This window comes from Apium graveolens, chromosome 9, assembly GCF_009905375.1.
Source record: "Apium graveolens cultivar Ventura chromosome 9, ASM990537v1, whole genome shotgun sequence".
Taxonomy (NCBI): Eukaryota; Viridiplantae; Streptophyta; class Magnoliopsida; order Apiales; family Apiaceae; genus Apium; species Apium graveolens.
In genome coordinates this window covers 4862864-4920320 of record NC_133655.1, presented here as the reverse complement: position 1 = coordinate 4920320, position 57457 = coordinate 4862864, and the positions used below count along the sequence as shown (strand labels likewise).

The following is a 57457-nucleotide window of genomic DNA, read 5'->3' as shown; positions in this document are numbered from 1 at the left end:
GTAACTGAGTTCCATTCCTTAGTCCACTCCTTTCCTCTAGGAGTTTCATTCCAAGGTACTGGTGCTTCTCCTCAAACAAACTTCTTTACTAGTATAGATTTAGAAACAGTCTGTTGATGTGCATGGCCTGAAGGACCAGCTGCATCAGCATCAACATTTATAGCAGCATCACCAGTAGTATCAGCATTTGAAGAATCAGAACTATCAGAATCAGCATCTTCTGATAAAACAACAGTATGAGAAGCAATTGAGGCTTCAGCTTCATCATCTAAGTGCTGAGCTGCTTCCAAGTTCAGATCAACAGCCATATCCTGATGCTCACCTATATTCTGATCATCAACAATTAGATGCAGAGAAGGTGTTGGAGACAGTTCTGGAGTTTGATTAGCATTAGTAAAAGGTGTTGTTGAGGAAATAATTGTTGTTGGAGCTTCTAAGTAAAGAACCTCAGGCACAACTATATTGTGAATATCAATTTCAGCACTTATGCCTGAGTTATCAGGAAATACTGGTTCATGTACAGGAGACACAGGTGGTGTAGTGACTTGATCTGTAGCAGCTTCCCGAGGTGGTGACAATAAAGATGGAGAAGCAGTAGCTTGAGTAAATTCTGGCCTTGTTGAGATTAGAGATTCCTGATCTCCTTCCGTAGCTTCTTGACCTTCACTCTCTGAAACTGGCCTGTGAGCTCTCTGTTTCTTTCTTTTCTTTAAAGAAGGAGTTTCCTTGGGAGGTTCAGCATACGACATTCTTCTAAGCCTTTTGAGAAGCTTAGATCCCCCAATACCAGTATCCTTCTGAGAAGAGACCTTCTCAGCTTTTTTACCGACAGGTTCTGATACACGAACCTGTTCCTCATTATCAGACTCATCACCCAGAACAATCCTCCTTCTCTTCTGTGGTGTTTGAGGTACAGTCTTTGTCCTCTTGAGCTTGGAAGATGAAGGCTTCACTTTATGTGCTGATGATGAAGATGGTTGAACAGAGTGAGGTATATGTGTAGTATGTTCTGATGGTGGTTGATTTGTCTGGGTGTTGGTGGTGGGTTGTACATCAGGATAGACAGATGTATAGGTTCCTGGATCAGCATTTACCAAGACCTGTTTTACTGACTGAGGAATTTGTAAAGGTCTCAGCACCTTTTTCTTGTTATCAGCATGTAACAGATCATTAAAGGCTCTTTTTGCAAGTTTAAAAGGTGAAATTGAATCACTGGCTAGTTGAGGGTCATCATCACAACAAAAACTGTATATTAGCCGACAGAATCTAGCAAAATAAACTACATTCCTATCTTCTGTCATCCTATCCCCTATGAAACCTAGCACAACACTTGCAAAATCAAAGTGAGTTTGATGTATAAGAGCATACCCAATTTGCTGACTCAGAATCGGAATAGCATCAAAGTTGGAGCATTTATTGGCGAATGCCTTGGTACTACAATCAAAGAAAAAGCTCCATTCATTTCTTATATGTGGTCTTTTCAATTGACCCAGCTTTCCCAAGCTTTGCTCATAACCCAAGTTAGCCATAAGCTGCTGTAAAACCTGCTCCCCCGCTGTTGAGAATGTACAGTCTTCAGATAAGTGAAGAGCTTTGCGAATAGCTGAGAGAGTAACCATATGCTCAACATCTCCTGATGTGAAAATTATGCTCGGAGAACCAGCAACACCACCATCATCATATAACCCAGTTCGCCATAATGTCAGCACTTGTCTGACAGAAATTGATTGGGGTGCAGTCAAAGCGTACCCAATCTCACTTTGTGCCAAGAAATCTTGAACAAAGTGTAGATCTGATGGAGCTTCACCCTTATTAAGGATTGCAGAGTAGTTATTCGGTACAAACTTTGCTCCATCAAATATTAAATCTTTAGGCGCCATCAGAATTAAGTGAGAAAAAGTTTGCCTGTAAGGTGTTTGAGAAAATGTCTAGAAGGAAAAATCGTCAGTAGATGTGAGAGAGAATAAGAAAAGAGAGAGGATAGAATAAAAATGACAATAAAAAATTTGAAATTTTTTTTATCTCTTTTACTTAGACACCCCACGTGACTGCAGTTAAAAGTAGTGGAGCATACCTTGACAACTGTCATACATAGATAAGGCAAAAAGTAATGGGCACGGTAAATAAGCAATAATTACCTAGCACATTCAGTATTTCAAGGCAAACACGTTAACCACTAACTCTTAATGATTATCCCTACTTTTTCTCACATCAATCAATATTCTGAAAAAAAATATGACCGTTCAAGTAATGACCAAAAATAAAATAAGTAACAAAATACCTCCACGTCAGCATCAGAACTTGATTATTATCAGAATTTAAATGTCATCAGAATATTGCTTCAGTCTTCAACAGGTTCTGACATGAAAACCTGTTTCTCAATCGTTTCCTCAAATCAACATAATTTAATCAAAACATTCATCTGAAGATAAAGTTAAAATCGATGAAGTAAGGATTAATAAGTTGCAATAGATCATGCGCAGTCAGATAATTTGAGAAACAAAAGACTAATCTTGCAATAAGGAAAATTCCATTGATATATCAGTTGAGTACATTTCATGAAATTTAGCAATTACAAGCAAAAATAACAAGATAGTCCTATGCTACTTAACATCAACAGCCTTAGTCCTAGGCTAAGAAGACCTAATCGACTAGTTCCTCCTGCTGTTGACAAAGAGCACTGCAAGACGAATAAGCCGTTCTTGCTGAAGAAGAGTTGCTCTCCTCTCCTCTTCCAATCGATCAAGATGGAGCTGGTAGTCCATCTCGAAGAACAAGAGGTCAGTATGGACCTCCTGTGGAACAGAGTTCCAGATTTCTTCAGGAATAGCAGTGATGTGCCACTCCTGCTGCCAATCAGCACAAGTCAACACTACGTTGTAGGTTCCATAGTTTAAAAACAAGTTGAGGAGAACCATATTTTAGGAGTGAGTATTGAGAAAATGAAAGATGTGTTGGCTGAAATTAGATGTTGGTATAAATAACCAACTGAATATCAGGAGACGCAAGGAACGTGAAGAGGTACAGGTAAAATTAATTGTACCTCGTCTCCCGAGATTAATGAGTAATTAAGACAACTATTGAGAACTTAAAACAGGAGTTAATGAGCACACGAAACAATTAGAAATTACTGTACATATCCAAGTGCCACTAACCCAAAATATGTGACTGTCTATATGTTTCCCAAAATATAAGTCAAGTCAAGAAGGACTGTTACATATGTAACCACAAATAAGTCAAGTAACGAATCAGAATTTATTATCAGGACTTAGACTTATATCAGAACTTCACAGTCATCAGGACATGACTTCTTAACTCGAAAAGTGAATGTTTCATTTCTGTAATGATTCACACAAATATTGATATGGTTTCCTCAGAACTTAATCATCAGAACTTCCATCAAAACTTGTCCTCAGATTTTATGCAATCTGACACATAAATTGTTCATCTAAAACAACATTGATCACCACAGTAATTTTCATCATTCATATGGAGTGTAAGTGTGTGCTTTAAGCTAAATATCAGATACAGATTAAAGTCCGATTCACTTCAGTACATCTTAGAAATAAGGCATAACTAAGAATTTTACTTAAAATCTATCATTATTCTGAAGCCTACTATTGAATGAGTTCATGCATGAGTCCACCTCAACTGTTTTGCGCTTATTATATGCATCTTTTGAAATTCTATTTTACAGTGGCTTCCCAGTGTAAGTGAGTCACGACTGTTTATCAAAATTTATGCTTTTATCAGAGTATTTCTCCAGTAATCATAGAGTGTGAAAAGTCACCAAGAAAAATATGTATTTGCTTTTCTGATGCATATTACTTAATACCAGCAATGCACTTGGGTCTTCCCTTCCACAATTTTACTCTAGATCTCAAAGGAGTACCTGATTTTTTTTTATTATTATTTTTTTTTATAAGTGAGGTGTATCAGCACTTAGTACATTCTCCAGATTTACTAACATCAGAACTTAACAGATGAGAAGCATTATTCTAGTTTGTGACTTAGTAATAAGATAGACAAAGTAAACTGGACTAAGCTCAATATCAGAAGTTGTTTGTGTCAATAAATTTCCACATAAATAATTACTTCTAACATGGGATCTCTAGTATATTAAAGACTACTAGGTCAGCATCTAGCATAGTTATCCTCATAGGATTGAATAGTCACAGAAACAGTCATATCACTATCAGAGTTTAGAAATACACATCAGACAACAATCAATACTTAAGCAATTTTCAATTAAGCACAGAATACACAAGTAGAGTAATTTCTGTAAATACTGATCATAAAGTCTGATGCATCAGAACAAAAGCTAAGCAGATTTAGAGAAAGAACCTGAAACTATTCCAAGTTCATTTACCAATCTTGTAAAAGTAGCTTCACACAGTGGTTTTGTGAAGATATCTGCTAGTTGTTGATCTGTTGGAACAAAGTGCAACTCCACTGTACCTTCATCCATATGTTCCCTTATGAAGTGGTACCTAATGCTGATGTGCTTTGTCATTGAATGTTGAACTGGATTACCTGTCATATCAATAGCACTTTGATTATCACAGCAAATAGGAATTTTGAAATATGTTAACCCATAATCCAGTAACTGATTCTTCATCCAAAGAACCTGTGCACAACAGCTTCCTGCAGCAATGTACTCTGCTTCTGCAGTTGATGTGGAAATTGACTTTTGTTTCTTGCTGAACCAAGAAACTAATCTGCCTCCAAGAAATTGACAGCTTCCACTTGTGATTTTCCTGTCAATTTTGAAACCTGCAAAATCTGCATCTGAGTAACCTATTAGTTTAAAATCTGATTCTCTGGGATACCACAATCCCAGATCAGCTGTTCCCTTAAGATACTTGAAAATTCTTTTCACAGCTGTTAAGTGAGGTTCTCTTGGATCTGCTTGAAATCTTGCACAAAGACAGGTAGCATACATGATATCACGTCTACTAGCAGTTAGATAAAGTAAAGAGCCAATCATACCTCTGTAATCAGTAATATCTACTGATTTACCAGTATCTTTATCCAGTTTTGTTGCAGTGGCCATGGGAGTGGATGCACTTGAACAATCTTGCATTCCAAATTTTTTCAGTAAATTTTTGGTGTACTTGGTTTGACAAATAAAAGTGCCTTCTTCATCCTGCTTGACTTGAAGGCCCAGAAAATAGCTAAGCTCTCCCATCATACTCATTTGATATCTTGACTGCATCAGTTTGGCAAACTTCTTGCAAAGTCTGTCATTTGTATAACCAAAGATGATATCATCAACATATATCTGAACCAGAAGTAAGTCATTTCCATGGTTGAGGTAAACAGTGTTTTGTCTATAGTTCCTTTGTTAAATCCACTTTCCAGAAGAAACTGAGCTAAAGTCTCATACCATGCTCTTGGAGCTTGCTTAAGGCCATAAAGTGATTTATCAAGCCTGTAGACATGATTTGGATATTTGGGATCTACAAAGCCTGGAGGTTGTTCAATGTATACTTCCTCCTCTAATTCTCCATTGAGAAAAGCACTTTTCACATCCATTTGAAAGACTGTAAACTTTTTGTGAGCAGCATAGGCCAAAAATATCCTTATGGCTTCCAATCTAGCAACTGGTGCAAATGTTTCATCATAATCAATTCCCTCCTGTTGAGAATATCCTTTTGCAACCAACCTTGCTTTGTTCCTTGTAATTATGCCATCACTATCAATTTTGTTTCTGAACACCCACTTCGTACCAATAACAGATCTGTTCTTTGGTCTTGGCACTAAGGTCCAGACTTTGTTTCTTTCAAATTCATTTAACTCTTCCTGCATTGCTTGCACCCAATCAGCATCTTGAAGAGCTTCTTCCACTTTCTTTGGTTCAGTCTGAGAAAGAAAAGAGTTGTAAAGACATTCACTTGAAGTAGCTGTTCTAGTTCTGACACCTGCATCAGGATTTCCAATTATCAAATCAGGTGTATGTGATTTAGTCCACTTCCTTGCAGATGGAAGGTTTTCTCTAGAACTGGATGCTCCCCCATGATCCATGCTATCTTCATCAACATTTTCTGATTCTCCCCCTGAAACTATGCTCTCTGAGTTGGATCCTTCAGAATTTAGATTTTCAAAATTATCAGAACTTGGCATATCAGAACTTGACGAATCAGAACTTGAAGAGCTAGATGTATGTTCCGATGCTTCTTGAGATGTGGTTGTTTCTTAAGTATGCTCCCCCTGCATAGGTGCATCTTCTTTTGGCGTAGTCACCACGGTTTCAATAACAGCAGAGTTTAATCCATCAGAATTTGCAGTATCAGAATTTAGACTATCAGGAGTTTCAGTATCAGAATTTAAGTCTTCATTGTCGAATCTCAGCTGATCATGATCATTGAAATCTTCAAGTCCTGTAATCTTCTTATCATCAAAAGAGACATTAATAGATTCCATGACCATTCTTGTTCTCGAGTTATAGACTCTGAAGGCTTTTGTGGAAAGTGGATATCCAACAAAGATTCCTTCATCAGCTTTTAGATCAAATTTGGATAGCTGTTCAGGGTGAGTCTTAAGAACAAAACATTTGCATCCAAATATATGAAAATACTTCAGATTTGGCTTCTTTTTCTTCACCATCTCATATGGTGTCTTTCCTTGCTTCTTTATGAGTGTTGCATTATGGGTAAAACAAGCAGTCTGCACAGCTTCAGCCCAGAAATAGGTTGGAAGCTTTGCTTCATCAAGCATTGTACGTGCAGCTTCGATAAGAGTTCTATTCTTTCTTTCAACAACTCCATTTTGCTGTGGAGTTCCAGGAGCAGAAAAATTCCTGCTTGATTCCATGGTTTTTGCAGAACTCTTCCATTATCAAATTCTTGAACTCAGTGCCATTATCATTTCTTATTATCTTCACAGAATCTTTGACCAATTTATCCAGTTGCCTGACATGATCAATCAAGATAGATGCAGTTTCACTTTTTGTGTGCAAGAAATACACCCATGTGTATCTGGTGAACTCATCCACTATGACCATAGCATATTTCTTCTTTCCAACATGACATTCACTGGACCAAATAGATCAACGTGTAGTAGGTGATAAGGCTCATGAATTGATGATTCAGTTTTGCTCTTGAATGAAGATTTCCTTTGTTTAGCCTTCTGACAAGAATCACAAAGGCCATCAGGAGCAAATACTGATTTTTGCAGTCCTCTCACAAGATCTTTCTTGACCAATTCATTTATATTGTTGAAATTTAAATGAGAGAGTTTCTTGTGCCAATTCCAGCTTTCTTCAATTGATGCTCTACTCATCAGATAGATTGCAGAACCATCAGTACTTGTTGAAAGCTCGGCTTCATAAATGTTACCATGCCTGTATCCTTGAAGAACAACTTTGCCTGTTGATTTACTTACTACTTCACAGTGTTCTTCAAAAAAATCCACATGATAACCTCTGTCACAGATTTGACTAACACTCAACAGATTGTGTTTAAGTCCTGAGACCAGAGCTACTTGTTTAATGATGACATTCCCAAGATTGATATTGCCATATCCCAACATTTTTCCAATATTGCCATCTCCATAAGAAACACTTGGGTCAGCCTTCTCCACAAAGTCTGATAGCAGGGCTTTATTTCTAGTCATATGTACTGAACATCCACTGTCCAGAACTAGGATGTTTTTCCTGTTGCCCTTTAACTCAGCAGCTTCAGTACTGCTTTCAGCATTTTCCATATCAGCATTTGCCATCAAGGCATAGTTCTCCTCGCTTTCAGAGTCTGAAGTGTCTGTCCAGCTTTTGTTCTTTCTGACAAGAGCTTTGCCTTTATCATTCTTCACTTTCTTGCAATCAGGAGATATGTGGCCTTTTTCACCACAGTAGTAGCATTTGACATTTGTATAATCTCCTCTTTCAGACTTTTCTCCTTTCCCTTCAGATTTTCTAAAATTCTTCTTATCAGAACTTGTACCTCTCCTGGAAAACTTATTTCCCTTCCTGAACTTCCTTTATGCAATCTTTGTGATTCCTTTTACCATAAGAGCACACAGCTCCATCATCTCTTCATCAGCATCTGTCTCAGGCAAGCTTTCGGTTCCTGAGTCATCATCACTATCAGAACTTGATGACTCAGTATCAGACTTTGTGAAGAGAGCTTTACCCTTGCCTTTCCTTGAGGTAGCTGCCTTGGGGGATTCTTCTTCAGCCTTAAGAGCAACTGTTATTGACTTTCCTCATTTCCTCTTGCTTCTTTGTTCCATCTCAAGTTCATGAGTCTTGAGCATCTCATAAATTTCATCAAGAGTCGTTTCATCAAGATTATAGTTGTCTCTTATTATTGTTGCCTTCAAATCCCAACTTTCAGGAAGAGCCAACAGGAATTTAAGGTTTGAATCTTCAAGATCATACTCCTTATCAACCAGTGACAAATCATTCAAGAGTTTGAAAAATCTATCATATAAATCAGTCAATGACTCATTAGCCTTTGAGTCAAAGTGTTCATACTCTTGAGTGAGTATTGTCTTCCTGTTCTTCTTAATCGTATCAGTTCCCTGACATCTTGTTTCCAAGGTATCCCATATCTCCTTTGCAGTCTTGCAGTTTATTACCCTGTTTGACATTACATTATCAATGGCACTATGCAGTAAGTGTTGTACCTTAGCATCCTTAGCAATTGATGTGATATCTTCAGTAGTGTAGTCACTCTTCTCCTTTGGTACTGACTTTGCTGCTTCACCTGCAACTGCAACAACGAGCTTGGTTGGTTTGTGAGGCCCTTCCTTGATTCTATCAAGATATTCAGGATCTGTAGCTTCCAGAAACATAGTCATCCTCACCTTCCATATGGGATATTCAGATGGTCTCAATATGGGAACTCTAATAGCCTCGTATCGGCTATGGATTTGTGTCTTTGGAGGTTCTTCAATTGTGGTGGGCTTAGTTGGAGTTTCTGCTTCAGATAGGGGTGAGCAAACAAAAACCAAAAAACCGAAACCGGACCGAAAAACCGAAAAACCGCACCGAAAAAAACCCGAAACCGACAAAAACCGAAAAAAACCGTAACTGAACCGAACCGATGGAACGGTTTGGTAACGGTTATGGTTTTATCCTTATAACCGAACCGAAAAACCGAACCGCTTATATAATATTATATAATTAAATAATAAATAATATAATTATATATAATAAATAATTTAATATATAAGACCTAATATAATTAGTAATGCAGCGGAGGATGTTTAATACCTTTACTGTTTAGCAGAAGCTTTAATTTAATTCTAATGCCCGGCGTGCTGAAGTTTTTTAGTCTTACTCCTGAATGCTCTCTATATTACTTCTATATACATATTAAAACTATATACAGTGAGTGACATTGTAACAGTAATTAGCGTTTCAATATAAACTCGTATGTAATTTTGTGATAATAGAAAGTGTATCAATTTTTATTTTACTTTTTAAGTTATAGTATCTTAAAAATTATTATTATTTAAATTTGTAAAATGTTTTTAGTTAAAATAAAAACCGATAAAAACCGAAACCGACAAACGGTTAACCGAACCGAAAAAACCGTTTCGAACGGTTCCGTTACGGTTAATAGGTAGAAACCGAACTGAACCGACATGTACGGTTCGGTAACGGTTTTTGATAAAAACCGAACCGAACCGACTCGTGCACACCCCTAGCTTCAGACATGATTGTTTTTGGATCTTAAACTGTTTGTGTGTTAACAGATAGGCTCTGATACCACTTGTTAGGTCACACACACTGTAGAGGGGGGGTGAATACAGTGTATAGCACAATCAAATCGAACTTTAATAACTCAAGTAACAGAAAACAAACTTTATTTAGAACAATAAACTCTGTTACAGTATGGAACTGTCCTCTCTCAGTGATGAACAAATATCACGAGAGCTACTAGGGTTACAATGAATAATAATCTCGATAATAACACTTATAGTGTAAACCATATGTCTGTGTTTATATAGTACACAGTTACAAGATCTTCTAATTGATATGGAATATAATTCTGCTTCCTAAAATATATCAATCAGATATCTTTTCTTCCAAGTCTTCTATTGTTCATAGAATTCCTTTTTCATGCATATCTCTTCTTATGTTTGTCTCGTTCTTCTCTTCCTTCAATCAGCTGATTTCCTTATCTGAACGTTTTCTTTAAGTCCTGATATTATCTTCTGATAAATATCTCATGAACCTTAAGTACCGATAACTTAAGTTCTGTCTTCAGTATAAGTGCTGATTTCAGTTAAGTACTGATCTTTCCTGCTTAATAAGATCTGAAATAACTAAACATAAATCATATTAGCCATGACATCACAAATAAATCTAACGATAAATATTAGTGATACAACCAAAATTTCATATTTTTTATTTGGTTTGCCATTTTAAGAGTCAAACATCAGTTTGACTAGTACATCTAACTAGTGTTCAATCAGGAATTGGTGTTTCAATTATTTAAAAAATATTTTTCAACGATCCAATCATATGAATGTCAACAGATATATATATTAGTGATAGAACCAAAATTTCATATCAAAATAATTTTACTTGGTTTGCCATTTTAACAGTCAAACATCAGTTTGACAAGTACATCTAGGTAATGTTTAATCCTGAATTAGTATTTCGATTATTTTAAAAATATATATCAACGATCCAACCGTGTGGATGTCACCAGATATATATATTAGTGATACAACCAAAATTTTATATCAAAATAATTTTATTTGATTTTCCATTTTAACAGTCAAACTAATATTTTACTAGTACATCTGACTAGTATTCAATCATGAATTGGTGTTTCGATTATTTTAAAACTATTTTTCAACGATCCAACCGTATGAATGTCAATCAATATATATATATATATATATTAGTGATATCACCAAAGTTTTATATTAAAATAATTTTATTTGTTTTCCATTCTAACAGTTAAGCCTCGGTTTGACTTGTACAACTAACTAGTGTTGAATCCTAAATTAGTGTTTCGATTATTTTAAAAATATTTTTCAACGATCCAACCGTATAGATGTCAATAAATATATATATTAGTGATATAACCAAAATTTCATATCAAAATAGTTTTATTTGGTTTGCCATTTTAACAGTCAAACATCATTTTGACTAGTATAGCTAACTAGTGTTTTATCCTGAATTAGTGTTTCGATTATTTTAGAAATATTTTTTCAACGAACCAACCGTATGGACGTGCTAATTTACAACAGAATCATTCATAAATTATTATCTGCAAAAAAATTGAGAAAAGTCAAATTTACCACCAAAATTTTGGGGAAAAGTTAAATTTCCCTTTTTGATAACTTACGACGAATTTTAATTTTCGTCGTAAATTGGATGTTCCAATATTTTCCATCACAAATATTTTGTCGTAAATCTAGATGAAATATTTTTTTTATTTAATTTCAAGTTAAAATTTTAATAAAAAGATTTAACTTACGACGAAATGTTCAAATCGTCGCAACTTCAAATTACTTTTATTTTCCCACCAAAAAATTGGGGAAAAAGTTAAATTTCCCTCTTTGATAACTTACGACGAATTTTAATTTCCTTCGTAAATTCGACGATCCAATTTTTTCCGTCGCAAATATTTCGTTGTAAATTTAGATAAAATATTTTTTTATTCAATTTCAAGTTAAAATTTTAATAAAAATAATTAACTTACGACGAAATATTTAAATCATCGCAACTTCAAATAATTTTCATTTTTATTTAATCGTGTCGTGAATAATTTTATTAATAAAATACTAAACTTACGACGGTTTTGTGTTTCGTCGTAAATAATTACGACATTTTACTTTTTTCCGTCGTAAGCTGGGCGCACATTTTTTTCCGTCGTAATTGACCTATTTTGTTGTAGTATGCAAGAATGTTTATAGTTGCAACAACATCACTAGTCATGATGTCGATTCTTGGTGTCATAAGTTTTTACTTCACAAAACCTGTGGAGAGTTACCCCTAAAGATTGAAAACCCAACCGACCAGAATGAAATTTTCTTTTTTGAGCTTTGCGAAGAGACAAAGCCTACAAGTTGTATAATTTGTGGCTTACTAAGTGATAGGGAGGATTTCATCTATTGTAGTAGTTTAAATCCTAAAATTTATGTAAGCATCATATGTGCTATGCTCCAAATTCAACAGTCCAGAGAGGATTCTGTATTTGTGCATCCAGGTCATCGTCATGCATTACCCCTAATCCAGCATCCCTTCTCATTTCAATGTTTTGTATGCAATAATAATGATAATAGATTAAACTCATCTTATAGATGTACTAAATGTCAGTTTTGGATTCACAAAAGTTGTGGAGATGCACCTCACTCTTTTCAATTTCAATTTCATAAACACCCTCTCATCCTTTCATTTTTTCTCCCTGAAGTCTACCGCACATTTTATCAGTTTTGTAGAATATGCAAGGGAAGGTTGTATTGGATCCAATGGCTTTACTGTTGTCGCAGTTGCAGATATTTTACCCATTTTCAATGTGCTAGATCAAGTCCAATGCTGAGGTGGTACTTTACTTAAACATGTATATTTACATCTATCGGTCTTTCTATATATCTATCCATCTATCTTTATATACTAATTCTCTATGTTTTTTGGTTTTCAGCTCTAGTGAGAACGAAACATATCCTGATTTGGTGCACCTTCTGGCAGCTGATGAAATATCCCTAAATCTATTGCTTGAGCGATTAATCAAGGATAAGATTACTCTATCTGATTCTTATAACAGTAATAGCATCTTTAGTGCAACGAATTACATTAAACATTGGTCTCATGAAGAACATGATCGTAAACTCATTACAACTAATTAGTTGTATGTGTAGAAACTGAACACTGCAATACAAATATACGGACAAGGTTGTTTATTCTTGTAAAACTGGGAAAACAAAATGTATTATCAGTGATAATAAAAAAGTTGGTTACAACGTTAATAAACAGAAACTGATGCCTAACAAGGTGGCATGAAAACAGACACAACTACTGACACGACTACTAACACGTATCCACTACTGAGACCTTATTCAAACTTCCTAAAAACTCTCTACTGTTGCATGACCAAGTCATGTAAATAAAACACTCCACATAATAATTATTAAATAATAACAACTAAAAAAATAAGTTTAGATTAAATCCCAACAATTTCTCCCTTAATCTAAACTTGTCTCATGCAATTCTTCCAGCCCGTATGGCTTATTCGACTGAGCCCGTATGGCTAATAATCTGAGCCCGTATGGCTATTCAACTGAGCCCGTATGGCTAATAATCTGAGCCCGTATGGCTATTAATCTGAGCCCGTATGGCTATAATAATGCTGGTTCATCATCCTCGACGACTTCCATGTTTACTTCCTACCTTTTATCTCTTTCCCGTCGTGATTTGCTACATTCTGATGCATAGTGTCCCAAGGTGTTACAGTTGTAGCACCTGATCCTACTCTTGTTACGGAAAATAACCACCTCTAGTTTTTTGATTCTGAGATGCCAAGAGAAGTTGTTGTCTGTCTGCGCTCTCAGACCCGCCCTTCATCCTCTCCTCATGAGCTTTAAGACGACCCACTATCTCTTCAACCGTCATAGCTTTCATGTCTCCGAACTGTTCGATATTTGAAGCTATCTGGAGAAATTTATCAGGGACTGCACGTAGGATCTTTCTCACAACGCTTGACTCCTCCATCACTTCTCCAAAAACCCGTATGTTGGTTGCTATCCCGCTCAGCTTCATACAAAAGTCATCGATGTTATCTGTCTCCTTCATGGTAAGAGACTCAAACTCTCCCTTTAACATTTGTACCTTAGCCTCCTTCACTCGCTCTGCTCCTACACACATGGTTTTAATGGCTTCCCAAGCTTCCTTTGCGGTTTCTTTCTCAGCAATAGTCAGTAGTACTTCTTCTGGAACGCCTTGGTATATAGCTGCAAGAGCTATCTGTACCGTCCTCTCATCAAAAACAGTCTTTGGGTCTTCTTCGATCGCACCCCAAACACCTTGAGCCTTCATGAAAACTTTCATTTTCAGGGACCATGTTGTATAGTTACTTTTCGTTAGAATTGGATAGCTTAAACCCACAAAGCCTTCTTTTGTCTTGATTATCTCCATGATTACATTTGTGTGTTTGGGTTGATATTTGGGCATACAACACCTGGAGCTCGGATACCAAATGTAGAAACTGAACACTGCAATACAAATATACGGACAAAGGTGTTTATTCTTGTAAAACTGGGAAAACAAAATATATTATCAGTGATAATAAAAAAGATGGTTACAACATTAATAAATAGAAATTGATGCCTAACAAGGTGGCATGAAAACAGACACAACTACTGACACAACTACTAACACGTATCCACTACTGAGACCTTATTCAAACTTCCTAAAAACTCTCTACTGCTGCATGACCAAGTCATGTAAATAAAACACTCCACATAATAATTGTTAAATAATAACAACTAAAACAAATAAGTTTAGATTAAATCCCAACAGTATGATCAGAAAAATGATGATGAAATACTATTGCTTTGTGATGGTTGTGTCAAGCCCATCTGAACTGATGAATGTCAATCCTGCTATGCTTGTTTTCCTTGTAATTTTTTTCTGCTTTAAATATGTGCGGAGTTACCTAGAGAGATTGTGCATCACCTTTGGCCAGGTAAAACGTTGTTAGTAAAGAAGTATAGTGAACCATTCAAGTTGTTGTGGTGTGATGGCTCTCGAGTTTTGTGCAATGGTATATTCTATAGTGTAAGTGGGGCACGAACTTATCATATTGGATGTGTGATCTTACCCAAGAGTATCAAATACGAAGCTCACCCTCATCAACTCAATCAATTTTTAGTAAGTGCCCGTCGTTATGCTTATTGTAATGGATGCAGATTTTCTTTGTTTGGATGTATGTACGGATGTAATGATTGCAAGTTCTATATATGTGGAAGATGTATTACGTATGAAAGAACATACAAACACAGGTGGGCTATGTTACCCGGACTCGGGTATGAGTGTCGGACACGGGTTCGTATCCAAGTGTCGGACTCGACAATATTCAGAAAAATTTACATATTTTTTGTCTAAAATAAGTGTCCAAGTGTCTATACCCATGTCCGAGTGTCGAGTGTCCAACACGGGTAATCGAAGCAAAATGAAGAGTCCGGGTAACTAAGCAGGTGGGATCCTTACCCACTGGACTTGATATATGATGCTGGCATGGTCGAAAAACATGAGCATGAGTTTGACTGTGAGTTTTGCTCTAAGAAATAAACACAGATCGCTGGTTCCATCATTGCAATAAGTGTCAGTTATTAGCATTTGTTTCTCTTTTCCATCCATGTTAATCACTTCATTTCTTCTTAATTGTAGGTGACAAGTTTTTCTAGTTGTTTCTCAACTGTAAATGAATTATTATTATCTTTGTTTCTTTCCATCCATGTTAATCACTTCTATATTGGAATAATTAATCAAAATATCACTTCTATATATAATAGCACAACAAGGGGATAATATTTTGAGATTAAAAAGTCTCATTGAAAAGACTAAACTACCTCTTTTTTTAATATTTATATAAAAGTTGTGTTTTGTGGGAATCGAACTCGGATTGCTTCATTTTTCTATACAACCTCGTACCACCACATCATATTGTCATATGAGCTTGTCAACATACACATAATATGTAAGGGTGCTAAAAGAATATTTTATTTAACATTAAAGAAAAATTTTTTGAGGTATAATAGGATTCAAGAAAAATATTTAGAACTCCATAAAATAAATTTTAATTCTCGAGCACATATTTTGAGGTATCTGTTTGATATTTATTATTACTTTAGTGATTCAAATGATACCTCGTTAAGTTTGATGATTAAACTGATATATGACCTTCAGTTGAGTGACCACTTTGATATTTAACCATTTATAAAACTTTATCGAATTGAAAAATATTTAATTTTAGGAAAATAGTATACAATATTATCAAATTATTATATGAAGAAATATTAGAGTTGTAATAAAAGAAACTTAAAAATAATTTAAATAACAATATAATTACAATTTTCCTTCAAATTCTTGAAAAAAATCATGAACATCAATAATAAGTCTTACAATATATAATTTATTTTTATGTTACATGATTGATACTCGGTCGCGTACAAAACAGATATGAATTGTTTGTCAGTGATAATGTGAATACCATATATAAATTATTGCAATTTATTTATTACATAATTTTAATTTTGAATAATTATAAATACATGTTATTTAAGTAATCAATTGCCTAACTAGATATAAATAATGATTATACATGTACATAAATCAGATATTTAGCATATAAATAATTGAAACCATCGTAATTTTCTAAGAAATGTAACATACAATAATTCACATGCTAACATAGACACATATAACTTAATCTTATTTTGTTAAGAGTAGTGTAAAAAAACTAACATTTTTCCAAACATACATATGTTAAATTTCAAAAACTAACATTTTTCATTAAAATCGACTTTTATATTAACAGTAGTGTAAATTTTATATTATTTTATATTATGATCGCAAGTAATTCTGAATTCAGTTATTCATTTTTTATCTTTTTAAATTGAGTAAGTTAACTGTAAGTTAGTAGAGAACTCAGTAATAATATAGACCAGTTATATAGTTTATTTAAATGAAATTCAAAAATTTTGGTTAACTCTGTATTCAACATATATGTTAGTTTTTAATTTTTTCTTTGTAAATATATCAACGACATTCTACATATTAAGTTTATTTGTTTCATTTTAAACGTACACTCACTACCCTGTTTATATTCATTCATTAAATATAATTATACAACACAAACAAGAATATATATATTTTTCTTAATAAGCTATATTGGAAACGTTGTGTAATTTAGTAATGTTTTGTATGAAAATGATACACAGATAAATACGTTAGACATTATACAACATTTACAAATAAGAATATAACTAAAAACATTATAATTGCATGCATAAAAAACTCTATAAAATGACCCGTACCTCGCATGGATTATTATGCTAGTTATTGGTTATATTAAAACATTACTTTTTCCGTGACATTTTATCTTACTTGTTTGACTTGTGATGGTCAAAATTGATTTTGACCGTAAATAAAAAAAATCACTATTTAAAAATATTAAAAATACATATTAAAGTAAATTAAATGTAATTTCTAATGATATAATTTTTATAAATATCTTTGATTATTTACTATATGTATTTTTTGGGTCAAAATTAAGTTAATTTGACCGAAAAAAGTTAAAATAATACAGATAAATTGGGATGAGAGAGTATAATAATATTAAACTTTGTAAGCTTGACATATTATTTTAATAAAAAAGTGCATTAATTAATCGAATTTCAAAATCAAATCGGTGAATATTTTATAACAATTAATTGAATGGTTAATCTGTAAAATCAAGGATTTTTAGAGTTGACTTATAATTGTTTGTGTACTCTGTAGCCTTTAGGATATAGTGTCATCTGATATGTTAGAAATCAGAAGTCCAGAAATTAGTTATATTAATTTTTCAGTTTTTTCTCTGAAGTATATAGAGAATGAAATATTTGGTAAAATGAACAACAACAAAGAACAGTTTTACCTTTCAAAAACAATTAAATATTTTACACAAAAGTTTCCAAACATAAGTCTGTCAATATGACAGGTTGTTCTCTCTGTCCAATTTGACAGTTTTTCCTTATTCTTGGTAGTCCGTTTTTTAAATTCAATCTCATAATCATTAGGTGGTGACATCTTTTGTGATATTCAAATCATTACTGTCCTTAGAATCAGAAAGAGTCATGGCAAGGCAGGAGGAATCACTGGAGACGATGTATGCAAAGCTTGTTATTAGCGAAGAGGATGAGGAAGAAATCGTGGTGGCAAACACAGAAATAGTGGAACAAAAACAATCGTTTGTGTTGATTGGCAGATTCTTGACAGAGAAAAATATCAATTTTAATGCTATGCAGAATGTAATGGCAACTCTGTGGAGGCCGAGAGAGGGGATGCAGGTGCAAGATATTGGAGGGATGAGATATGCGTTTACATTTTTTCACAAGATGGATATACAGAAGGTTATTGAAGGAGGTCCCTGGTCTTTTGAGCAAGCTACTTTGATTCTACATCAACTCGAAATTGGAGAGGATCCATGTAATGTCAAAATGCAAGAGGTGGAAATGTGGGTGCAAGTCTATGATATTCCGAGAGGGTTCCTATCTAAAGCTATAATGAGAAGTATTGGTGCATCGTTGGGGAGGTTCATTAAGGTGGAGCCAGGCACGTTTGATGGGATCTGGAGACCATATGTTCGTATTCGAGTGGCAATCAATGTAGACAAACCGCTAAGAAGAAGAATGAAAATACGAAGGGAAGGGGATAATTGGAGTTGGATTAACTTCAAGTACGAGTGTCTGGGAACTTTTTGTTTTGTCTGTGGGATTTTAGGTCATTCTGAACGGGATTGCATCATTGTATACAAGAATCCAGACAAGGTGATTGAAAGAGCGTATGGTGTGTGGCTCCGAGCACCATCTAAAAATGCTGCTAAATTCAATACCGGAGCAAAGTGGTTACGTAACATGAGTGAGATGAATTACCCAGGAAGTACAGTGAGTGGCCAGGGTAAATCGGCGAACATGGAACACGATGGTAGTCAGGAATATGGTAAGTTCATGGAGGTGGATGGGGTGGTTAGAGTGAATCACGGAGAATCTGGTAGGGTTGAAATTAAATCGCGTGAAACTAGGATACAGGACAAGGGGGAGTTAGTTTTGCAAACAGATCAGCAAAATCAAATAAACGCAAATCAAGGGATAGATAATATGGAGAGAGATGCGATCGTGGTTGACTCAAAAAGGAAACGTGTAGAAAATATTTTGGATGGTAATCAGGAGGAAAATGTGGAGAATTTAAACCAAACAGATGGGTCAAAAAACGTGCAAATGGCGGGTCCTGGTGTCCAGGCCCGCCTAGGATTATGAGTCTTATTGCTTGGAACTGTCGTGGGCTGGCCAACCCACGGACAGTTAGGTTCTTAAAGGAACTAAATAATCAATATAGGCCCAGCATAATTTTTTTAAGTGAAACATTAGTTAAGAAAAGTAGAGTAGAAAATATAAGGAAGCAACTAGGGTTTGAGAAGTGTTTTGCTGTTGACGCGCATGGGCATGGAGGAGGAGTAGCACTCTTGTGGAAAATAAGGGGGGTGTTGATGTAATCAATAGCTGTTCTAATTTCATTGATTTCGAAGTAAGGCATGAACAGTTGGGTAGCTGGCGATATACAGGCTATTATGGGTTTTCAGAGTGAAATAAAAGAGGGGAGGCGTGGAGAATGTTGAAGGAGTTGGTTGTAGCTTCTAGTTTACCTTGGTGCATTATTGGGGACTTCAATGATCTCATGACGGATGATGAGAAACAGGGTGGTCAGTGTCACCCCCGTGCTCTTCTTAGGGGTTTTTCAGAAACAGTCATGGAATGTGGGTTGATTGATTTGGGTTTTACAGGGGATAAGTTCACATGGGAGCGAGGAAGAGGGACTGATAGATGGATCTCAGAGAGACTAGATAGAGGGTTTGCAACGTCAGAATGGTATAATCTTTTTCCACTGGTAGAAATCAAAGTGCATGACCTTTCTACATCGGATCACCTACCGTTGTGCCTTCAGTTAAATAAGCAGGTGTACATGCCCTGTAGTAAAAGGTTCCGGTTTGAAAATATGTGGGTGCAGGAGAATGATTGTCGAAATATTATTCAGAATTGTTGGAATGGTCAGGATAGTAATGATATTTTGGGAAAGATGGCCCTGTGTTGTGCGAAGCTGGAGGAGTGGGGTGGTGGAATGATTAAGGATTTAAAACGTAGAATGGCGAGTTATCGAAGGGATATGCAAAGGTTGAGATCAAGACGTGATTCAGTTGGAGTTCGTAGATATAGTGAAGCTAGGTGGAATTACTTGAGGCTGCTGGAAAAAACAGGAAGTTTTTTGGCGACAAAGGGCTAAACAGTATTGGCTCAAAGATGGAGACAAAAATACGAGATTTTTCCATAAGTTTGCTTCTATGCGAAAGGAGCATAATAAAATAAAAAGATTAAAAAATGAGGTTGGAGAATGGCAAGATACTGAGGACATGATCCAAGATACTATCATTCGGTATTTTGAGAACATGTTTACTGCGACAACAACGGAAGAGCTACTGCCAGAGAGAATCACGTTTAATCGTATTACTGATGAGCAGAGACAAGTCCTTATACAACCAGTGAAAGAGGAGGAGATTAAAGAGGCTGTTTTTGCAATGCACCCGGACAAATCACCGGGAATTGATGGGTTCAATCCATGTTTTTTCCAGGTATATTGGCATATTGTAAAACAAGATGTTGTTGAGTTCTGTAAGAATTTCTTTGATCATGGTGTGTTGCCAGAGAATGTAAACCGTACTCTTGTTTTCCTTATTCCTAAGGTGAAGCAGCCTAAACAGGTGTCTAATTTGCGTCATATTTCTTTGTGCAATATTTTGATGCATATTCTGTCTAAGGTAATGGCAAATAGACTGAAACCATGTTTAAGTTCAATTATTTCTGGTCAACAAAGTGCGTTTATAGAAGGTCGTCTCCTTACAGATAATGCTTTAGTGGCCTTCGAGGTGAATCATTATATTCACAGAAAGACTCAAGGGAAATGTGGGGTGGCAGCTCTTAGGATAGATGTTGCTAAGGCATATGACTGGCTGGAATGGAGATTTATCGAAACAATGCTGACTAAGCTTGGGTTTCCCCAATTGTGGATTCAAAGGGTTATGCAATGTGTAAAATCAGTTTCTTACAGTTTCTTAAGGGATGGTAAGATTTTTGGTGATGTGCATCCGCAACGTGGTATTAGACAGGGAGACCCCATCTCCCCGTATTTATATATCCTTTGTGCGGAAGGTTTGACTGGGCTTATGCGAACTTATGAAGACAGTGGATTAATTCATGGTTGTAAAGTAGCTAGAGGAGCGCCAAGTATCTCTCATCTGCTGTTTGCAGATGATTGTTACTTCTTTTTTCGAGCTACTCATATGGAAGCAACGAGTATAAAGGACATTCTGACTAAGTATGAATTGCTGTCAGGACAGTTAGTGAACTACGGAAAGTCTGATATTGTATTTAGTCCTAATACAAATATAGTCGAGAGGGGGAGGGTGTGTAAATGTCTGGGGTGAAAGAAATCAGCAAGCCAGGAAAATATCTAGGGATGCCTATGTGTGTAGGTAAGAGGAAAAAGGAGGTTTTTGGATTTATTAGTGATAGAGTCCAGAGTAAATTGCAGGTATGGTATAACAAGGAATTGTCGAAAGCTGGGAAGCTTACGCTGCTCAAGTCTTCTGCTCAAACAATGCCTACGTTTTGGATGAGTCTGTTTCTAATTCCAGAAACAATATGTGACGAGATAGAGAGGAAAATGAATGATTTTTTCTGGAGTGGGGGGTCGAATGGTAAGGGGGTGAAATGGTGTGCTTGGAAGCGTTTGTGTATGCCGAAAGAATTTGGGGGATTGGGGTTGAAAGAGCTTACGAAATTCAATAGGGCTATGCTAGCCAAACAAGGTTGGAGATTGCTTATTGAAGCAAATCCTCTGGTTAGTGCGATTATGAAAGCCCGATATTATCCGACCACGTGTTTGTTGAATGCTGAACTAGGGACCAATCCTAGCTATGTGTGGCGTGGAATTTTTCAGGCTTTGGAGGCACTTAAAGCAGGGGCTAGAAGAAAGATAGGGAATGGGGAGGACACGCTGGTTTGGGGCATGCCTTGGCTCCCGGAGCTGAGTAATGGATTTGTTTGTACAAATGACGATAATCAGATGCCAAATGTTAAGGTTAGTCAGTTGATGAATGTTAACGAAAAAAGCTGGGATGGTGACATTCCGAACGATTTATTCTGTCCCCGAGATGTTGATCTTATCAAACGAATTCCGATTCCTATGAATGATTGTGTGGATTCATGGTACTGGTTGCTTGATGAGAAGGGAGTCTTCACTGTTAAGAGTTGTTATAGATGGCTGAAAGGAGAATGTGATAACCTGTATTCTGAATTGTGGAGGAAATTGTGGTCTTTGAAACTCCCTCATAAGGTGTCTAATATGCTATGGCGGGTTTGTAAGGGGTGTCTACCTACGAATGTAGCTCTGTGTTCGAAGCATGTTAATGTAGAAGTAAATTGTCCGTGGTGTCATGGTGAACCCGATACTGATGTGCATGTTTTATTTCTCTGTCACTTTGCAAAAACGGTGTGGTCAAATGCAGGCTTATCACAGGTGGTGCAGTGCTCGCCGGTTGAGTCAGCTTGTGAGGTTATTGCAAAGGTTTTTAGTCAAGGCACGAAGGATCAATGTGTTGAAATCGCTATGCTGTGTTGGAGTCTTTGGGATAGGAGGAACAAATGGGTCTGGGAGCGTGCGAATGGCTCAGTTTTTGGGGTGAGACAGAAAGCAAACCACCAGCTGAGAGATTGGAAGGAAGCCCAGTTGAAGATTGTGGAGAGTAGAGGAGAGATAGGTGCTAAAGTCTGGAAACCCCCGAAGGAAGGATGGTTGAAAATTAACGTTGATGCTGCTGTGTTTCTGGATGGTAGTATTGGTGTGGCGGCTGTTGTTCGAGATTATCGGGCAAATTTTGTAGCAGCTAAAGGAGTGCGAGTTGCAGGAGCTTGGAAACCAAGGGAGGCCGAGGCAATTGGGCTCAAGGAAGCTCTGTCGTGGATCATTGGGAGGGAATACTCGAGTTGTGTCTTTGACACGGACTCGTATGTTCTAGCTAAAGCATGTAATAGTAGTCCGGGGGAGGCTTATTTTGGTACCATTGTTAGAGATTGTATTAGTATGCTTAAGCACATTTGTCCTGTGCTAGTTGAGTTTATTTATCGGTCTGCGAATAGTGCGGTACATGTGCTTGCACAAGCTGTCTATTCTATGTCAGGCGTAGGGGAGTGGTATGTAACTCCACCTAAATTTCTAAAACATGTACTGGAGTTGGATATGATTTATTGAATGTAAGTACGATTTACTTCAAAAAAAATATATTTTACACAAAAGAGCGCGATGAGATAAGGAGATAAGGGTTTATCTCTTGTGGTCCCAGATTCTGGGTTCGATTCTCGCTCAGCCCGAAATTTGTTGGGACTGGTACTCAATTTTAAGGCATATAAGCCAAATTAGTAAAAAAAAATACGCAAAAATTTCTCCAAATTCAAATTCAAATTTAAACAGGCCCAATATAAAACAACCCGAACGGCCCAATTCCTGATTTTTAAATCTACGAATCAAACAGATCCATCTCGCGCAATCACCTGTCTCTCTCGTCTCTGGCTCCGTCCATTTCTCTTTTCAAACAGTGAGAGAGAGATATATAAAGAGAGAGAGAGATAAAGAGTGGGAGATTTGAGAGAGATAGGGAGAGAGAGAGAGAGAGATTTGAGCGAGATAGTGGGGGAGAGAGAGATTTGAGAGAGAGAGAGAGAGAGAAAGAAAGAGAGGGAGGGAGGGAGGGAGAGAGAGAGAGAGAGAGAGAGAGAGAGAGAGAGAGAGAGAGAGAGAGAGAGAGAGAGATGGGTGGTCCACAAGTAACACTCCCCGTCCGTACAATTTCACAACAAACTTTCAACGATACAGTTAGAGAAAACATCGAAGATCTCGGAATGGACCCCACCGAAGCACTACAAGACGCTATCGAGACTCTCACTCTTCAAGGCGTCGATCTCTCTGGTACATACATATATACACACATACTGATTTTGAACTATTCAGCTACTTTTGAACTGATCTGTGTGTAATTGTGTCTATTTATTTACATATTGTAGGTATTGTTACTTGTGTTCCGGGGGAGAGTAATCCAGTGATCGAGTGTTTGAATAAATTAAAACAGTTTGAAATCGATTCGAGTTGCGATAATTCTAAAATTAAGAGTGATTTTGATTTGGAGGAAGTGATTGGAGTTTTAAATGAATTGACGGAGTTGTGTGGTGTTGAGGGATCGGGGAATGCTGCGATTGCTACTAGAAATGGTGGATTGGAGTTAGTGTGTTGTATTTGTTCGAGAGTTCCTAGTGGTTGCGGAAGGGGCTTGGTTTCGTGTTTGAATGCTTTGGCTTATTTACTTCACGGTAAAGTATTACTTATCGTATTGTTTGGAAACTGTATTGTGTTTTATATGTTTTTGTGCGTATTGTTGGTTAATACTTGCGGAAATGTTTTAGGTTATTAGGATATGGGATTTAGGAAAATTCATCGCGTTGCATTATTGATCAATGTTGTTATTGTTGTCGTGAGGTAGCAACAAGAAGTTATTGGATTCGATATTGAGTGTTGACTATAGGCTACATTATTTTGCGCAAAGTTGTGTCTCGGTTTTTCTTATTTAGTCTGAAAATGAAGATCTGCGTGATTAGGACATACTATAATGGAATTGAATTTATTTGGGCTACATTATTTTGCACGAGGTTTTGTCTCGATTTTTCTTATTTAGTCAGAAATTGAAAATATGTGTGATAAGCTATTTACTGCAGAGTATTTTGAAGCGTCTAGAAAGGAGTCATGGTGAGTGTTGTTAACATATTGTTTTTGATAATGAACACGACTGATAGAATCACAAGCATGTGCTATATCTCTTTATGATTAATATGCGGGGGATTCGTAACTTTTAATGTACTTATCATACTTGCATGATGTTGCAATATGTGCTCATCAATAATTTATATGTACAGAAAAAGTGTCGGAGACCCAGAAATGATATAGTTGCATGACAATGAATGTCATAAGCAAAAGTGGTATGACATGAAATTGAATCTTATTTTGATTAGAGCTTCAAATTGACGTTTAAATCTTTTGTTTGCAGATCTTCAGTGTACTGAAATATTTCGAACTAGCAATGGACCAGAGGTTGTGATGCGCATTCTAAATGATGGAACTGATAATGTTACAATGTTGAGTAGTGGTTTTTCAGTTATTGCTGCAGCTGCAACTGGTAATGAGGTCCTTAAGGAATTATTCATGGACCTGAAAGTTGATGAGCTAATGATCACAGTATTAAAAGAACAGAAGAATGAGCCTATTTCTAGTCTCTATGATGCTATACGAGTTCTATTATCTGCTGATGATAATCGAGTTGTGGCTTCTCAAGTAAGTAAATTGGTTGTTTTAATAAGTTTTGTACATTGTTGTAAATTGCAAATCAGTATGTTTTTTCACAGTTGCTAAAGAAAATAAGAACTGGAACTTAAAACTTTACAGTTAGGAGTTGGCTAATATTTGCTGTAATTATTCCCAATTAAACGATGAATTTGAGTTTTTATGAAAGCTGAAAGGGTATGCTTTAGCAAAGCAAAAGTTGCAGCATATTGATTCTTTCAAATCTAATAGATAGTAAATATAACTGAAAATGAGTTATAAACCTGTTTTATTATTATTTAGGTTTTTGGTTATGCCAGAAGATTTGCAAAGATCGGGATTGCTGAAGCCCTTGTGCGTTCTCTTCGTGATGGGATCCGTTCACCAAGTCTGGTATCTGCAAGCATTGCACTGAAGGCTGTTGCTGTCAATGTGAGTTCGTATTTAGAGTCAGCTTATCATTCATATCAATCATGATCAAGTATCCTATTTAATTTGTTATTATGATGTTTGGTGAAAGACAAGTTAACCAATGTAGCTTTTTTAGGACAGTATTTATTAGGACTTTTGAAACTTGCAAGAAACTTACAGCTGGTGAAGCCTTAAGTATTAATCTTGAACATTAAATACTGGAGAAGATACAGTATATGATTAGTGCTTTTTATGGTTTACCTCTTTTCTAATGTTTGTGTTTCATGTATAATCATGCGCCAGCCAATGGTTGGTTGGGAAATCAGGCTATGCATCATTTCCTAGGATGAGAACTGTATTTATTCTACTTTGTGTTTTTAAACCTATGCCCTAGTGTTAGTTCTTTCTCCAAGTTGCTGTTACGTTATTTTTGGTTGATCCCTGGTATCAATGTTGAAAGAAAAGTAATATTTTTTTCTCCTAGTTTAGTTGAGCATAAATCTTATGTTTATGTATGAGTTGTTTGTTTCCTTGATCTTTAAAGTTCAACTTTCATAAACAGCTGTGATTATGAATTATGCTGAGTATATAATGGTATATAGATCTGGAGTCATTCTCTTCTCTCACTAGTTCCTTATACAAATTTGGCATATTAAACAGTATGTTGATTGGTGCTGCTTTAAATTGTAGGATGAGATATGTAGGTCTGTAGCTGAGAGTGGTGGTATAGATGCAATTCTCTGTTGCATCAATGATAGCGGTGCACAGAGGAACCAAATCGTGGCACAAACTCTATGTTCACTGTTGAATAAGGTTCGCACTCTGAGCAAAGTTTATGTAAATTTTCTGCTTGTTATATGTATGATGCATAACTCTGGGCTATTCATAATAGCTAGTAGTCTTGGTGCAAAATTTAATGATCTATTTTATTTTTTTATCTTTTGATTCTAGATATTGAGAAAATATATTGAGGGTCTCTCAGATATCTTCCATGTCTCGCTGTATAGAGTAAACAGATCAAGTGAGATGTTAATTTGAGGTCTTACTGGAACATAGATACCAATTTGAGGTCTTACTGGAACATAGATACCAGCAGATGAACAATTAAGTTAGTATTTAATTTGTAATCACACTCAACAACTGTTACCAGCAGCTTGATGACCATAATTCCACTACTACACTTACTAATCAGATTGACCCCTTCTTCGAGTGAAGTAACATGTGTAATGGTTATGTTGTTGATCATTAATATATGCGACCTTGTACATATTCACTTCTAGGTTATATACATGTATTTTAGAATCCACTTCTTTGTATTGTCATGGAGATATTAGCTTAATGATGTTTTTGAGTTGGAGAGCAGATGATGCAAATTACACCAGTAATTAGGTATGCGACTTTATTGTTTTAGCCTTTAGGCGTTTTGCATTATAAGAATGAATAGCGTGCTAGTAGTCTTTATGCTCTAAAGTGTTATTTTTATTATTAGACCAGACCAGCTTAGAGGATACAATGCATTATTAAATAGGTATTTCCTTCCTTTGTAGCTGCACAACAGAACAGTAGCCAATAAGCTTAGAAACAATTTGATGAATTTGCAGCAAGTATGATTATAGAATTTAATTTAAAATTACTGTTTATCTTTCATCATTGATGCCTTGTAAAATTAATTAGTAAATTTTTGTTCTTACAAAGATAATTTATCTCACCAATGAGAACTATAGAGTTAGATAATTTGTTGTACGCTCACACTGGATGATGTTGCAAGATTTTTTTTAGTTTTTGTTCTGGTTGGAGCGCCATAAGCACTTATGGCACCTTTCTTGATTAGTTGGCAGGTAGTGATGCAAATAAGACTACTATTGTCGCGAAGGGAGGTATGGACAAGCTTATAACACTATCAACCAGATTTTCTGACGACCCATTTGTTCTGCAAGAGGTAAAGGACTTCTCGTATCTGTACACATATTGTTGACATTGTATTTTACGTTACGTGGAAATCATATTTTTTTGTTGTTATTAAAGCGAATGAACTGTTATTTAAATATATACATGTTGAGCTAGTTCAGTGGTCATTTTAGTGTAACCACAGGTATGCAAGTCAGTGTAACAAAGATAGAAATATGGAAGATTACGAGAAATCTGAAACAACATTTTATGTTGTTAGATGTTTATGTTCTTTTTACATGTGTTTCTTAAAGTAAAGAACATTTTGCAACTTGTAATGTGACTTTAAAGCAAGGCAAAGTAATTCAAATAAATCAACTTCTGTACAGGTTATGTCTATCATATGTACCCTCTCCTTAAGAGCACCTGATAATGCAACTCATGCAATTGAAGCTGGAGCTGGAGACCTTGCAATACGAGTTATGAATAAGTTTCCTGAAGTACCTCAGCTTCAGAAACATGCATGTCTCATGATTCGTAATCTTGTGGTTAGGAATCCAGAGAACAGGCAAGTCACCTCCTATGTTATATCTCATGTGTTTGTGTTGGGTCTAATCCATCGGGTCTGATCACATCAACTGGATCTGTAACCCACTTTTTTCATTGCACAGAACTCTGTTACTTGGTCTTGATATTGAGAAGATCATACGGACAGCCAAGAGAAATCATCCAAGCTGCAGAACTGCTGCTACGGATGCTCTCAGGGATTTAGGACTCGACAACTACAATGCATAGATCATGTCAACAAACTTCAAATTTCTGCATGCAACTCGGTTTTTTGTTGGATGTGTGCGAGGCAGGCCACTTGTATCATTTGATGGATCTCTGCAAACTGATGATCTATGGTTTTCGATATTTTTCAAGCTGCAGTGTAAAATTGTTATAGTATGTACTGTAAAAATGGTTGAATGTGGATTCATCAACCAGGTGTGATTGAATTGTGCGCAAGCAGCACAATCTGAAATGCTAGGGAGTATGAAAGTGGATTTGTATTAACTTTTCCATCCTTAAATTCCTGTTAAAAGGATTATTCTAGCTAGTATCATAACAGTAAGAAACAAATAATAACTTAAAAATACCAAATTTAAAGTGTGCAATAGCTGAAGAAAATATTTACTCTCTCGGTTCCACTTGATTTTTTACACTTAATTTTTTATATTGGGATAGGGATCGGTTCGTATTTTAAGGTTCCGGTAAAATTTGTTTCCTCAAATAATTTTAAATATTTTTTTATTTAAATAAAAATATAATATTTAAATTTTTATACAGAAAAAAAAAATCTAAAAATAAATTAAATAATTATATTTTATAATAATCTTAAAATGTGTGTCAAGGGAAAAAAGTACGTTCCTCTTGGACTTCTACGTTAGTTCCGTGAATATGTACAAAATTTAACTCACATGATTATCCAATCGAACTTACCAAGGGGAAAAAATGAACTCATATGTCAGGCGTTATATTTTTTTAAAAATATAATAACCGAAATGAGTTATATTTTATTTTTTAACGATAATCCCATTATTTTAATTATTAAAAATAAAAATATATATATTATATATATGCTAAATTATAAAATTGCTAATTTAATAGATATATTCTTCATAAATTACGACCAAAACTTATTATACTAAACTACTATCAAAGTCCTTCCTAATTCTTTATTATTTTTAATATAAATCTATAATTATTTTATATTAATATAAATAAATTAAAATTAATACATAATTGAATAAATAAAATATTAAATTTATTTAAATATTAACATAATCCGTGCATCGCACTAGATTTAAACTAATATTAAAAATTTCTTTGGGCAAAATATGAATGATGATACAGAGTTAATTTTTAAAAATTATCATGAATAAGTTTTCTTGGAATAAACTTTAAGGAAAAAGCAGAAGAAAACAATTAAAAAGTATTTTCCATTTAAAATAACTTATCGTCCATTTATTATTTTATTTTCAGAATTTGGGAAGAAAATATTAAAATCAGATCATCAAAACTTTTTCCATTTACTAATACAAAGTTACAAACTAATATTCTAAAACTCCCCAATTAATCCACAGTTATTTCTCTTTAACAAATATTTGGTCGATTTAATTTTTGAAATCCGATTAATATTTATAAATTATTTTTGAAATTTATATTTCATAATAAATAAGTTAAATAGATTAAATATTATTTAATATTTAAATATATCCGATTTTTATTATGATTAATTCTGTCAATTAATCCTCGATTTGTCGATTAATCCCTAATCAATATCTAAACCGATTAATAACGATTACCGATTTTTACAAACATAATACAAGCTATTAATAAAATAAAAAATTGAACTAATTTTAATCACTAACCAATATAATACCCATAAAAAATTACCACCCAATATTTGGAATATACATACATTGAGAAAATAAAGTGTATCTATCTATCATTATCAACTCTCATTTCTCTCATGATGATGATGATTAGTATTATGTTCATCACTCTCCTCCTCTTTTCTTTCTTCTTCCTCTCTTTCCATCTCCGCCGGAACAGCCACCGGCGGCGGCGGATGTTGAATTACAATCCGGGTCGGACCCGGGTCGACCCGGCCATCAAGACAAGTAGCAAATTTGGTCTCAACCCAGCTTTCAAAATCATATTGGCCATGACCCATTATTCTCCGACCCGAACAAAGCCGACCCACCATTATAGCTAGTGCACCTAGAATGATAATTATGGCTAAAACTCCAATTACGGGTCCTACTGACCCATGACCCGAATGAGATGTGTAAGCTTGTTGGGTTGGTAATAGTGGTGGTGCTTGTTGTGGCTCCAGTATTGGTGGTGTTGACATTTTTGATGAAGAAAAGATTGTGTGAGTGTGGTAAAAATTGGATCTTTTGGAGGTTTTGTGATGGGTTTGGAGTTGAGGGGTGAAAATGGAATGTGGGTGGGCTTGGAATGTGTTAAAGATTGAATCTTTTTGAGGTTTTGTGATGGGTTTGGAGTTGAGGGGTGAAAATGGAATGTGGGTTGGCTTGGAATGTGTTAAAGATTGAATCTTTTTGAGGTTTTGTGAAGGTTTTGGAGTTGAGAGGTGATAATGGAATGTGGGTGGGCTTGAAATGTGTTAAAATTGAATCTTTTTGAGGTATTGGGGAGAAATGAACGTGGGTTTTCTTGAAATGTGTTAAAGATTGAATCTTTTTCAGGTTTTGGAGAGAATTGGTGAAAATATAATGTGGGTTTTTCTTGTTAAAATTGAATCTTTTTGAGGTTTTGTGAAGGTTTGGGAGATGAGAAGTGAAATACTGGTGAAGTTGAAGTTATTGTGTTTAGAGAGAGAGAGTGAGAGATAAGAAGTGAAATTTTGGTGAAGTTGAAGATTTTGTGTTTAGAGGATTTTGTGGGGAGAGAGAGAGAGAGAGAGAGAGAGAGAGAGTGTGTAAAAGTAGTAGGAACACACAACTGTAAAGGAAAAGAGTGAGGGGGATGGGGTTGAAGAAAGATAGCAAATGGGGAAAGGATTGATGGAAGAATGTACTGCAAGCAGAAAGTGTAGGGTAAAACCCAAGGGGGAGAAGAAAAGTTATAAAGGAGAAGACTGAAGAGGAGCTTTTGTCAAATGTTGGATCTGTTATTTATAAGCTTTTCTAGGCACATGTTCTTGTTCTGCATGAAACCATGTAAGAAAACAACTTTGTGGTAATTAAAAAATGTGTTGAAAGTGTGTTAAATTGTGGCTAGTTTGTTAGTAGAAGATTATAAAGCTCAAAATATTAACTTGTTTAATCTGTAGAAATATTATCACATTGTTGATTGATTTAGATTGTAAATGTGTAACCATCTTTCTAGTCTTTTCTCCATTAAATTATCACAATATAATTATACTCTCATTTATACCTTAAAAACAGTTTTAAAAAAGTTTAAAAGGAAAATTAATAAAATTAATCTTAGCATTAAATTGATTTATAATGTTGTTAATATGAGTAAACTTTTTCTCGAAATATCTATTTAATTTTATAATAACGATGAGTAGGGATGAACGCGGATCGGGTTGGCCGGTTTAGAGGTAATAAATCGAACCAACCCAATTAATTCGGTTTTTAAAAAATGAACCCGTTAACTGAAAAAGTTATTTTCAACCCAACTCTACCCTTTATATATTGGGTCGGGTTGGTTCGGGTTGGTTTGGGTTAAAACTCGAATAAAACTATTTAAATATTTTTAAGAGTCAAAATTACAAATAATTTTAAACAAAAATTGAAATGTACACCATAATTTAACAGAAGATAAAAATTATTGAATAGTATATATACCGTGTACTCTTCTAGTTTAAAGTCGATAACTTATGGTGTGTTACCGGTAAAATAATTATTTTATTTCAAATATATTATTTATGACAATAAATACATAAATTAAAATTTCTAATAATAATACTATAATCAAAAAATCGGGTTGGGTTGGTTAATAAGAGTTTAAATTTTTTGAACCTCGATCCAACTCATTATATTCGGGTTGAAAAAAAATTAAACCTATTAAAATTCAGGTTTTGAATAATTCGGCTCCGTCGGTCGAAATAAGGGGCGGATTGTGTCGATTTTGCGGTTTGATCGGTTTTTTGTTCATTACTGACGATGAGCATAAAATCTATATATTGTTAAATTCCCAAAATCAGAATCTAGCATTATAGAATGCAGGGTAGAGAATAGTGAGGTCTCTCTGCAGAATTGTTGCTGTAAGCTCTGTGTCATGTTCTCATGGTCAACATTTGGTAATAAATTTGATTCTTTCTTTTTTTTTTCTCACTTTCTACTGCTTCAAATTCAGGAATCCTAGTTAGTTTCTTACCAATGTTTGGACCACTAGAAATTGTTGATTAGTTATGGGGATGTGTAAATGCATGATGATAACAAAGTTACTACTAGTCACTGTAACATCTGGATCAGATTCTATTTGAAAAATGAAAACACATTGCTCTCTCTGCATTGTTTTTAAAACCTTTCTTTCATAATTAATCCATGCACCAAATGGTTGTCAATTTGTCAACAAGGGTATTATGAAAAACACATGTTTAGTTCTTATTGGATCCATTTTTGCATGCCTATGTGAATTTACTTCATATTTTTATAATTTCTGTTCTATCAAAGTTCAGTTTTTGCCGTAAGTGCCCATTTGGTAAATTTTAAAATAAGTAATTTATGATTTAAAGTGAATAAGTGATTAATAAGTAATAATTTAATAAATACTTATAAGTTATATAAGTGTTTGGATAATTTAACTTATAAGTCAGAATTGTTTTTATTTAAATGAATTAAAATAAATAATTTTTATATATAATTATCTTAACTCTTATATTTTAAGTTATATTAACATTTAAAAAAATATATTCTAAAATTAAAATTGATAAAAAAAATGAAAAATTAAAAATAAGTTGTGAAAAATTACGTCGTTACCAACATTCAACTTATCAGCTTATAAGTTGTAAATTCAACTTATACAAACACTCGTCAATAAGTTGTTACGGGCTTATAAGCCAATAAGCCTACTTAACGGAATTGCCAAACGGACCCTACGTTTGCTTTTTAAAAAGTCAAAAAGTTGAGCAATATGTCTCAACTTTATGTTCAGCATCTACTCATTCCACTACTTTTGTATTGCAATAATGGATGTCTTAAAAAAATGTCTATCAATTGGTTAATATTTCTAGTTTGTCCGTACCAATGGCATTGCATTTCCAATCTAAAATAAAATTTCTGGTTTGCTTTTGAAATAATGTAAAGTCTATTTATGTACTTTTGTGTTTTAATGATATAAGATTTATTTAAGTAATCATTTCAAAGTTACTTTAACACAGGCATTGTTTCTTTTTCTAAATAATATATAGATATGAAATATCATTGTATCTTCCTCCCTCTGTATTCTATACGTTACTTTTCGGCACGTTTTTTAATGTTTCTTTAAAATATAACTCCATAACATTTTTTAAATTTTTTTTTGAATAAAAGTTTTATGTTTAAACTTTTATTAAAAAAAGAAAATTTTAAAAAAACATTATGAAACTAGAAGTTTCGAAATACATGCAAATAGTAAACGTAGAGAACCCGGTGGGACGGAAGTAGTAATATTTATTGAGCTTTTGGTTTCATTCGGGTTTATGATGTATCTGAATTCGAGATTGAATTTATTCATACTTATCAACTTAAAATTTTAATTTTTAAAGAATAGTTTCTTTGAATAAAAATTGTAGAATAGTATTCTTTCCTTGGTAATATAATCTCAAAATGATGTTGTAATGGTAGATTACTATGATACATGTAAGAACATGTGGATGAATGTTGATTTTCCAAAATATTTAACAAAAAGCCAAGAGAAAGGTACATACTAATTAACAACTACAACTAGTTAGCAGCAGTACCAATGTTAGTTCTGTTTTGAGAAAATCTAAGAAGAAGAAACAAAATAATTTAAGTTTCCTATAGCTCTACCTACCAATATATATTAGTTTATATAAAAATACTGGCTCAGAGGGAATAATAATATTATCACAAAAACAAACACAAATATGGTGTTAGTACTGAGCTGCAGGGGCGCATGCAGAATCTCAGTGTGTAGGTAGAGAATACTGTTATTTTTTCAAGTCTTGGGCCTTGTGATGTTTACCAAAGTTTATTATGAGCTCTGCCAACAAGCCGCGCCCCCTTGTACCCACATACAGCTTGTAATGTCATGCTCATGTAGTTTTTTCTTTTTTGCTAATCGATTACGCACATACTCCTCGTTAGAGCTGGCCAAACGAACGGGCCGAGCGTGCCGAGTCGAATATTTGGCGGGCCGGTTTGGTCATCATTAAACTCGTGAACGGCCTGTATAAACTAACGGTCCGGGCCGAACCGTGCCGATCAATCGAAGGAGTAAATCGTTAACGGCCCGCGAGTTAAACGAATAATATGGTTCAGGACTTCAGGCTGCGTGGCGAATAATTATTTGCGATTCAAACCGCGAGTTGGCGAATCAGGCGAATTGGTTCTGTTAGCCTTACTTTATTACTTACTAACTGTTAGTCTATTACTTACTTTGTAACTTACAATTAACAAATTATTAACATAACAAGAATTATGCACAAATTATTTTCAATTCCTACATTTACAAATTATTTATCTAGTTTATTTTTATTTTGGTTCCGTAGTTGACTTGATTTTTTAAAAATATTTCAATAGTTTTTTTTAAACTAGCAAACAGATTGGGCCTCTAAAAAATTTATGTTAAATTTTGGCGCGTGGCTGAACTCGGTGGCTGACTTATTCGTCACGTGCGGGGCCGAATAACGAATAAACATATGTGCTGGCTCGTTAATGAGTTACACGGGCCGGTTCCCGTGCCGTGCCGTCCGGTTGTGGTTTCTTGGAAAGCCTATTCGTAATCGCTTCGTCTTTTCTAGCGGTTAGTGCCGAATAATTAACCGGCACGCAACGAGCCGATTTAAACGAATTTTTGGCGATCCGATTAACGTTCGTGCTGAGCCAAACCGTTCGTTTGGCCGGCTCTACTCCTGACGTGTCCTGCAAGGAGATACAAGAGTTCAATCACGATACCAACATTCTGTTGGCTCATTCGTGCACTTGTATTTCGATACTGTAATAACTAAACATTAGCAAATTTTGAAGGTCATTTGGGTTTTGAAAAAACATAAAATACTACTTTCAGTTTTCGACGTAACTCAATTTCAACCGACTCCCGCAAGAAAATATAAGAGTTTAACCGTTATAACAATATATTGTTGGCTCATTTGTGCACTGGTAGTTCGATACCATAATAACTAAACATTAGCAAATTTTGAAGGTCGTTTGGGTTTTGAAAAAAAATAAAATACTACTTTCAGTTTTTGACGTAACTCAATTTCGACCTGATTCTGTCACTACATTTCATTATTCAGATGTCGTTTACACTTTCAAATGCATTTTTAATATACATAGAGTTCTGGTCTTCACAAGCGATTACAGTGATATCATCTATCAGACTGTTCGCAATAATTTTCGCAACAGAAATTTTGATAAATTTAGGGGTCATGTCATGTCATCTATCTGTGTTCCATTCTCCTCTTTTAGGTTTTTTTTTCTTTCGGCGAAAAATTATTGCGAACAGATGATTATCGTCGAGGACCGATTTTCTTATACAGATATGGCTTCTATATCTATTCATGCACAATAGATTACATTTGCTTATCTCAACTAAACCAAATTGTAGTTACTAGTTAGTCTTGGTTACCTATATATGTAAACGTAGTATATCTCTGTACATGATTCTTGAGAGTTATTTGAAACTGCAGCTTTTTAATTTCCTTTTACTGCAACTTTTTATTCGGAGCAGTTGCTGCAGTTAGAATCCAATATTTTCTTGTCGGCTTGTTTGTTGAATTCATGTGATTTCCTCAATATTCTTCGTTTTATTCCTTGTGATTTTGGAATCAGAGAATTTCAATCTGTACATCCACACAAAGACGTGTTATTGACTTTAATTTTCAAAGTTTTGCGATGAAAGATGCATATAAGACATTGCAACGAAATTTTAAAGTTGCAAATTTGCAAGGTAAATCTCCGGAAATAGACTAGCTAATATGTCACACTGTTCGTTTATAGGTGCACACCGGCATCAAAATTTAGGTGTTCATATTTAATTTCAACCTATTTTTCTTAATAACTAGATTAGTTTCAGGACAAATGTCCGGTTATATTTTAATTATTTTTAGAAAAATTATTTTAAAATAGCTTATTTCAGGATAATTGTTTACATTTGATTTGGACACGTAGGTTAACAAATATGTATAAAGTAGTGGAAAAAAAAAGATAAGTGAGTGAAGTAGCGGGACCCGTTGATCTTTAATGTATAAAAAAGAGATAGTTGAGTAAAAGTAGTGTGAAAAGAGAAAAAAAAGTGGGAATGTGGTGGGACTCATTTACTATTTTTTGGTAAGTTTTGAAATGTAAAGAATTGGATGGTACATCCGAAAAAGAAAGTGTAAAGAAATGGTTGGGACAGAGAGAGTATATATTAATACAATACTTTTAAAACATAATAATGAAAACAAAATAAAATTATAAATATAGAAACTTAAAATATAATATCATCCAAATTACAAATATTGGGTTATCATCATTTTATAAAATATAAAAATATAATAATGAATATTTTTGTAAATATAATTAATATTAAATAAGATAAAATTAGTGAAGGAAAAAGAATTATTAAAAATTATTAATTTAAGAATATAAAAATGAAGAAAAAATGAAATTAGAAATGAGTAAGAGAGAAAATTAGCTGATGTAATAAATGAAGAGAAAGAAAGATTTGAATGAAAGTAAATTAAATTAGGATATGATTGTGGATGATGCATCAAATCAAATTAATGAGAGTTTGACATTAATAATGTAAAGAGCTTAACATATAAGTTATGATAATATGACGGTACTTCGTTTTAGTATAACGCAGATATAAACTGATCTTATTATTAGGGTGTGCACGTATAATCTTACTAAAACAACTTCGAGTTTATTCTAAAACGGAGTTCCTTAACAATGCACGAGCTATTTGAATCCTCGAATTTTGCAAATTGCGACTTCGTTGGGCGAAATTAAATTTATCGCAATTCTTCTACTGTAGTAGGAACTATCGGTTTTACAAACAATATGTTACGGCGAAATAACATATGCAAGAGAAAGCCCAATTCAAAGGGCCGTTGTCCAATCATAGATTGGGCCTTGTTTATATTGAGTATATAAAGTTAATCCAGATAAAACTAGTCCATTCCATAAGCCCTTCTTAAGTACGGATGACAATCGGGTCGGTCGAAACGGGTTTAGCAAAAATCAAATCCGAACCCGATTATTTTCGCCAAACCTGAACCCGAACCCGGAAAAACTCGAACCCATCGTGTTCGGTTCGGGTTCGGGTTTGTAGATCACTATCAAATTGCACATTAATTGCACAAACTCTTGTGAAAAATTACTAGGATCTGATTTGAGCAAAGTGTTCATAAATATGACGATTTTGAAATTTTTAGGGTTAAATTAGAGGGTTCAGAGATTACAATGGATCATACCTTTGTGAATAAAATTATTAGTGAAATAATGCAACAATGTAGACCTTTAATATACTTGTATTGAACATACTTGCTAAAAACATATTTCAACTACTTTAATGCGATAATTTATAAAATGTACATTTTTTTAGTACTAATATTAGTAATATATTATATTATATATTATATTATATATTATATTATATATTATATTACTATTTATAAAATATAAAATATTATTTATATATTAACACGGTTTTCAAGTCGGGTTCGGCTTCGGGTCGGAACGGAACGCGTTTCGGGTTTTCAGGTCGGGTTCGGAACGGTATGCCTTAAAACCAAACCCGACCCGAAAATGATTCGGCTTAAAAAACCCGAACCCGAATCCAAACCCGAAATATTCGGGTTCGGTAAAACCCGATCGGATCGGTACAGATCGGATATCCATCGGTTCGGTACAAATTGTCATCCATATTCTTAAGTTATTTGGGTCCGTATATTCTGATCTTTTGCACGATAAATTTTTAATTTTTAACGTGCTATTCAAACCAGGTCACATAAATTAGGACGGAAGGAATAATATTTATTTTTAAAATCATTAATTGTTTTTTCTTCTGTGGTAGTAAGATAGAAATTCTAATTATCTATAGATAATCTGAGAAAAGTTATAAATAAGTTTTACAGGATTGCTTTCAAAAAAGTTTTACAGGATTTAATTTTCAAAAAAATATAAGTGAGTAAAGAATTTTATTTATACAAAATTATCTTTAATGTATATTTATAATTTCAGGATGGCCAATAATTAATATAAAAATCTCTTAAAAATATGATATTACTATATTTTACTAAAATTGTTAATTTATCCTATATTAAACCTAGTGAGGACCAGAAAAAAATTATTAACTACAGTATTTATTAATTTATAACAGTTCCACCTTAGCTAATTTTTTTTTATGAAGCTTCCTCATACTATTATAATATAAGAAGTGTTTCAAAAAAAACCATATTTTTGGATAATTTTAAAGAAATATTTGATTGTTTCATTTTTTGAAATTCGATTAACTGTTATGAGTTGTTTTTTATTGACATATTTTATAAAAAATAAAATCAAAAATTAACATTATTAAAATATGAAAATGTCAAATTTTTATTCCAGTTATCTTTTTATTTATCGATAAATCATATTTAAATGATTATTATTTTCCAGTATTTCGATCATGATAAAAGTTACTCCCTTCGTCCCACTCATTTCTTTACTGTTTCTTTATGGTTCACACACGTTTTAAGAATATTATTAAAAAAGTATAATTTCATAATTTTTTTAAAGGAATCATCTTTTGTATACAAATTTAAACATAATATTTTATTTAGAAGGAAAAAAATAGCAAACTATTCTTATTGTTTATACGAGTCTTAAAATACGTGACGAAACCGTCTATTAATATAAAGTAGGAATGGGGGAGTAATAATCAAATACCTTAGAGCATCTCCAATAAAGGTTGCCAAATCTTATGTATCATGACAATCTTGGTTGCCAACATACTGGAGTTGTATGGTTGTAAAGAGGTTGCCTGTGACAACCCGGGTCAAATCTCGAGACTTTTTCGAAAAACGGGTCAAGTCCCGATTACGAGTCCGAAATAAGCTGAAGTATACTGTCCCGAGTGCAGCCAACTTGGGTTACGACGGACCCACTACAGGCCCCCAAAAGATCATAATTTGTTGGTGCACAAAGTAGTAGTACTTTGCCTTATAAACTGAAAAGAAGTCCCAAATCTCCTCGATGTGGGACTGGGGCGTTACAAACTCCCCCACTTAAACTCCAGACGTCCTCGTCAGGGCCGAAACAGACATCCCATAGGTCCAAGACCGTACCTCTCTAGCCATTGTGGGATAATACCGGCTGTCTTCGTGTCCCCACCTCCGGACCTCTTGCCATTATGGGATAATACCATCAGCCTTCGTGTCCCCACCTCTGGCAACTTGACGCGTCAAACTTTCGAGAGTCGGCTCTGATACCAAATGTGACAACCCAGGTCAAATCCCGAGACTTTTTCGAAAACCAGGTCAAGTCTCGATTACGAGTCCGAAATAAGCTGAAGTATACTGTCCCGAGTACAGCCAACTTGGGTTACGACGGACCCATCACAGGCCCCCAAAATATCATGATTTGTTGGTGCACAAAGTAGTAGTACTTTGCCTTATAAACTGAACAGAAGTCTCAAATCTCCTCGATGTGGGACTGGGGCGTTACATTGCCCACCAAGGCTGTCAAAACTTGGCAACTTCCCAAAATGATTAAAAGAGATATATAACTGCAAAAAGTGAATATCAATAATACTTTTTTTAGTTTATGTGGTATCTACAATTTAATTTCGAGACCACTGTTATTTATAGGTCCATCACAGGCTCAAGGACCGAAGGATGAACGGTTGAAGGCTCGTCAGGCCGAAGGCCTATCAAGTCAAAAGAAAGCCCAAGATCAATAGACCGACCGTTTGGGAGGATCCGGTAAAACAAAATGTGCCCAGCTAACATTCCCAACTTTCTTCCAGATTTTTAGCATAACGGACGAGTATTAACTGCACATGTTTGATAGGTATAAATAGACGATTGGAGTAAGAAATACACATTTTTTGACACATTCACACACTCATATACTCTGTGATCTTGTATTCTCAAAACCTACATACTTTCATATTATTGATTCTCACATCGGATTAAAAGACATATATAAGTGCAAAAAGTGAATATCAATAATATTTTTGTTAGTTTATGTGGTATCTACAATTTATGTGCCCACCAAGTCTGTCAAAACTTGGTAACTTCCCAAAATGATTAAAAGACATATATAAGTGCAAAAAGTGAATATCAATAATACTTTTTTTTAGTTTATGTGGTATCTACAATTTAATTTCAAGACCACTGTTATTTATAGGTCCATCACAGGCTCAAGGACCGAAGGCTCAACGGTTGAAGGCTCGTCAGGCCGAAGGCCTATCAAGTCAAAATGAAGCCCAAGATCAATAGACCGACCGTTTGGGAGGATCCGGTAAAACAAAATGTGCCCAGCTAACATTCCTAACTTTCGTCCAAATTTTTAGCATAACGGACGAGTATTAACTGCACAGGTTTATAGGTATAAATAGACGATTGGAGTAAGAAATACACATTTTTTGACACACTCACACACTCATATACTCAGTGATCTTGTATTCTCAAAACCTATATACTTTCATATTATTGATTCTCACATCGGATGTGAATCGAGTGGACAATCTGTCACATTCTCTTGCCTTTTTAGGTCAAGCCGAAGGACGCTCTTCATATCAACATAAATTTGGACGTAAAATGTATGGCATGAAAAGCAGGGTAGACCATGTGGTCGCTCATAAGTACACCCCATCTTGGGACGTACGTTTGAACGATCACATCTTGGCTCATCAGCCGGTTGTTGACGATCGCCTCATCACCCCAGTCTCCTGGCCGTCCCGGGCATCCCCTGCGACCTCAGCCAAAGCAAGAGGCTCCTGTCGGCTAGTTTCCGGTTCCCTAACAACTCTCTCCACTTCGCCCGAAGGGTTCGATCCCTTCAACTTAGCACCCTCTTCAGCAGTCTTCTTCTCTGCTGTCTTCATCCAATTCATCTCCAGCAAAACCTCCATGGAAGACACTGAAAATAAAATAGGGGAGAGATCAGACAAATATTAGTAGAGGGCAAAACGAGTTGAACGATGCACATAAAGAAGGAATGAAGAAAAAGAATTAGTTACCCCACTCTCATAATCTGTAAAGCCAGTCTTTGCTTCGGCACTCTTTGGATATGAGCTTAGATACCTTAGCATCTAACAAGGCCGCGTAAAACTCGTTCTCTTCATTACTCAAATTCGGCATTAGTAGTTTGGTGGGGTCAACTTCCCGCCAGACTGAAAATCTGGACAACTTCGGACCACTGATGAAGCACCAATGGATGTGGGTAGTTTTATTACTAGAATTAGTAGCGATCCAGTCCGCCCGACCCGCCCTACGGGCGATGGTATAGAAGCCCGAACTCTTCGGGTTCTTATGAAAGTCGTAATGAAACCAAAAAAGACATGTAAGCGGCTTCACCCTTCGTCTGCAAACAGCGGTTCTAGAAGTAGTTAATATGGATGAACCCATTTGGGTCCATCTGGCCAATGGCTATGCACATCTGCGCAAAAAGGTGCTGCAAAACCTTCAGCAGCAGATTCGGAAGTCACACTTGAAGGAAACTTCGGAAATAGCAACCGTTCGGTCTTTATACCCCTCTGGGACACCCGGGGTGTCAAAAATTCTCTCGTCATTATCCGCATCATACAACCAATAAACTCCCCTCTACCTTTTCTATTAGGAATCTTCAAATGGTTGTTGGCGGCCGGATAAGCCGTAAGAGAATTGAAGAGTCTTCGCCCGTTCGTTCAGGACGGGAGGTAGATGATTCTACCTAAGTGTTCGTTCGGTCCATGTCCCTGTATTCGAAAATAGAGAGAATGTTAGCCATGTACTTGGACAGATCGCAAAGATAAAATAAAATAAAGGGTCGAGTACATCTGGCCTAGACCGAGCGAACGACCCCCCAAAGATAAACAGGCCGACCGTTTGGGAGGATCTGGTAAAATAAAACATCCCCAGCTAAAAAATCCTCAACATTCGTCCGGATTTTTAACATAATCGATGACACTCTCATATATTGTGCGATCTTGTATTTTCAAACCTACATATTTCCTGATTATTAATTTCCACACCTGTGATGAATCGGGGGGACGATCATTCACATTCTCTTCCCTTTTCAGGTCAAGCTGAAGGGCGTTCTATCAGGACGAATGACATTCTTCCTATCAATAGAAATTCGGGCGTTACAATCGGTATAACTTTTTTTCCCCTCGTAGACCATTTCCAATAACATGCTTGTTAAATCATCATATATATTACTCCCTCCGTCCCAAAATATTTTTCTATTTTGATTTTTTGTACTGTTCATGGTAAACGATTGATTACTAATTTACACCTAATCTATAAGATCAAACATAATCATGAGTGATTTTGTTGGATTCGTATTTATGAGTAATTTAATCTAATGAAGTTTTTATATTTAATACTAATACGAAATTAAAGATATTAAACAATCAAAAGTGTGTATTAGCAAACGTTTCCAACACAAACTAAGAAACGTTTTTAGGAACGGAGAGAGTAGTATTTTATTTGACCCTGCAGAGAACCTTAGTTTTACACGAGATGATCTTACTGTTTATTTCTTAAAGTTGTGAATTTCGAAAGGTAAAATTCATGTATACGGATTTGCAAGAGGTCAACATCATTTTGAGGCTTCACTTCAATCCAATTTTGTGAAAAGATGGCCCGTATTTGGCCCGTATCAAAGTGGGGCCCACGTAAGATTATCTTGTTCTCAAGATTCTTCTCTCAATTATTTCTTCTGTGATAGAGAATCTTTTGTCCTTGCATTACTTGATTAACACATGGGCCATCAAGTGGGATTTGACTAATTAACTAACATTAAAAGTTTGATTAACAACTATTCGGGTCTAGATTATTCTTTAATTAATTCTTTTGTTATTTGACTCAAGAATGTCAGTGGAGCAGTCAATTGAGGAATTAAAATTATCCAAGATTATTTTAATTTTTAACTCATTCTACAAACTACGCAAACAAGGGAGTTGGCATTACTTAACAAATGATTGTCTCAAAGAAACACTTTAATATAAAAGTGTTAGAATAATCAGCCAGGATGTGTCAAATTTTAGAGACTGCATATAATAAAAATATAAACCCTTGAATTACTTAAAGATATTGATTCTTATCATAATCAACAGAGGCATGACGGTCGTGACCTAGATATTATTTCCTGTTATAATTAACTGAGGCGATGGTACCGAACAAATGACTGTTTAAGTGATGACTTTTTATGTGTACACTTCAAAAATCTACATAATGCATACAAATATCCTGTTATAATTAAAAAAGACGATAGTCCCGAACAAATGACTGTTTAAGTGATGACTTTTTATATGTACACTTCAAAAATTTACATAATGCATACAAAAAATTTGTAAAAGACGTGATATTTCGAATAAATGACTGCTGCAACATATTATATCACCAAAAAAAATTGCGGAATATGGTGTAACAATCATTTGCTCGTGACGCCCCGGATACCAAACTTAAGAGGCCTTTCTTGTGAGCCGCTTCTTGAGAGAACAAATTGACTTCTTCATATACAAGAATAATATAAGAAGATGCACCAACCAGTTGGCAGCTAAATCTGTTAAATGGGAAAGCATATATATACACATTATATACATTCTACATGACTAGAATCATTCTACATTACCAATTTCAACCTTCTTGCAAAGGTGTAAAGGGTTTTGTTTGGTAAATCGTGAGGGAAGGAGAATAAAATGTTTTTCTTCCTTCTTGTTCTCTTCTATCATGAGTGCATTGAATCCCCTTGTGTTTACAATAGACCAAAATGGCACCTTTCAGAAGAATACTTAGAAAATAAGAAGAAAGTTCCACTAAAATGTGGAAATGGAACCTTACAAGAAAAAACTGAAGAGGCATTAACCAGAATACGAGTTCAGAGTCAGCAGTTTATCATGATGATTACGAGGGAAGGAATGAAACACCTTGACAATTTAACCGAAAAAAGGAAGCTAAAGAAGGCTGTACTTGGTTTATCATGATGAACACGAAGGAAAGAAACACCTTGACATTTAACCGAAAAAGGGAAGCTTGAGAAGGGTATAGAAGCACGTCCAAGGATGACAAACCTAGTGGGACGACACATTCCCCTCCTCATAAGCTTGATCATGGTCATGGCTTTAAATTCTCGTTCCTCTGCATATACTAAAAAAATCTAATGCGTTAAAGAAGTATTCATAAAATACAATAAAACTATAAATTCCACCATTAAGAAAATAAGAGAAAGTAAAGCTCAGAATTCCGCAACAAAATTAGGTATACAAGGTGCTCTCAATTCAAGTAAAAACTCATCCTGTCTCTCATTCTCAGCACAGTTACACTTCAACAGAAGTTCTTTATACCAGAAAACCTCAAAACAACTAAAAGTCAAGACAGGCGGTAACAAAAACTAAGTCTGCAAAATTTCACGGCCTTCCTAAACACCTACCATATTATCAACTGTATTATATTTGTAGTCCATCTCTCCGGTGTATAATTTTATCTGCAAAGTATGGTGGATGCAAAGTATGGTGGATGAGTATATTTTATACAGCAACTTTTGTAGGAGGCCTGAACTCAGTTTTTCCAGCTATAGCTTTTGGATCTTTCAGCTTCTTCGTCTTCCACGCTATCACCAACTGTAGTAGAAGTCCTTCCAGTGGTATCAGTCAGCTGTAGTGGACCCTCAGGAGAAGTAGACTTGGAACGAGTTTGGGTTGAGGATTCACCATATCCAGAGATTCGTAAGGCTGATCCCAGAGTAAGTGCTGAATCTGCTGATTTGCTTGATGGGGATCGACGGTCATGAAGTCGATATTTCTGAAATAAACGGAAACCATTTTAGCATGTCACAAAAATTAGAGGATTATAGAAGATTATCAGATGGAGAGCTTGAACTTACTTGCAAATGACTCTTCACCTCGTCATTTGTAAGACCATCAACTTGCATTAGCTCTCTAATTTGCTTGGGAGTTGCAACTGAGAAAGTTAAGAAGAGAAACAATATTTGATGAGTTTATGCGATAATTTCTTGAAAGAAACACGAACTAATAAATTCTAATGGTAAAGTCAGTTATATAACTGAATATGCTAAACCTGAAGATAATGGGTAAGATATCTTTAACTACTAATCTAACATCAAGTTTATAGCAAACTACAAGTTTAAAAGCTATAAGTGCTTCCCAAGTGTATAAGATCAACATAAACAATATATAAGCTTCATCTAAGATACGTTCATGTTTATTACTATAGATATTTTTCTATGGAAGACAGAGATTAACAAGTTCTTTATCAAAATAACAAGTTCGAATAGTGAAAGTTCAGCTAAAGATTCTAACCTTGTGCACCTCCAAGTTCCTCCAGGGAAGCAACAAAGCGCCTGTGCAACTCCGGTGACCAGCATCTTCTTTGTTTCCTAGACGTCTGGGAGGAGCTAGTCTGTATCTTTGATTGGACATTTGGACTGGAATAAGAAACTGCTATGCTACTACTGGATTTCGAACTCAAAACACTAGACCCCAATTCTAGCCTTGGTTTACTAGTTCCAGGAGTCACGAGAGAAAGCCCAACAACTGGAAATGCATCCTTAGCTTCTACCTTTGCCTCCATCCTAACTGCAGCTAGCGGAATAGCAGAAAATCCCTTGAATGGCATGAATGCACTTGCTTCTGCCCTACCCTTATAGGACTGACACACATCTTTCATCTTTGCATCATTTTCCAGCTCAGATTTCTATCATCAAAACAACACAAACTCAATCACGAATTCCTCATACATGTAAGCCAAATGTAAACCTCAAATATAGTTACTATATTACGTAAAATTATAAACTACCTTAGCAATTTCAACTACTGGATTTGGTTTCTTCTGAGAATCCAGATCAGCATCTTGCTTCTTCTGATCATCACTACTGTTCCAAAGCTGCACAGAGCTCATCCAATTCTTCTTCTCCTTACTCTCCTTCTCCATTCTCGTCTTCTCATCTTTCTCAGCTTCATCACAACTCATCTTCAACGGCATAAATTCTTCAAACACCGGTTCAACATTTCTCCTCCTACACTGATCCAATTCCTCCTTCAAAGCCGCAATTGCTGCAACAACAAAAACATCTCAATACCAACACACACACAACAACACACATACATATCACCCTCACCCTCTACAAACCAGCTATAAAACACCTCACAATAGTACAAATCATCAATCATAGTACTACAGATCACCCGAATTACGACATATCAATCATCTCAGCAACACAAATCACCATTTCATATGCTAAATTACTTCACACAAACACACACACACAAACACATGAATTACACATAATCATCAATCAAAACATCACATTTAATCAAAACCCACAAACAAAACCACCCAAAACAATCAAACCAACAAAACCCACTTCAAAACCAATCAAATTCATCATTTCAAAAACACCCCACTAATCAAAACCATCAAAATTCACCACCTAAACATTCACAATCCAAAAAAACAACACAACCCCACTAAACAAAATCAAAAACCCACTTCAAAAAACAATCAAACAAACAAATCAAAAAAAATCAAAACTCACCATCACTAATAAGAAGCATACTAATAGGAAGCTCGCGTTTAAAAGCATCAATCTTTCTCATTTCATCTTCCAGTCTTTTAATAAAACCATCCAATTTCATTAACTTATCAGATACGTTACGGATCGATGAAACTTCACCCAAAAAATCACTGATTGTCTTGGGAACAAAGCTGGGTTTTAAATTTAAATTCAGTTCTTGTGTATTCAAAACCATCTTGTTTTGATGATCGGTTTACTCACGATCTTTAGATGAGAACATAAACAGTGAGATCTGTGTGATATTTATGTGTTTATACAAAATTTCTGTGTGTATGTATAATGAAATACTAAATAGACAGAAAGAGGGGTGGATAAAAGAGAGAGGAGATGAGGAAAAAATGAAATTTATACAAGGAAGATTCTGTAACACGACGCCGGGTCTTGGCATAAAAAATGTGTGTCTAAGTATATTTTACTCTTTTTATCTTATAAAAGGAATCAGACTTTTTAGAATTTAGAATGACACACTCACACGAAAACTCGTGTTCGTTTCGTGTTCGATATCTCGTATTCGATTTCTAATACGTGTATGTGTGTAATTGATTAGCAAAAAAAATTCTAGCCAAATTTATAAATTAAAATGAAATATTTGTTTTTTATAAAATTTCACACACACATAATGGGCTTGTTTGGCAATATACTTATAAGCCACTTATGGCTTATAAGCCCGTAACAGCCCGTAACAGCCCGTAACATATATATAGACAAAAATTTTATATAGTCCACCTTTTTATTGGAGTCTTTGGAGTCCATCTATGTTCTGCAAATAAAATATATTCTAAAACGTGTTATCTTAAAAAACATGTTTCACAAATATCATTAATTAATAAAATAATGCAAATCTCAAATATTTACAAGTACGATTTGTATGTTCTGCAACATAATCATTTATGTTATGCAAACTAAACATATTTTGTAAAATGATATATTTTGCATATATTCCTTTTATGTGTATATTTAAAAATAATTATCTATATTTATATCGGTTATTATCTACTTAATTTGTAATTTGTAATATAATGGTTGTGAAAAACTTGGTTAATCAAAATAACATAAAATATTTGTTTTACTTATAAGAAAAGAGTATGGACTATCAATAATTTGAAGGTTAAAGTTATAGATATGTGAGGTAGTGGATATTAAAAAATATTGTCAAAGATTATATTTTGAAATTATAATGAATAGACAAACTTGACTAGTAGATTATATTAATACACCCTCCATCTCATATTAATATGTGTTTTGTTTTGATTATTATGTAATCAAGCTGATTATACTTTTACCGATAATTAAGACAATTTTATATGTTATCTTCAAATATTAAAAAATACATTTTGAAGAGGAATGGATATATTTTCTAATGATACAAGCTTTGAATCATATTTAATTATAAATAAATTATAATTTACGGTCAAAATATAAAATAAATTGGTCATATACTAGTAAAAAATACTTAATATGAGATGGAGGGAATAATTAAAATTTTACTGGATATTATTTTTGTCGAGATTGATTCTGGCTCAAAATTTTAATATCGTATCAAATTTTTCACATCTCATCGTTGATGTTTCCAATACAATAATATATTTAATACATGTCAGAATCTTTTTTTTATACATATTAAGATACAAGTGCGATTATGTAAATAATTAAAATCAAGAAAATAGTCGATACTTTTCTAGTTTTATACTTAGAAAAGCGAAGATTTGATATTTATTTAATGAATTCTGATATTATAAAAAACCTAAAATATTGTTGTTGTGCCTCCCTCCGGCTAAAATTTTGATTTGAACTTCAGTCCATAGCTGCCATCGGTGTCATCACCTTATCGTCGCATACCATCATTGTGACGTCGTCAATCTAGGGGTAAGGAAATGAGGACCCACACACTATTAATCCAATAATTAAATAAGCATAAAGCCCGATTAATTACTAACATGATTAACAGGATAAAGTATGAGACAAGATTACAACTATCGATTATAAAATATAACTTACAACCCCAAAATAATATTAAATAAAGATAATCGATCCCGGCTGGGAACCGACAGATAACCCATTGTATATTTACTACTTTCTGGCTAAGAGCTTGCTCACACAAAAACCTGTATTACCTGCTCTGACAACTGGAAGCCCTCAACAAGGTAGGGACCACCAGGTACGCTCTTACGAGCAGTGCGCCTAAGCCTGACCATCTTCATGCTTAACTGTCGTGGTTAGATTAAAACACAACATATGAGTATAAAACTCAGCAAGTAACTATATAGCAATTCTACAATATCAATTCACAATATACTTTTACCAATTCTCAGGGCATTCTACTTTATCATTTCTAGGTGGCAGACTTCTGTCTTTTGGGGTATGAAAGGGTTAAGGAGAAAAGCTTCCGGGCTTTCAGGAAACGAGGTTCGAGTTAGGGTGAAAGCCGACATTCATCAAAAATCATTAAAGGTTCAGAATAGATCTTTAGAAGAAAGCGATAATCTTTTCATCATTGGGAATCAATTATATGATTGATAACAGAATCAAAATTCAGGGTTCACAAGCTGTAAGGCTAATCAATATCATAATCAACTCTTTTCAAACATTATATACCATTTCTTTTTCAATAAATCATTCACAGAAATAAAATTTCAATAGTTATGGAACCCTTGATTGGACTACTTTAACTTTCAATTCATATTAATACGGGTGATCAGCCCGTACCGACCTCCATCCGATCTTTAAGGTACCAATGACATAATTTCAGCCTTATACTGGACTAGCCCCGCTAGCCTCTTATCATGACTGGACTAGTCCCACTAGTCTCTTACGTCTCAATCCAATCCATCAGGAATTCGTTTGGCAAACCTTTTTGTTGGAAAAGAAAGGTTTTACTAAATTTATTTTATCATTACCGAGCATATGAAATCATTCAGACTCTTTCAAGTCGAAACTCATTCTTAAGTTCAAATTTCAAGAATTTCAAAGATAAGGAAACGAATCAAGGATAAACAAAGTTCAATTCTAGAGATCTTGATCAAATGATAACAAGGTACTCAAATTCAGGGAATCAAGACTGTTTCAAGGATCAATAGAGTATAAGGTAAACAAAAGAATAAAGGATCATTACACAAGGGTTCGTAAAGGTTCTCATAGGGTTTACAACAGTTCATGGTATTAACAAGTAATCAGGATAAGAAAAGGTTATCAAAGGGTTTGATCAATAATCTTATCATTAACAGGTTCACAAGAACAGTGATAGGGTATCTCAAGAATCAATAATAGGGTATATCACTAAAACAGTTCAATACTCTACATGGCATGAACAATATCCTCTCTTTAACAATTTCACAAGTAAGTAGAGTTACTTGCCTGAATTCGCTTTCCTGTTTCACAAAGGTTGAACTACTGCCACCTAGTATACTTTTCCCTTTCCTAGCCCGAATGTCCCTCACGCTCCGATTCTACAATAAAACCAAAACCTTAATCAGTTTCTCAACTCTCGTTCCCGGAACGATCACTCATATACGATAACTCGATTATATTCTTGACTCGAACTATACGAGTATAGCTTATACACACATGCACATAGCACATAACACATTCCTTTTTCATAACCTTTATATATTTATATACTCAATAATCAACTTATACCCGCTTAACCTTGACTATTCTTCAAATCAAACGATTATACCTCATACGAGTACATGATTCATTCATAATCATACCTTTATGACCATAACTATCACTTATAGCTTTTAAAATCAATCAACTCAATTTCCCTTTTTCTTTTATCCTTAATTCGATCCAAAACAACAATCCAACAAGCAAAATCAAAGATTTTCACATATAAACACTCAATCATTCTTTCAATTACCAAAATCAAGTTTTTGACCTTTATTTCCTATGGCCTATTCGGCCTTAACACTTATCACAATCAAGAATCAATCATGGAAAACCCTTATTTGACATGCATCAAGTATATCATCCCAAGCTAGTTTAATTTCATTCTTACAACTCTTTTAAACTCATAATTCAAACGTAATCATGGACGATCACTCAATTAACACTTAATTCTCTTTTTAACCATAAGACCCATTCGGGTTTTTCAAGAAAACACATATGCAAAGATCAATCTTGACATGCAAAGTCTTATATCACATTGTCAACTTGTTTTTAAACCTTAACTTAGTCATTTAACTCATTTCCATCACAATTTTCGAATCACAAAACAAAACATCACCTAATGACTCAAGCTTTAATCAAATTATCCAATCAACAAGCATGCATTCACTTAATCTCTTGAATCTCCTGCTGAGTTAAGGCTCAAAATCACATTAACACATCATTAAAATTCCACCGGCTCTCCTTGGATCATGGCCGGTGGTGGTCGAACTGAAGAGAGCCCGCAACGGGTCTCCCCTTCAGTTTTAAACCACAAAATCTCTTGAATCTACTCTTATGATCATATATCAAGAAATTATATTTCCTTGAACACAACCATAGAGATGGAACCATAAACACTTATACAAACACTTACATGCAAATGAAATCTAAGAAGTATACCGAAAATGGAAGCTATAGATGGTAATATCTTTGAGTTTGAGTGAAGATTGGGTGTTGCATGTAAGAGAGAGAAAAGAGAGATGGAGGGAGCCGAAAGAGAGAGAGTGAGAGTGTTCGGGAGAGAGAGAGAGTGAGAGTGTTCGGGAGAGAGAGAGTGAGAGAGAAAAGAAAATGAGGGAGAGGGGGGAAGAGATGCTCACGGGAAAAGAAAGAAAGGGGGGAAGATGGTTTATAAACTATCAAAGGCAATGGCATTTTAGTAATCTACTAAATCCCTTTTATGCCTAATTGATTCTTTCTTTTTACTCAAATAGTAATAAAAATCCATTATAAAATATATCTCTCTCGGAAAGTTGAAAATCATTGCAAGTGACAATTTTAATACGTAGATCTCGAAATTAGCTTTTTAACCGTTACTCATAATAGATTTTTGAGCGGACGGTTGATTTCATATGAATTCTGCAAGCTCGCCTTAATAATAACATTTCCACATAAAAATAAATTTAAAAATGCAAAGACCACCAATTAAATCTACTCATCATTTTTAGAAAGTCTCTAGGACTACTAAGAAGATAACAAAATAAATCCCATGTTTTTATCTCACTCAGATGATTTTATAAAAATGCACGAAGGTTAAATAAACCTTTATTTAAATCAAATAATTCCTTTAAATTCATAAAAATGTCACAGAGCACACAGTCATGCACACAGGCAAGCAAGCACACATATACAATCATATAATGACTCAGGTCTGATCACAAATTTATTCTTCTTTAAATCTTTATCCCTTTTTTCGCGTACCGGGTCATGTTCAGCCTGACAGCCCGACACTCAGCGTTTCAATTACGCTTCTCATTATCTTTATTGATCGACACGTCACTTAGGATGAAATAATTTACTGACAGATTCATTTCATTCAATCACACATAATTCACCTTTTATATATATTCTTTAACTCTTTATTGGGACGGGTTCCGTTCTACCTGACGGCCCGACAACACAGCTTAACTCCTAAGCTGACTTTTTAAGGTGGAACGTTTTTATTTACGCTCCTAAATTCTAATATACAGCAAAGATAATTAATCAATATTTTATCTTATAATCATAATCACGTCACATAAAGCATACTTTATTGACTTAATTATGTCGCAAAATTCTCAGTTGTTACAATCTACCCTCCTTAAAAGGATTCTATACCCAGAATCTGATCTAAACAAATAGATGGGGATACTTTTCTTTCATTTCACTTTCTAATTCCCAAGTCGATTCTTCGACTAATGGATTTCTCCATAATACTCTAACTAGAGGTACGACTTTATTTCTAAGCGTCCTCTCGTTTCGGTCCAAAATTTGGACATGATGTTCCACATAGGACAAATCTGGTTAGATTTCCACTGGTTCTAATTCGATCACATGGCTCGCATCATCATTATATTTCTTCAGAGAGAAACATGAAATACATTGTGCAGATGTTGCATTTGCGGAGGTAACGCCAATTCATATGCCACTTTCCCAACTCGTCGCAATACTTCAAATGGTCCGATATACCTAGGACTCAACTTTCCTTTCTTTCCGAATCGGGTTAAACCTTTCCAAGGAGATATCTTTAACAAGACTTTGTCTCCAGATTCGAATTGCACATCTTTTCGTTCTTGATTCGCGTACTTTGCTTGTCGATCTTGAGCTGCAATTAATCTCTTTGGAATCATTTCTACCTTTTCCTTCTTTTGTTGAACTAGATCTGGGCCAATTAATTTACGCTCACCAATTTCATCCCAATATGTAGGGGATCTACATTTTCTTCCATACGACGCTTCATAAGGCGGCATGCCAATACTCGCGTGATAACTGTTGTTGTAGGAAAACTCAATTAAGGGCAAATGATCGTCCCAATTTCCTTTGAAATCTATTACACAGGTTTGCATCATATCTTCAATTGTTTGAATCGTCCTTTCACTTTGTCCGTCCGTCTGCGGATGATATGTCGTACTCATTTTCAGCTTAGTTCCCAAATGATCATAAAATTGTCGCCAAAATCTCGAGTTAAACCTCGGATCTCTATCAGACACGATAGATACAGGAACTCTGTGACGCATCACAATCTCATCTAGGTACAATTTGACCAACTTTTCCAACGGAAACCTTTCGTTTATCGACAAGAAATGTGCTGATTTCGTCAATCGATCAATTACTACCCAAATCGCATCATGATTAGACTTGTTCCTTGGTAATCCTACCACGAAATCCATCGCGATACGTTCCCATTTCCATTCTGGTATGTCCAATGGTTGAAGCAATCCACTTGGCCTTTGATGTTTCGCTTTTACTCTTTAACACGTATAACACTTACTTATCCATTCCACAATTTTCTTTTTCATGTTTGGCCACCAATAACTTCCTTTTAAATCCTGGTACATTTTCGTACTTCTAGGATGAATTGAAAATCTCGAGTTATGCGCTTCTTGCAAAATCTCGTGCTTTAGTTCCACGACATTAGGTATCCAAATACGTGAGTTAACACGGTATATTCCTTTTCCATCTTTTTGATCTTTAATTTCTCCTCCTGTCAACTTATCCTTTTCGCGATTCATCATTTGCTCTTGACAGCATCAAATCTTTTCCAAAATTTCGGGTTGAAATGACATTGCATATATAGTTTCATCTCCAAATTCTGGAGTCTGCACTTCTATTTCCATCTTTTCAAAATCTCTGATCAATTCTTCTGATGACGTTAACATATTCAACCTTTCCTTGCGACTTAGAGCATCTGCTACCACATTTGCCTTTCCAGGATGATAATTTATCGCACAATCATAATTTTTGATCAATTCTAACCACCTTCTTTGTCTCATATTCAATTATTTCTGAGTAAAGATATACTTTAAACTCTTATGATCCGTATAAATCTCGCACTTTTCCCCGTACAAATAATGTCTCCAAATCTTAAGGGCAAACACAATTTCTGCCAATTCCAAATTGTGTATTGGATACTTTTGCTCGTGCGGCTTGAGTTGCCTTGACGCATATCCTATTACTTTTCTGTGTTGCATTAACACACATCCAAGTCCTTTATATGAAGCATCACTGAATATCACAAATTCTCCTTTTTTATCTGGTAATACCAACACCGGGGCGGTTACCAACCTCTTCTTTAACTCTTGAAAACTTTCCTCGCATTTTTCCGTCCATATAAACTTCTCGTTCTTTCTTGTCAACTTTGTTAATGGGACTGCAATCTTAGAAAAATCTTGCACAAACCTTCTGTAATATCCAGCTAATCCCATAAAATTTCTGACTTCCGTAGGAGTCTAGGGTCTTTCCCAATTCATTACAGCTTCTATCCTGGCTGGGTCCACTTTGATTCCTTCTTTATTAACTACATGACCAAGAAATTGCACTTCCTTTAGCCAAAATTCATACTTTGAAAATTTAGCATACAACTTCTCTTTTCTCAGAATTTCCAAGGAAATCCTCAAATGCTCCTTATGATCTTCTTCCGTCTTGGAGTAAATCAGTATATCGTCGATAAACACAATGACGAACTTATCCAAATATTGCTTGAACACTCTGTTCATAAGATCCATAAATGCGGCTAGCGCATTCGTTAAACCAAATGCCATTACCAAAAACTCATAGTGTCCATATCTCGTTCGGAACGCTGTCTTGGGTATATCTTTCGCTTTGATCTTTAATTGATGATACCCAGATCTTAAATCAATCTTTCAGAAACACAAAGCTCCTTTTAATTGGTCAAACAAGTCATCGATCCGCGGTAGAGGGTACTTATTCTTAATCGTCAACTTATTCAGTTCGCGGTAATCAATGCACAACCTCATACTTCCATCCTTCTTCTTTACAAACAACACTGATGCGCCCCACGGGGATACACTCGGTCGAATTACTCCTTTGTCCAACAATTCTTGTAACTGAGCTGCCAATTCCTTCATCTCGACTGGAGCCATACGATATGGAGCTTTCGATACTGGTTCCGTTCCAGGAGCCAAATCAATCGTAAACTCGATCTCTCTGTCTGGAGGTAGTTCAGGCAATTCATCAGGAAACACATCCGAAAAATCTCTTACTACCGGAATATCCCCGATCTTCATAGATTCTTTCTCCACGTCCACGACATGAGCCAAATAAACTTCGCATCCTCGACGTATTAATCTTCTTGCCTCAATAGCCGTTAGGAATTTCTTCTTTTGGCTCTTTCCTTTAAATATCACCTCTTCACCATCCTTGGTTTTTAACCTCACCTTTTTACTTTTACATTCTATTTGCGCTTCATGGTTTGACAACCAATCCATTCCCAGTATAACCTCAAATTCTCCTAACTTAAAGGGAATTAAGTCAGCAGAAAAGTGTCGACCTTCTATAGTCATATCACAATCGGGGCAAAACTTTGTTAGCAAGAACTTTCTCTTGATTTGCTACCTCTATAATCAAGTTAGGTTCCAGAGGGTACGCAACACAATTTAACTTATCAAACATACTTTCAGAGATAAAAGATCTAGTTGCTTCAGAATCCATCAATACTTTTACTTCTACTGAGTTTATAACAAGCATACCTGCTACCACGTCCACATCTTGCACCGCATCTTTCATTATCAGGTTAAAAGTTCTAGCTTTGGGTTGAGCTGATGGTGCTGAGAGAGGCAGCAGTCCAGCAATCCTAAGAACATTAGCCTTCTGAACAGGCTCCTTGCAGTTTCTGGCCATATGGCCCACTCTACCACATTTGAAACAAGCCAAGTCAGGCTTCCTTTCTCCATTTGGACACTCTGAAGAATAATGCCCCTTCTGGTTGCACTTGAAACATGTCACATCCAACTTATTACACCTTCCCGGGTGTCTCTTCCCACAAACTTTGCATTCTTGAATCTGAGGTCTGTTATCCTTCCCCGGTTGTCCTGCTTTCTGGAAACGGTTCTGAATTCCGTTACCGGGTTTAAACTTCTGAAACTTTTGGTTCTGACTTCCACCATTCTTACCAAACTTTCCTCTAAACTTCGAGCTCCCTTGCTCTTGCTCCGAGCTCTCAAACTTCCTTTTTCTACCTTCACTTTCTCTTCTTGCAGCTTCACGCTCTCCTTCTACTATCATTGCCTTTTGCCCAAGAGCAACATAGCTCTTGATCTCCAACATTGCTATCTGACTCCTAATCCACGGCTTAAGTCCCTGTTGAAACCTTTTAGCCTTCTTTACCTCCGTATTTACATACTCAGGTACGAACCTAGACAATTCTGAAAATTTCACTTCATACTCCGCTACCGACATATCTTCTTGTCGAAGGTACAGAAATTTCATCTCCAACTGATCTTGCATATAACTTGGCAAATATTTCTCCAGAAACATCTCAGTGAACTTCTCCCATGTTAAGTCTTTGCCTTCCAACAACGCCTTGGAAGACTCCCACCAAAAACTTGCTTCATCTTTTAGGTAATAACTTGCATACTGAGCTTTCTTATCGTCCTTAACTTCTGCTAACTCAAAAGCTTTTTCCATTTCTCTCAACGACGACTGAGCTTTAATCGGGTCTGGAAAACCTAAGAACTCTGGGGGGTGAACGGATTGAAAGTGCTTAAAGTTTCCAACTTTAGGGGCCACGGGTTATTGCAAGAGCTGAGCAAGTCTGCTCATCATGGTGGTTTCTGGGTTTACTTCTGGGTCTTGGGTGGGAATTTCTTCTTCTTGGTGATCTGGTGAGTTGGCCATTTCTTACAAACCTGATTGAGCAACTGTTTAGCAATACGATAGCATGGCATATAACAACAGTTCTTATAAAATCTCTTTTGTGGGTTTTAGGCTTTACCCAATTTGCACATGCAATCCTATTAATACATAATTCTCATATCAGTGTTGTTTTATCATGGTACCAAAATAGGGTTTAACAATCTTTAAACATGGTTGTATGGAAACATGATATTGAGAACAGTTTATGAGATGTTTAGGGTGCATAATGGAAACAAGACAATGGATTTAATTAAACAAAGGGTACATAAAGATAGTTCTGGCT

The 57457-nt window shown here is 35.1% G+C and overlaps 3 protein-coding genes across 3 annotated transcripts; 1 reads left to right on the top strand and 2 right to left on the bottom strand.

Annotated features, from left to right (window-relative positions):
- Positions 1-13438: 13438 nt before the first annotated feature.
- On the bottom strand, positions 13439-14095 carry LOC141684892 (uncharacterized). The gene has a single exon (XM_074490030.1). It carries the CDS (start codon positions 14093-14095, stop codon positions 13439-13441), a length of 657 nt encoding a protein of 218 aa, XP_074346131.1.
- Positions 14096-23299: 9204 nt separating this feature from the next.
- LOC141686768 (uncharacterized) lies at positions 23300-28495 on the top strand. The gene is made up of 8 exons (XM_074491826.1): positions 23300-23740; positions 23836-24138; positions 24870-25153; positions 25445-25573; positions 26243-26365; positions 27384-27491; positions 27829-28007; positions 28111-28495. Exons 1-8 carry the CDS (start codon positions 23584-23586, stop codon positions 28232-28234), a joined length of 1407 nt encoding a protein of 468 aa, XP_074347927.1. The 5' UTR covers positions 23300-23583; the 3' UTR covers positions 28235-28495.
- Positions 28496-44485: 15990 nt separating this feature from the next.
- LOC141684503 (transcription factor HHO6-like) lies at positions 44486-47289 on the bottom strand. Its single transcript, XM_074489518.1, has 5 exons — positions 46855-47289; positions 46116-46372; positions 45620-46013; positions 45184-45260; positions 44486-45101 (listed from the first exon to the last, which is right to left on the bottom strand). The coding sequence occupies exons 1-5, from the start codon at positions 47066-47068 to the stop codon at positions 44859-44861; spliced, it is 1185 nt and encodes a 394-aa protein (XP_074345619.1). The 5' UTR covers positions 47069-47289; the 3' UTR covers positions 44486-44858.
- Between the last annotated feature and the right edge of the window lie 10168 nt (positions 47290-57457).

What these genes read in the sequence shown, in the direction of transcription:
- LOC141684892 (XM_074490030.1), bottom strand. Translation starts at nt 14,095, where the DNA reads ATGGAGATAATCAAGACAAAAGAAGGCTTTGTGGGTTTAAGCTATCCA.
- LOC141686768 (XM_074491826.1), top strand. Translation starts at nt 23,584, where the DNA reads ATGGGTGGTCCACAAGTAACACTCCCCGTCCGTACAATTTCACAACAA. An exon ending in TCAAGGCGTCGATCTCTCTG is followed by an intron (nt 23,741 to 23,835) that starts GTACATACATAT and finishes TACATATTGTAG; the next exon opens with GTATTGTTACTTGTGTTCCG. An exon ending in TTTGGCTTATTTACTTCACG is followed by an intron (nt 24,139 to 24,869) that starts GTAAAGTATTAC and finishes TTTTGTTTGCAG; the next exon opens with ATCTTCAGTGTACTGAAATA.
- LOC141684503 (XM_074489518.1), bottom strand. Translation starts at nt 47,068, where the DNA reads ATGGTTTTGAATACACAAGAACTGAATTTAAATTTAAAACCCAGCTTT. An exon ending in CAGTAGTTGAAATTGCTAAG is followed by an intron (nt 46,014 to 46,115) that starts GTAGTTTATAAT and finishes TTTTGATGATAG; the next exon opens with AAATCTGAGCTGGAAAATGA. An exon ending in AGGTGAAGAGTCATTTGCAA is followed by an intron (nt 45,102 to 45,183) that starts GTAAGTTCAAGC and finishes CGTTTATTTCAG; the next exon opens with AAATATCGACTTCATGACCG.